General features: G+C 32.6%; 1 protein-coding gene across 6 annotated transcripts; it reads right to left on the bottom strand.

The window, feature by feature from the left end:
* Positions 1–18,717: 18,717 nt before the first annotated feature.
* LOC143045341 (uncharacterized) lies at positions 18,718–60,565 on the bottom strand. 6 transcript variants are annotated; one of them, XM_076217781.1, is made up of 4 exons: positions 60,474–60,557; positions 51,946–52,142; positions 28,078–28,176; positions 18,718–24,659 (listed from the first exon to the last, which is right to left on the bottom strand). In XM_076217781.1, exon 4 carries the CDS (start codon positions 24,654–24,656, stop codon positions 24,066–24,068), a length of 591 nt encoding a protein of 196 aa, XP_076073896.1. In that variant the 5' UTR covers positions 24,657–24,659; positions 28,078–28,176; positions 51,946–52,142; positions 60,474–60,557; the 3' UTR covers positions 18,718–24,065. The 6 variants fall into 6 exon arrangements, with proteins under 6 accessions (XP_076073896.1, XP_076073899.1, XP_076073897.1 ...); XM_076217784.1 differs by lacking the exon at positions 28,078–28,176 and having other exon boundaries at positions 60,474–60,565; XM_076217782.1 differs by lacking the exons at positions 51,946–52,142; positions 60,474–60,557 and adding an exon at positions 32,294–32,417.
* Positions 60,566–72,089: the final 11,524 nt, after the last annotated feature.

Raw genomic sequence — 72,089 nt, 5'->3', positions numbered from 1 at the left:
AGAAAGTTGATGAACCAGGGGTATGCCAAAGAACGTCTCGTCCTTTTTCTAAAAAAATGTTCATCGGAAGGTACCAAGACCTTGTTGATAAATATTCCGTATCAACTTCACAAATAATACACGATGGTCTTGATTTATAGATTCTGCGTCCTGATGTTGTTTATCATCTTAACAAGTTGTTTTATAGTTCTTTCATTTGTCTTTTTACAGATACTAATATTACTTTTACTGTTGAATGGTTTTATGTAATATCCGTTTGACGTGGCTCGGTACTCATACATCTCGTCAATGTGTTTGTATTGTCTTTCATTTTTTGGTGGCGTGTTTTGTATATGCGACTTTTTGTATTTCTTTGGTTCTTATAACGTGACTCTGTACTTTCAAAGATCCCTTCAGTATGATATTGTTCTATTTTATGTCTTTATGATATATTTCTATTATGAATCATAAAATACGTTGAACCATAAACGTCAAAATCATTCAATCGCGTAGTGGAATTAACTATTTGTTGATTCTTATACATTCTATATATAACTTTTGGACTATTTTTAATCTCGGTCTATTTCTGAAATTTATTCTTACATACTTTTGATTTTGAACCCTATATGCTAACCTTGCCTATGTAAATTTTAAATATGTTTGTATGCACATTGAACGACAAACCTATGTGACGTATAAAATTTTCTGACGTCAGACACACAAATCAATGAATGTGTTTGTAGATAGATGTTTTGTGTTCTGTTAAATTTTTCCTTTTAAAATTGTTATACGATGATGACTGATGTACCCATATTTTGACTATTTCATTTATTGTGTCTGTTTAGTTAACGCATCAATGTAAGTATAACGGAATTTGATGAGACTGTCATCAAAGTGAGAGGATTAGCGCTATAAAACCAGGTTTAATCCACCATTTCTACATTTGAAAATGCCTGTATCAAGTCAGGAATTTGACAGTTCTTGTCCATTCGTTTTTGATGCGTTTTGTTATTTGATTTTGCCATGTGATTATCGACTTTCCGAATTGATTTTCCTCTAAGTTCAGTATTTTTGTGATTTTACTTTTTAATAAGATTATAAACAACGTCAGTACATGGTGTATTATTTGTGAAGTTAATACAGAATATTTATCAACAAGGTTTTTGGACGAACTTTTTGAAAGGACAACCAGACTAACATTATGTGCTGTCTTCTGAAGATATCTGGTCTCGAACACCTTGGGAAAATTGACAATTAACAAACGACTTAAAAACAAAATTTGGATCAATGCGATTTCGTACAAACACTAAATACTCTTGAGTATTTTATTTCTTTGCTTATTCATAGTTCTTCTCATATCTAGGACAGATATTACTTAGGAATGCTTCCCTTGTAATTGCTGTTTTGTCATACAAGTGTAATGTTAGCTAGCTATAAAATCAGGTTTCATCCACTATTTTCTTCATAAGAAAATGTCTGTACCAAGTCAGGAATATGAAAGTAGTATTTCCTTAGTCGTTTGGTTTTGCCATTTAATAACGGTTTTTCCTTTTGAATTTTCCTTGGAGTTCGGTATTCTTGTTATGTTACTTTTGCATCCAATTTATTTTTCATGACAATACAATTACTATAATTCCTAGTTAAAAGTTTGCATATATCAAGTCACGAGGAATTATTCACTCTCGTTTTGAATATTAAAGACGGATTTAATATTCATTATCTTTATTTTTAAAGTTTTATCACTAAATAATTGATTCTGTGAAGATTCTGTATGTACATAGAAATGTTTGCACTTTTTTCTGTTTTGTTTGATACTTTTCGTCAATTGTTTTCCTTTTCTTTTTTACTTTTATTGGAAACAAAACTCAATTTTAGACGTTTGTCAGATTAAGATATATAAAGTTTATATTGATGTATGTGTTACATATCAAACAGAACAAGTCCTTTGATTGAAGAAAATCTCCCTCGTATGTGGGTCAAAGGTTTCAATAACACCATGACTCTTGTATTCAATCGTTTTTTGTTTGTTTGCTTTCTATATAAAAAAAATGGGATGATTATATAACATTTTAAATCAGTTTTATTAAACTTCTATATTATTTTCCTATATTTCAAATAGTACTCTTTAAAGTTTCTTTCCTTTTTGTATTTTTACCCAAAAGTAAAATAACAAAAATACCGAACTACGAGAAAAATTCAAAACGGAAAGTCCGTGATCAAGAGCCAAAAAAAATCAAAGGTACCAGGATTATAATTCAGTACGCCAGACGCGCGTTTCGTCTACATAAGACTCATCAGTGATGCTCATATCAAAAATATTTATCAAGCCAAACAAGTACAAAGTTGAAGAGCATTGAGGATCTAAACTTTCAAAAAGTTTTGCCAAGTACGGCTAAGGTAATCTATGCCTAGGATAAGAAAATCATTTGAAAAATTCAAAGTTTTGTTAACAGATAAAAGCTCAAACACTTCAAACGAATGGATAACAACTGACGTTACGCACGATACTGGTGTCACTTCTTACTTTGACGTGTATTAACATTTGGATGGCGAATATGTACTTCAGTTAGTAAAACACAATATTTAAAGAAATCATACAATAAGGTCAATTATACTAAATTTTACGCCGTGAAAAGACCCCCCTTTCCAACCCTTTCAAAATTCTGGATCCCCACACCGAACACATCTGAAAAGATTCCAAACGTGTCGCTTCTGTAATCTTCTTAACATTTGCAGTTAGTGTATTTCCAATACTTGTGTATGCCATAGTATTTACAATATCTGATCTAAATATTTATATTTTTCACTGTAGGCCCTCAAGATGCTGCCGGTGGATATGTTAAAAGACAAGCTGACTTAGCGATTTTAAGGAGGAAAGCAACAATTCAAACAGCTCATGATTTTTATAAATTTGCAAATGAAAACCTACAGGAAACTATAGATTCGTCAGTTTGTTTAAGGCGTGTTTTCAGATTCATAGACAACATAGATCGGAATCGCGACAGGTACTTTAAGTCCATAGCTCAGAACAGAAATATTCATCAAATGATTTCAGAACGAGAAGGCTTACTTTCGGTAAGAAATTTGTCATGCTACAGCTGTGATAGCTGCTTGCTCAACATGGCTCATTCCTGTCAACATACAGAACTTGTCGGCTTAGTAAAAAATATACAAACAGAAAAGGAACGCGGGTGTGCAATTGTTGAAGATATCTCCCCAGATGACGATTTCGAGGTAGTTGATATGATCCGAAAAGGAAGTTTAGTTGCCTTATATACAGACGATGAAGGAGAAGACTTTTATCTAATGAAGGCAGGATCATGTCAAGAAAAACTGAAAAGTTCGGAAACTGACGATTGGCAGGGTCAGTACCCAGAAGGAACTACCGTTATTCGTGGATTATATTACAGAAAAACAGGACCTTTATCGTACAGTTTAATTAAACGTAAAAATGTAATTGTGAGTGTCAAATCTGTCTTATATGTAACAAATGATATTTTGACGGACTCCGTAATTGATTTGTCCTTGGCCATTCACGAAGAAATAATTGGACTGGCAGAGCAAAGCAGTTTATAACAGACTATTCGGAATAAAATTGAACGAGTTATTTTGCCTTTGAATTGCTCTTATATTTTGTATATTTCTTAAAAAGTAAACAAACAAACATTAAAAAAAGACAAACTATAGAAACAATTAACGTAAACTGAAAGGGAAATAAACAAAACAAACATACAATCACAAAACATCAAATTCAGTCTTTCAATGCCGTCGTTTTTCAACGTTTCATTTTTCCATGTAGAAAACGTCGTAATTCGACGTTACGTTTGGTGACACCAGTATCGTGCGTAACGTCAACTGTCATATTCCTGACTTGGTACAGGCATTTTCTTATGTAGAAAATGATGGATTAATAGTTATCAAAGGTATAGGGCTTAAAATTTAATACGTCCGTCGCGCATTTTATAGCTATCTTAACCTCTCACTTGTATGACAGTCACATAACATTCCATTATATTGACAACGATGCATGAAGAAAACAAACAGACATAATAGGTAAAAATGTCACAAATAGGGGTACAACAGTACTTCTGTATCAAGCAATTTGTGTACAACGTGATTTACAAACAAACTCATTTTGCTTCCACGGTGTTTATACTTAAATTATTTAGTGTTTCTAGAAGTTTGACATTTAATCATGTCTAACGTTGAATAACAAAAAATAAGTTAAAAAAAAATGTACCCCAATTTTTGACTGGAGTATAGAGTATAGAAATGTAGTCACCTGGATAGGGATATCTTCTCTGAACCTAAAACGACCCTTGCAACATTTTGTAGTGGTCCAAACAGGTAGATCAGCAAAATTTCTGCTCTAAGGCTAATCGGTCCTGTCTCTTTTGACAGTGGTATTACAAACTAACCAGCCTTCATCGTACCGGCCGAACCTATTTGCAGAGCATACCTATTGTATGTATAGTTTTTGTCCTAATTATTTACATAGCTTGGAATGCAACTTATAAGTGAAACATTTGTTACTGCAAAACTCAACAAAACGTGAAGGAAAGACATACATATTATGTGTGTACATGCAGGTAATCTAAACCTTAGAATCAGACCTTGTCTACATGTACATGTGTTACATTTTAAGTTTAGCTAAATTATTTTTATTGGACACTAAGAATAATACCATTTAAAAGAGGGACGAAAGATACCAAAGGGACAGTGAAACTCATAAATCTAAATGACGCTATACTAATATGTATGACGAGGTGCACACAAATTTTATCAACGTCGTTCATATGTTGATGTTGATTCTGTAATGCAGTATGCCGATACCCATAGACTGTAAAAAAGACATAAAAACGATTTAATGTGAAACTATAGATAACAATTGTCACGGTTTCATTTTGAAATCAGTGATCTGTACAGTTCATTTACTGAATATTGGCCTTGTTTTCAGTTGATAAGAAACATAGTATTGATTTTCGTGTGCTTCAAATTCATATACATGTGTTACATCTGACTGATTTTTTTTATCCCCAACAGTGCATTAACTTGTTTTTGTGACATTTAAAAAGGATATATTTTTAATCCGTTTGTATAGATGTTAGAAAGAAATAATCGGGCTTAATTTGCTATTATCTTATTATTAGGTGTAGTTGTAGTTCTTTCGTCAATGTGAAGAAATCTTCTATACTGCAGCTTTATGTTAAAGTGTTTTTGTACCTTTAGTTTTGATGGGTATCATCTTCGGTTGCCAAGAATTATGATCCAGTCCCTCCTCTCCACGTCTCCACAAAAGCAGTCCTTTTGCGCCAATTACTGGTTTTCGGGGTATCATTTCCGCCAAATTTTGTTTTTCAAATGTATCAATTGCGCCAATATTCGGAACTCATTTGCGCCAATTTACCTGTGCACATATATATCATATATATTAATGATTAATAAATATTTATCCTTATTTGGCTTATAAGGTACCATCCATGTATTGAAATAATTGTTACACTAATGTCTATACTGTAGGCATGTTATCAAAGCAACAGATGAACACTTATTATTAAATGTGTTCAGTAAGGAATATAAAAAAAAATCAGTTTGAGATTACCAATAATGGAGCAGAGCCATTCCAAAAAAAAAAAAAATACAATGAACTGTTTTATGCATCCCATCCTTCAACGCATGTGTTTTTGACAAAATAGCTACCAGTTGCTACATAATAAAATACAGTACCCATGCAGCAGCAGTAAAAAGAGGACGTAAAAGAAATATTTGCCGTTCAAAAGTGTCAAAATATGCAGAGGAACTCAGCCGCAGAGACTTTGTGTGTGCAAAGAGTTACAAATTCCAGCCCTTAATTGTTTTCCGACTATATCATTTTTTTTTTAAAGTATTCTGTTAAATGAATTAAAATGTAGGAAGAGGGAAGTCATTTTCCTATTAGTTTGCGCAATCGTATATTTTATTTTTGGTGCAAATGATACTATGTAATTTTAAAACAAGTGGCGCAAACATAGCATTAGAGAAAAAAGTTGTGGCGCAAAAAGACGCATTTTTGGCGCAAACGGATCTCTCCCGAGGAGAGGAGGGACTGAATCGTAAAATAAGGAATTATGGTAGTGAAAGGCTTTACAACCCAACTGCACATGGTTGCGTAATTATACATCCGCACAGCCAAAAAAGTCCAACTTTGCATATATTTTACTACCAGGTATCAGAAGTCTAAGTGACCAGTCCTTCATCCCAGTAACTACCAGGTGTCAGAAGTCTAAATGACCAGTCCTTCATCCAAGTGAACAGTCCGTGTTGATCTATAATCGTCTCGAACATATGGATGTAACATTTGCCACTGGACATTAACCAGATAACAATCAATCAGATTCTTAAGCTTGTAGTTTTTAGTGTTTCTTTGTTTTCGATTTGTTGAATGTATTTGATTTTATAACACTCAAATATTTAAAAGCAAATCGTGACTATAAATAGACAGAATAATACATAAAATGCTCTTTTATCGATACCTATTTGAAAAGTATGAATATATAGAAATTTTGACAAAAAATGTAATTATTGTGTGAATAATAGTAATTCTTAAGACATAATTAATGATTTGATATTCCGATTTTATATTTGAAATCCATAAAAGTGGAATGGGTCTAGTCCGATACTGTTTATTGTTAAAAGCGATGATTTTAATTTATATAGTCGTTATATTCAATTTGTATTGTTTTATTGTTTTTACATGGTGTGTGACAATGAACTGCTTTTTGTGTGCCCGTTTACGAGACGTACTATACCGTTGTCCGTCTGTCCGTCCGTCGTCAACATGTCGGACTTTAACTCAAAAACGCTTCAACCAATTTGCAAGAAATGTTGGTGAATTGTTTATATCTATTGACGTAAGTTCAATTTTATTTTCTATAAATTTTCGATTTTAAGTTATTGATTTTTATTTGATTTCTTCATTACAAAAATAATGATTTTCCAGTTTTCGGACAATAACTCAAAAATACTTTCACCACTTTGCAAGAAACTTTGGTGAATTGTTTATATATATTGACAAGAGCTCCCTTGTGATTTTTATGAATTTCAGATTTTACGTCAGTTTTCGGACAATAACTCAAAAATGCTTCAGCAGTTACCTGAAACTTTGGTAAATCTATTGTTGTTAGCTCCAATTCGATTTTTATCAATTTTAGATTTTACTTTTTTGAGATATGGGATCTTATTCATAAAAAAGTAGTGATTTTCAATTTGTAGCATGGAAAAAAGGAAGTATACGGGGATGATGCTCTAAAAAGATTGTTACGAATTTACAGTTTAAGAAGGTTATAATATTTCTACAGTTGTATATTTTTCGAAACCTCTTTGAATTTCCCATTTGATGTCTTTATCATTGAAAACGGCATTAAAAATCATCCCTTTATCCGTGGTTGCTATCAGACGCTTTGCCTGTATAATTGTTGCTAGGGTGCTCTCTTTGAGGTCCGCATTCTAAGTATAAATAGTGGGTAGCTATTCGGTGTAAGTTGTCATTCTTATCAGAGACGTTGATGGAAGAAGACTAGAAGGTAGGACCGTTAATATTTAAAGACGAGTAGCAGGATTTGTCAAACAAAGTGGAGTGTTTGAAACCTGTTGAGAAAATATAAATAGTTTCGGTTCCGTAGAAGTTGTACAGCCCTTGTATGGTGTAAACTTCCCAAAACAACGTGTATGGTGTAATGGTGTATGGCATATGGTGCAATGGTGTAAGGTTACAAGGTGTATGATGTAATGGTGTATGGTGTTAGTGGGAAGTTTACACCATCAAAGGATTGTATAAACAGGGTTAGTGCTAAGGTTTTGCGTTCCACATCTCTCACTATTGCAGTGAGTGTTTGCTGTTAAACTCACGGGGGGTCAACTTCCTATTATTGGGTATACGGGGATGTGCCAAAAATATGGGTCATCATTTTGCGAGATTTTATATAAAAATGACCCTCCTTTTTAATGACATCCTATATTAAAATGCATTTACGTTTGATAACTATATATTGATTCGGGGTATGATCTACATATCATATATAAATATGCTATTGAGAATCATACATTATTAATGGTCAATTATTAGTTATAGATATTTCATATCTTTTGGACTGTTTTGTGGTGTATCGTAAATTATACCATAGCTTTTGTTGAAACCCCCGGCAATAACCTCACGAGACGAAGTCGAGTGAGGTTGCCGAGGGGTTTCAACAAAAACTATGGTATAATTTACGGAACAACACAAAACTTTCCAAAAAATATGAAATATCTGTTTTAACCTATTGCGTCTTTCGCTGTTTAAAATTGTGTATTTCATATATTTTTGTTTGTTTACTTCGAAATTATTTAATAAGAATCTGTAAAATAACCCTTTTCGGACCTTACACTTAAGGCTCCGCCTACTTTTTAAAACTAGCACGGGCTTCAGAAACAGCGGGTAATCAGTTTGAAAAGATTTTTCGACAGCGATGGATGCATCTTTACATTGGTGATGAAAAAACTGTTTTAGATGTTCTGGATAAGGACACAAGAAACTTCTAGTACAGATATCTGATATTTTGGGAGATTGCTGCAATCCCAAACTTATGTACAATTGAACTGTAAAGGGTAGGTTTTTTTAAATTTTATTATTTGTTTTCAAAATGTTCGAAATGTTTTAATTTTTTTATATTGATTAATGATTTTGAGGAAATTAATTTCACAAGAATCTGTCTGAGAGTTTGTATGAATTATTCCACGTTTAACTTGAAACCAGAAGCCCATGAGGGAGGGTAGGAGGGGTCCTGATCCCGCAATCCCGGGCTTAAAAACACGAAATCCCGAGGTCCCGAAATTCGAAAAAAGAATTCCCGGATCCCGAAAGGGTCGATCCCGAAATCCCGAGCTTAAAAACACCCGATCCCGGAGTCCCGATAAAGGTCCTATCCCCCCTCGCCCATGGCGTACATTAATTAAACGGGATTTCAAAATGTTCACCATTAAATTCATTGACATGCGACGATATAATTAAAAAAGAAGAAGAAATAGCTCATTTAGAGCTGGGAACAGTATATCTAACGTATATATATTCCTGTTTAGAGTAAAACGCTATCTAATTTTAACGGTCAAACATAGAGTAGCCTCATTAAAAGTCTAGATGTCAGCAGTGTTTAATAAACCGGGTGTGGATCAAACACTTTTAAAGCGGGGGTGGGGGTAAAGCAAGCCAACATTTGAAAATACTATTAAATAGGTTATTTGTTTACCATATTTAAAGTTCTTTAAAAGGGGCGTGCTTCCTGTCCCCTCCATCCCCTAAAAACTAACCCGCCTTGCCAAACAAACGGTTAGATGTGATTCATGTAAATGTAGCTGTACAGTGGAGCCTATAGAAAGTTTACCATTTAATAACCGAAAATCAACATATTTTTAAACTTTATTTGTTTGTTCTGGGAGCGAATCTTGATTCATTTAAAATATAGGACAACAGAGTTGGTGTATGTGGGTTCGATTCCCACCCTAAGCAATCATTTATTTCAGCTGGTGCAAAGCGGGCAAATTAGCTTAGTGGCCCCACACTGACTTTGTTGTTTCTATCAAAAAATTCAGACGGCCGCGGCTAGGTCTTGACAATGTTTTTCTTTTGAATACCTTATACAACAAAACCATGGTATAATTGTGAAAATTATACCATGGATAGCTATGGTATAATTTTCGGTTATTGAGATTTATACTCGGGTTGCACTCCCATAGGTTACATTGAACAGCTATAGGTTAATATTAAATTAAATCAATTCATTTGAAAGTTCACCTTTCAAACAAAGTGCTTTCAAATAAGTTCCAAATGAACCCCGGTGAGTTAATGCTTATATAAGCAGTGCTTATATAAGCATGGCTCATATTTTAAATATTGTATATAAGTATAGGTCATTCTTTCTTAAATATTTATATAACTATAGGTACTGAATTTCATTCATGAGTTATATTAAAATGGGTACGTTTTTGAGGCAAAAATGGCACACCCCTACCAAGAAAATATCGAAGTTACCCCCCCCCCCCCCCCCCCCGTGGTTAAACTATACCTTAGTGCTACCCTGTTCCAACAGTTTTATAAACATATTTTAATAAAGTTTCATACGTCGAAAGTTTACAACAGTTTGAATAGTTTCCATACATTTGTTTTATATATTCAGGTTTCAGCCCGTTTGATACATTTCGGTTCAGCCCCATTTTTATACATTTAGGTTTCAGCCGGTTTGATACATTAAGGTTTAGTCCCGTTTTAAACATTTAGGTTTCAAACTAGTTCCAAACATTTCGGTTTCAAACTAGTTCCAAACATTTCGGTTTCCAAACTAGTTCCAAACATTTCGGTTTCAAACTAGTTCCAAACATTTCGGTTTCAGACCAGTTCCAAACATTTAGGTCTCAGACTAGTTCCAAACATTTAGGTTTCAGACTAGTTCCAAACATTTAGGTTTCAGACCAGTTCCAAACATTTAGGTTTCAGACCAGTTCCAAACATTTAGGTTTCAGACAATAGTTCCAAACCGGCAGACCAGTTTCATACATTTAGGTTTCAGACCCGTTCCATACATTTATGTTTCAGACCAGTTTCATACATTTATGTTTCAAACAAGTTCCATACATTTAGGTTTCAGACTATAGTTTCAAACAGTTGGTTTTAAACAGTATTGGACTGAAAGGGTTTTAAACAGTTTTAATTCAACAAGTTCGGGTTAGGTTGGTAGGTGTTGAAATTCGTTTTATGTAGTATAGTATTTGTTTCATATTTAATAGTGATAGTGTAAACTTTTTATTGACTTTAGAACTTTTGAGTTGCTTTTCAAATCCCAAGAAACTGGTACGAACCCGAGGATAAAAATATCTAAACGTCCCCGCCCGGTTACACGTTACAAATAGTGGCTTAGCGTGGGATTTGTCTAGCATTTCTTTAGAGTATTTTGTATATATAAATTGTAGTTTATCATGAATTCACATAGGAAAGATAGTGTTTTATATGATCCTGACATAAGTTTAACTGAGGAACAGTTAAGTCAGGAAATAGATATTTTAACTACTGAATTAGAAAAATATCGGCATGTTAAAGACGACCGATCAATTTCCCATGTTGATACACCCCGAAAATTGTTAAGACATAGTTATTCGGGTATAGGTTCAGTCAGGCGTTCCGAACAATTGTCAAAACAAACAAACTCCCCGATTTATGAAAAAAATGATAGTAGTGGTGTAAACGGTTTAGGTGCCAGACCGAGATCTTCAGTCAGGTTTGAAACATCAACACCTGCTGCGGAAAAACATACTTCGAAACATTTTTCTGACCAATTACAATTACCAATCAGTTACAAATTTGTCACAAAAAGAGCAAGTAAAACTGCTTTAACTCGTGATACCGGGTCTTACGAAGACAAACAATCATATCCTTTGGATGGATACAAAAATAAAAACATAGTTAAGACTGCTACCTATGATGGGAAAGGCCCTTGGCTTGACTTTAGGTCACATTTTGATGCATGTTCCCAAATTAATAATTGGACTGACAAAGAGAAAGGTTTGTATTTGGCCGTTTCTCTCAGGGGTCAGGCTCAAGGTGTTTTGGGAAACTTAACCCAGGAGTCGAGACAAGATTTCAAAGAATTGGTTAAGGCATTAGAAGAGCGTTTTTCTCCGTCTAACCAAACTGAACTGTACAGAACACAGCTCAGAGAGAGACACCAGAGAGCTGTAGAGACCTTGCCTGAGTTAGGCCAAGACATAAGAAGGTTAACTAACCTTGCGTATGCAACTGCACCAAACGAAGTGCGGGAGACTTTGGCAAAAGAACAGTTCATAGACTCGTTAATAAATTCGGATATGAGGCTCCGAATGAAGCAGGCAAGACCTTCTGATTTAAATGACGCTATCAGACATGCAGTTGAGCTTGAAGCTTTTAACAAAGCTGAAAGCAAGAGGATTGAAGGTCAGGGGTTTTTACGAACTGCGTGTGAAAATAGACACAGTGCTGACAACATGACAAGTCAGCTTTTGAAAACCATGTCAGAGACATTAATAGAGTTGCAAAAAGAAATGAGAGACTTGAAACAAAACAATAAAGGGAGGAAGCAGGGTGGTGCCCCGCAGCTCAGTTCATTTAGGTGTTATGTCTGTGACGAGGTAGGCCACAGAGCATTTAACTGTCCTGCTTATCCAAACTTTCAATATAATTATCAGAACCCTAGATATCAGAACAAACCTAAAACAAAATATACTAACCAAAACTATGAAAATTCAGATACGACACCGGGAAAAGTGGGGGTTCATAAACTATTTCCTGATGCAGGTATGTTCCTGAAAGCAAAAGTAAACGGAATTATCACAGATTTGTTGATAGATACTGGAGCTACAGTTACAGTTATCTCCACTAAAATGTTTAAGAAAATGTCAAATATGCCTTATTTAACTCCAACTGAAAGGGATATACTTACAGCTAGTGGACATTCGTTGCATGTGTCAGGCAAAACTGAACTTGAAATTGAAACTGACACGTTCAAATGTATAAGCGCTGCCATAGTTGCTGACATTAATGTGGATTGTATACTAGGGTTAGATTTCTTGAGAACACATGAAGCTAACATAAATATATACAAGGGGACTTTAACTATTAAGGGACATGAGGTTAGATTCTATGTCCAAGGTCACATAGGCTGTGATAGGGTTGCAGTATCAGAAACTATCAACACACACCCTAGACGTGAGATTGTTGTAAATGGAGTTATATTCAATGAAGTTCCTGACTCATTTAAAACAGAACTTGTTCAACCTAGAGATGACTATAAGAGAACTGATCAAGCAATAGTAGGTAGGGCTCTTGATGCAAAAGGTAAAAATCATTTACTTCTCTGTGTAGAAGGAAAGTCTGAGATCAGATGTGAAGACTGTGAAACAGTTTTTAAGAAGCAGGAGTATCTAAAAAGACACACAAAAAACATTCACAGAGTGGAGACTATTAAAAGGAGTAACAGAGTTGTTGAAAAGAAGGTTGGTGTTACAGAAAGAGGACAAGATGATTTTGATCAGTCTGATCCTGAAAACCTGATAGAAGATATTTCGGATGACATTAGCAGCGTAGATAATCCGGATGATGCATATAGCGATGGGCAGGATTCTAAACTGAAAGCATGCTATAGTGAACAAAGTACAGACGGATCAGTCAATGGTAAGGATGAAGAGAAGGAAGCGGTTTATCATTGTACGGTATATTCTAAAGAAGACACGTCACAAAAGAAAGAAACTAAGAAGGTATATCAAACGCCGAAAGACGAAAGCAGTGGCCCTACAGTAAGGAAAAGGTGTGCCCCATTACTAGTGCACCAACAAAGAGAAAGTGCCTGTCCTTCATACGAGGGGACAATATTGAGAAAGAAGTAAGTGAAGAAGTGGAATATCCTAAACGACAGAAGTTTGTTACAAAACAACAGGCCACACAAACCAACGTAGCAAAAGAAAGGAAAATGGTTAGGATCATAACAAAGTATGTTGAGAACGGTCACCATATAGAAAAGGTTGAGGAGCACGAAACAGTTTGGATGGTATAAAAATTTGTTTTGTCTGTTTATTGATGCAGAAAGCGTCATATATCTGTTATAAATCTTGTTTTTGATTTCTGTTGTTTATAAATGTATATGTCCGTCCGTCGGATGGGGACGTTAAATCCGAGGTCCCGTGTTCAGGGAGTACCACGTCCTGTGCACGTTAAAGAACCCTTTACAACAACTCTTTTAGGGGTCCGTAAGTGGCCTGTTGTGAGGCAAAATTGTTTGAAACCGGTTTTTGGCAACACAATTTTCAAGTGGTATTCAAAATAGAATATTTGAAATGGTTATCTGGTCAAAATTTGATTTAAGTTCAGTATTCAGTTGCTTGTACAAATGTGAATAAAAGTATGATATTTGGAAAATAGAAATTTAGCTAACAAAACGGAAAGAACATGCTAGTCGAAAGAGGCTGACAGGAACCCCGGAACTGTGAGTAGGCTAAGGTACCCCTAGGTCTGACGCTTGTCGATAGATTGTTGTAGGAAAGCCATTAGTTGGTTATCATGGTATAACCCTCGGTGTACAAACAGTTGCTGGGAGAGGTATTCTGCGGAATGAGTAGAAAAATGGAGTTTAAAAGTAGGACCTTGGTATGGTGTCAGCTAGTGTAAACGAGAACGGTTTTGATTGTGTTTTGATTAATTAAGTACAAAGGAGTAGGTCCGGTAAGGGCCGATTTTGGCCTCAAATTTGAGGTTCATCTAACGAAAGTTTTTGGACACTTTTTAAAAACTTAAGTGTCTATTTCAATTGATTTGATTAGTTTATGTGAAAAATTTTAACTGATTAAGTCATTAAAAACGCTCTGATTCAAGCTTAAATATGAAAAATCTATCAAATATGCCAAAAAACGTCACTTTTCAGATGGTTTTTGTCAAAAATGAAAGTGGCCGCATCCGTGTTCATCCTAAACCTTTATATATGTTTTGTATTATCATCAAATACAACTTACATTTCAATATTATGAATGAACACGAATGCGGCCACTTTCATTTTAGACGGAAACCGTCTAAAAATTAACCAAAATGCTAAAATTTTGAAGATTTCAGTAATTTAGCATGACTTAATGATGCTAGAACGCGATATTTGTTCATTTTATTGTCAAAAACAGCTCATGTTTATGTAGCAGAAGCATTTTACTTTCCAAAATATAGCTTAAAGATTACATTTTCACAATTTCCTAAAACTGCTATATTTTGGGGCCAAAAAGGGGTCTTACTGAACCTACTCCTTTGTAAACTCATGCGAGGACGCATAAAATCGGAGGCGTGGGTAGTGTTACGATTTTCATGAATTTCAGATTTTACGCCAGTTTTCGGACAATAACTCAAAAATGCTTCAGCAGTTACCTGAAACTTTGGTAAATCTATTGTTGTTAGCTCCAATTCGATATTTATCAATTTTAGATTTTACTTTTTTGAGATATGGGATTTTACTCATAAAAAAAGTAGTGATTTTCAATTTGTAGCATGGAAAAAAGGAAGTATACGGGGATGATGCTCTAAAAAGATTGCTACGAATTTACAGTTTAAGAAGGTTATAATATTTCTACAGTTGTATATTTTTCGAAACCTCTTTGAATTTCCCATTTGATGTCTTTATCATTGAAAACGGCATTAAAAATCATCCCTTTATCCGTGGTTGCTATCAGACGCTTTACCTGTATAATTGTTGCTAGGGTGCTCTCTTCGAGGTCCGCATTCTAAGTATAAATAGTGGGTAGCTATTCGGTGTAAGTTGTCATTCTTATCAGAGACGTTGATGGAAGAAGACTAGAAGGTAGGACCGTTAATATTTAAAGACGAGTAGCAGGATTTGTCAAACAAAGTGGAGTGTTTGAAACCTGTTGAGAAAATATAAGTAGTTTCGGTTCCGTAGAAGTTGTACAGCCCTTGTATGGTGTAAACTTCCCAAAACAACGTGTATGGTGTAATGGTGTATGGCATATGGTGTAAGGTGTATGGTGTAATGGTACAAGGTGTATGGTGTATGGTGTAATGGTGTATGGTGTTAACTAGTGGGAAGTTTACACCATCAAAGGACTGTATAAACAGGGTTAGTGCTAAGGTTTTGCGTTCCACATCTCTCTCTATTGCAGTGAGTGTTTGCTGTTAAACTATACCTTAGTGCTACCCTGTTCCAACAGTTTTATAAACATATTTTAATAAAGTTTCATACGTCGAAAGTTTACTACAGTTTGAATAGTTTCCATATATTTGTTTTATATATTCAGGTTTCAGCCCGTTTGATACATTTCGGTTCATCCCCATTTTTATACATTTAGGTTTCAGCCGGTTTGATACATTAAGGTTTAGTCCCGTTTTAAACATTTAGGTTTCAAACTAGTTCCAAACATTTCGGTTTCAAACTAGTTCCAAACATTGAGGTCTCAGACTAGTTCCAAACATTTAGGTTTCAGACTAGTTCCAAACATTTAGGTTTCAGACCAGTTCCAAACATTTAGGTTTCAGACCAGTTCCAAACATTTAGGTTTCAGACAATAGTTCCAAACCGTCAGACCAGTTTCATACATTTAGGTTTCAGACCGTTCCATACATTTATGTTTCAGACCAGTTTCATACATTTATGTTTCAAACAAGTTCCATACATTTAGGTTTCAGACTATAGTTTCAAACAGTTGGTTTTAAACAGTATTGGACTGAAAGGGTTTTAAACAGTTTTAATTCAACAAGTTCGGGTTAGGTTGATAGGTGTTGAAATTCGTTTTATGTAGTATAGTATTTGTTTCATATTTAATAGTGATAGTGTAAACTTTTTATTGACTTTAGAACTTTTAAGTTGCTTTTCAAATCCCAGGAAACTGGTACGAACCCGAGGATAAAAATATCTAAACGTCCCCGCCCGGTTACACGTTACAAGATATACAACTTATTTATTAAACGAAATTTAATGAACTGATGAATAGTTAAAATCTTTCTGATCTTAACAACTTGTGCAAATTTATAAGACTAGTCAATATACATATAGGTTCTCTTGTGTAACTCATGTCCTTGATATCATTTAGTTTAATATAATGTTTATGTATATTGATATAAGCGATGATTTTAACAGAAAAATACAAATGTATACAGTCGTTACATTTTATTGTTTTATTGTTTTTTCAAAGCCTATGATAATGTACTGCTTTTTAATCATTCTGTCGTGCAAAGTAAGGAAATACACGGTGCTGATGCTCTAAAAAGATATACAATATAATTCATTAAATCAAATTTAATGATCTGATGAATAGTAAAATTCTCTCTGGTCTTAGAGTTACTTAGTCTTTAGTTTTTTATGTTTTGTCTTGTGTACTATTATTTGTATGTTTCTTTTTTATCCATGACGTTGTCAGTTCATTTTCAATCTTTGAGTTTGGCTGTCCCTCTGGTATCTTTTGTCCCTCTTTTTTTTAACAACTTGTGCAATTTATAAGACTTATCAATATGCATGTGGAATCTCCGGGATAACTCATATACTTGATATCATTTAGTTTAATATGTATACTGTAACTTATGATATTTTGCTTCTTCTTGCTTTCGTATAACTTTTGTATATCTGTACATATACAGTATGTAATATTCATTGTGTGTATCCCTATGCCAATGTGATTTGGATTGTTGGGAAATAAAGAAGCTAGAAAATATTAGAATCACATACTTAGTGATAATTCTATAACTTATTTCAGGCCATACGATTAAAGCAGAGAAACGCTGAATAACAGCCTCTAAGTCAATTCTGGTTCTCGTAGAAAAAAAGGATCTCAAATAAAAAATGTATTTGATTGCTGGATAATTCTTTCTCTTTCCTACTAATACACAGTCCTACACTTTATTATTTGTAAATTGATTAAGAGAAGACGCAATGAAAGTTCTGGGTCTATGTAATGTCAGGAACTTAACCCTCACGCATTCGGACGCATGCAATTTATAACGTGTTTTTTTATGCATTTTACAGCACTGTGTCGATACCTCTGCTGATGGACTACTAGTCCTCGATGGTATCATCAGTTCAGTAATCGGTACCTAGGTAATTTATAACAAATCTCTATAAAATTTTACGTTTATAATTTTTTGAATTGACCTTTTATTGCTGACTATGCGGTGTGACTGTGACCTATATATGTTTAAAATTTCTGTACCATTTGGGCTCTTGTGGAGAGTCTCATTGGCAATTATACCACATCTTCTTTTTATATTGGCTTTTTTCTATAAGGTCCTGTTTGACAGTATAATAAGAATTGATGACAAATAAGTTACCGTCTTTTTTTATAATGCAAAACTTTCCAAGTCTAGAAAAATAAACAGGAACAATATCATACATATCATGTACACAACTTCATATATACAAGTTATCTTTCTGTGAAATAAAAATGGATCTGAGTTGAGACGTGTAGGAGGAGTTTCTTACATGTAATAGGCACATACTTCTCCCCATCCGCCCGACATCTCCGATCTGTAGTCATGGTTTGCACTTTAGAGTAGTGAAAAACAGCCAAAACTAAGTTTTAGTTGGTGTAATCGAAATTATTAATGGAAGTGTTGAGTTAACATGTGTACCTGAATGACATGAGACTTTCTTCTTTTCAGAACAATATTGCCTTTAACAATGTCAAAACATGCATAAAAGTAACATCAATCTGAAGATCGTCTCGTCATCTCGTCTAGTGTGAGCATGACGTATAAAGACTTTCGTAATGAAGAAGACAAAAAATCCATGATAAATATCGATACGAACGGCATAAAAGTATGAGTTTCCACATAACTCCTGTTAATTGTTGAACTTGTATTTTGTTTGTAGATTTGAGTACATTGTTTTCATAGGTGTATGTTATATAAATAGTTACTTAATGCACTTTTCTCTTCGGAATTGGCAATCTAATACGCGAAGAACAGGAATAAAACCGCTGTTCCTTTGCATTTTTGCATTTGTGTTTTTTTTTTGTGCACCTACTAATTTTGTGTCATGGATGGATAGATATCCCATATCCTTTCTTTTCTATGAATTGTTCTCTCTAAACGCGTGAGATGGAGAAACGACCACATCAATAACTTAACGTTAAATTACCTGACTTAGACACCTAATACTGTCTTGCATGTGTCTACCCTGGCCCACATTTATTAGAAATAGGCAATAAATACACAAATCATTGTATTACTTTGATTATTTTATTACATTATATATGTTTATTCTTAAACTATGGAATGATTTCAACAAGTATAACATATACAAAATAAAAATTCTTAATTACAGAAAACAATTATAGTTTTTTTACTTTAGTTTAAATATCTGCTACGAAAACCAATTACTGTCATATAAACAATGAAGTATATCGGAAACTGTTAAATCATTAAAAAATACTTTATAACTAAGACAAAACCTGCAGATCAATTTATAAATTATACAATATATCATAAAACAAATTAAACATACAAGCTTTTCAATGTATATTACAATATATGCATTAATGGAAATAAAACAAACAAAGCAGAGAAAAATAATTAAAAGAAATGTATTTTTATAATTTTTTGGAAGCAATGGTTGGCATTCCACCACATCATTACAAGGAAGCTAAATTCGTTTTTCAAAGAACATACATTTTTCATCGAAACATCAATAACTTGTAATAAATACATTTCCATGTTTCAACAATTTCAAGCTGTTACATGTATATTAAATTGAAATGTATTAGGAAATTGAAATAGAAGAAATTAAAAATAAATAATTATAAAAAAATATTTTCCTTGTAGCCTGTTTGATTTGAGCTTTTATTACATTAAATAGTTGTCAATTTCTTAGCATAGCAAAAGCATGTTACTGTTGATGATGATCTCACTGTATGCTTTCGTGGATTGTCAAGTATACTCATTCTTCATTTTTTTTTCAACTCTGTTCATCAATTCGATTTACGAAAAGTCCCGAGTTTATTTTTTTTTATCTTCCCAACTTTAATATAAAATATACATCAAACAGAAAAAAGGACGGAAATATTGCTTATCATGGTTTTAAAAACGCGTTTTGAAAAAAATATAAATGAATCCACACAAGATTTTTTTACAACGTAGCCATAAAAATAGGTATAGGTAATTGTTTACACACTCTTTTAACGACTATCAGTACGCCAGATACAACAGAATCCATGAATAGATTTTACAGCAAAATGCATTGAGTGTGTGGGTAAAGATAATATATTGTGTTTGCTCGCTTGCTAGCTGAGCAGAGAAGTCATTATTAGGTTAGGTAAACTACTCTCCTTTGGAATAATCCGAAAGATAACCAATCTATATGTCTGTGGGGCTAGACTACTCAGAATTGAGGGCGGCATGCATACCCATCCTAATAATGACTTCGCGGTTCAACTAACAAGCAAGCTAGCCAAAGATTTTAAAGTTACCTACAAACTCAATGTATTCTGCTGTAAAGCCGTCTACAGCAGATTTTGATACTAGATACTTATGCAGTACCGATATCCGGGATTAAAAAGTAGTTTACAGCAGTGTTGATACCTGTTATTTCTGCAGTACCGATAGCCGATAATAGGGTGTGGTATTAATCTTCCTAATGCTCTTTTATAAATATTTCTCAATTTCGAATGGTGTTGCAAAGCCTTTTATCCCTATGATCAAAATGTAACGACGAAAAACAGTAACTCTGGAATTTCTTAGATCATAAACTTATATGTCCCGATATACAAAAAAAAAAGGTTTAAAAAGAATCAAAAAATGTTGTTAATTGCAAAACTAATCAATTCTGATAAATGACAATTAAATATATCTTATTTACAAAAATAAATGTACAGTCAATTCATATGAGGAAAATCAATAACGATTTTGTACAAACATTATGTGAACACAGAATAGCACCTTTTAATAAACATGTCTGACTTGGTTTAATGAAATATTAATTTATGTGATTGAGCACTTAAATAGTTATTGTCTGGTCTTATGAAACATGAAATCAAACTCCACCGAGGGGACCAAGAAAAGTTTTGTGTTACAGGAACAACACTTTATAAACCAAGGACAAAGATTAACACAGTTATTTAATTGTTTACTTTTCAGGCATTCAGATACCACAGTTTTATTACTAATAAATTCATAACACGTCCTATTAAGGTAATATCCAATTGATGTTTATAAGCAGACCTTGGTACTCATCTATCTGACCTTGGTACTGCAATTCAAATGTTTTACAAGGAGACTGTGGTTTACAACAAGATGCAATTGATCTTAAAAATTTCAGATTTAATATATCAAGAAAACTCACGAAAGAATCTGTTAAAAAATGTAATCCGATTTTTTGTTTTGCCATTACACAATTTCTACAGTGCTATTGAATTACTCCCCCTCCCCTTTTCTCCAAACAGACTCCGGACGATTTGATGCTTGACTTAATGTGAAGACCACAGTATACTATTGGATACTATGTCTTATTATTTAACATTCCTTTGGTTATTTGTGTCTCTGGGTTGCTGTTTCTTCGCTTATGTCATATATCTCATTGTATCCATACGTTCAAAAAACATCATATAATATTACGAGAATTTTCTGAGAAAATATTTATTTTATAACTTATGGTACATCACGTAACCAGCTGTATAAGTAAAAAAAGAATGGATTGTAATGCGCCAGAACAACATGAAAACACAGCTTGCTTGGAACTTGTTTAGTCTGATTATCAATTACTGTTAATCCAGATCTTATATAGAAAAATAAATCAGTCAAGGAGCATTTCTGAGCACTATAGTACAATAATTTAACACAGAAATCTAATTTCACACACCAGTGGGTAAACAACTAAGACTTACATATAAGTTCTATGTTATATTTTCTTAACAAGATTAGCTTTACGTCATCTCGAAAGGCTGACATTTTCAAAGATTATTAGAAATATATGCTCTGGTCCCTGGATCGTTATTGAATATTTGAACTTTAATTACCTTAATATCAAATAAGGGTTAAAAATATTAAGAAAACTGACATCAAATTGTTATGTTCTACTATACATCAAGATTCTTATCTAGAAACATTTGATATGAATTGGAAAATTATTGAACAATTTTATCAATAGTTCAAAATTCGTTTTGTGAGAAAAGTTTGCTTAGTTTGAATTTTAGTGTTATTGCTGTTGAAAATGTTGTTCTCATCAGAAAACAGTTCTCTTTTAAAATCAAATTTCGTACACTGAAAATCCTAATGCTTCATTCATACTGTCAATAGCGATTCATCTTGATTATGAATATTACACTTTTGGCTTTGATGCATGATGATATAGTAAAAAAATCTTAACTGTCTACATAATACATTTGCAATATCTTATTGATTTTCTGTGATTTTTTCAAATTACACAAAATGTGATACAAATATATGTTAAACCTGTTTTCTGCAACAATATCACTAGAAACATTTGAAGAATACTCCGAAATATTAAAATTTACTCATTGATTACAAAATCATTTCCATATTTCATTACAACCAACTTCAAGAGTTCTTTAAAAAAAAATACATAGTGTAAACTTAATACAATATCCTTCATTATACATTTGGAATGAAACACTTTTTAAAAATCTTTCTTTGAAGTTCAAAAAATGGTGAATTAGTGTGGGCGTATATTCTATTGTTCTGGCCCGATGATTCAAATTTCCTTTTGTAGACGATGTTTGCAAATGGCTCATTTATTACGTTGCAATCTATTGAAAAGCGATAGAGAATTAACAATTAGTTACTTTCTTCCTCAAAGAAAATATTGGCTCCAACTTTATTAAAAGGTACTTGCTGTTTTATATCGGATGAGTTTATACAAAAAGTTCTCAAATCTATCTTATGTTTTAAAACTTTATGTACTGATTTCTCAAATCAATAAGCTCTTTAACAAAAACTACATTACTTTTATCATTTGTATAACTTGTATAATATTATATCTTTTCAAGGACAGCAAAGTACCAGAGAGAATTTTAGGGTTTCTTCATACGAAATCTAACATTTGAAAATTGAATTATGGTTTATATTATGTATGAACACACATTGAACTTTTCTTTCGAATGGATTGCATTTTAATGATGTTGTTCAAGATGTTACATATACATAAAACAAGTGTTAATACAACGTCAAACGTTTCATTTTCCGATGATGTTGAAAGTATTTGATAAAGTTCACAAATTTTAGATATGTCCCCTTCTCGTGGTTGTAATAATGAATAATGATAAATACTATGTTTCCATTTTGAAATGTATAGAACTGCAGTTGGTGACAGAATTTTGTACCATAGCATAAATAAGGCTTAATTTCTTCGCATTTAAAAAAAAATATGGTGGAAAACCTATAAGAAAAGATATATATGATTGGTTTTTAAAATGTTATTTCTTTTAAAATCTATGTTTCTCTATGTTGATATGAATCTTTGGTTTCTGATTACAAGGTGTTAATTGTGGTGGCTTTGATGTAAGATTATGATTTTAAAATATGAATAAATGATGAAAGAGTCGGCCTCAAAAGCAGTTTCATTGATTCTGAGACAGAGATAAGCCTTATGTTAAATAAATAATGATAAATAAATAAATGTAAGTTAAATAATAGTGTCTGGGTAGTCACTTATAAATATATATATATATAATTAACCCAAGCACCCATAACAGTAGTCCGAACATTTCATTTCATATTCATGTTTGGCGGAATCAAAACAAACGTTTCGTGTATTTTCAGCGCAATTTGAAGGGCAGTGTTTTTACAGTTTATACTGATCCTTTTAGTTTTCAATGTAAACATTGTCAAACATTTGAAAGATCTACTTTATAACACCATTATTGTTTGGATATCGGAACTATAATCCTTCTTTTTAAAATATTCCATATAAATAAATTGCTATCAATAACTATATTTAGATTGGTTAGATGCTCTGGTCACATGTACTTTTTGATGTTATATGTGACCTCAAATGCCTAATTATAGGATTTGTTGACGCTTATACACAACACGTCAGAAGTTTGACAACTCCAATGGCCATACTGGTAACCACGATACCTGTCACATTTCTACAACCACAACAAAGTTGTACATTTCTATCATACTGAATTAGAATTTCCAGAATAGACCAATCGGACAGTCAATACTAATGGCTCTGATTCCGCCAGATTATGAATAATAGAAAATAATGTTCAATGGACGAACTACCTTAAAAGCAAATGTATACATGCAAAATATATACAATAATCTTATTAGTACGAGTATTTCACAAGTTTCTCCTTCACTATTTGACATTTCGTTTGTTTGACTGATTTACTTCCTGGTCTCAGCGAAGCCAATGATCCTTGATGTATAACGATGATGATAAATCTCTATGTATTTTTTGGCGATGGAATGTTCTATAAGGTTCACAGACAAAAAAGTTGCAAAAAATAAATATATATGTACTCTTTGTTAAAGAATTCTCATAAAATAATATCACAATTGCTTTATTTATCCTCCAGCAGCAAATTTCAATTCAGAATTTGTTTGTATTTTAGATGCTGTCACTTTGAATTTCACTGGACTCCTCTTGCATAACAGGAGAATCATCTATATGAACGTCTTCATTTGAATCATCATCATCATCATCGTCGCTTTCATCAATTTCATCTATTTTCTCGAAGGTATATGGGGTCTTTTCTCCTCGGAAGTCACAAATCACATTTGTTAATGCTTTGATGTAATTCTTGGCTAATGTCAATGTTTCTATCTTTGATAATTTCCTCTCTAGATTTATGTGTGGAATCACTCCCCTTAATTCTTGGAATGCATCGTTTAAAGAATGCATCCTCATTCTTTCTCTCTCATTACTCTCAATCCGCCGTAGATTTCTTTCCCTAGCACTATGTCCCTTCCGACGTTTCGTCGACTTCCGAATGGTTTTCATTTTTCTCTCTGTGTACTCATCGGTTGTCGAACTTGCACATGAATCGGAAGGAGAACCTGGACCTTCTCGTTTAGTCGGCCGCTTTCGAATTTCATAATCTGTCGCTCGCATTGAAAAATCTTCCATGTCACAATTTTGGTAATCCTCTGTAATTTCAAAGTCGTAACTTGAAGTCATGTTAACGTTTACGGATTTCATTACCTAAAACGAGATACAAACAAAACTGTCAATAAATTTAAAAACAAACAAAGAATCTAGTGTATACACATATTATATGAAAACACTATAGAAACATATATAACCTTAAGATAATCAGTTTAGCCCAGATCTTGATAAATTAATTAATCCATAGGTTTAACGTAGATACACCTTCTATTCAAACTCTTACAAGAAGTCTGTTTTTGCTTACCATGATCTACCACGCTATAAAGGTCAAAAACATCAGTCAGCGTATGTTTACACAAATCCAGACAACTTAACATTGCATTTCTGGTTAGTTTAATATAATTAAGTTTACGTGTATTTTTTTTTTAAATTAAAATTTGTTGCTTTCATTGTGTCTATATATCTAATATGACGGTTAAAATTTGGCTAAGGTTCTTCAACTGATCTGAGCAGCTGACAGAAAGGAATAAAATACCAATAATGGTGAAATGAACATATGAATCCTTGTCTTTTAATTAGTGTTTGCGTCTGTCTGCAAATCAGAACCCTTTTTCAGTGTGACACTGATCCCGATTCGCTTGTTTACGTGGTAAAAGTACAAATTATATATATATATAACAAATTATATATATATATATATATATATATAATTACATGCATTTTACCTGTGCAATGCATAATGAAAAAAAAAATCCCCAAGAAATCATTAAATTTACATTAAATTCAATAAAAAGTTTTCAACTATTTGTATTTGTTTCACATTAGAAAAAATTTAGAACCATTAAGGTCTGCATGCTGTAACTCCTTTCTCCCACACTGTCTGCACCTTTTTATTTCTTCATATAGAAGATGACCTTAATATGTTAATACACACGAGCCCACGTTGTCGCTGTACAAATCTAGATGACATTTAGATTCCGATTAATCTATCGGTTCGGATCAACGTGATTCCATCCATTCAGTTCAATCAATACCTACACACGTAAACTGTAAGAAAATGACTTTGGTCGTATACTGCTGTCTCTTCATAATAAAGTCTCTTGGTGTTAATTAAACAAAGAGCAAAAGAGTTACACTAATTCTTTCTATATAGTTATATATTATCTCTTTTTTTATACATGACCCAATTTGACAGTATGAGCTTGTTTAGTATTTTCAATTCGATGTCTACTAGACTGAGTATTCAGTGTCAATCTTTTCTTTCGAAAAGAGTTTTTAGGATTTAAACCAAACTTAACCTTGAAACTCATTTCTATGATTATTTCATTTACCAACCAAAACAACAGCAATTGCCATAACGAATTATTAGGTTTAAACTTGGTCAAATTTACTAGTAGGCTATATCAAAACCATCAATAGAAAATCAGGTTTAAAGTTCATTTACAAACACTATAAAGATACCACTGCTTAAACTCCATACCCACATGCAGTAGTCACTAATTTACACTGTATCGATACCAAAATATCATTAAACAATAGCATATAAATCATTGTTACATGTAATGGTTGAAGGCAACATTTCTATTGTGATGAGTAGCAAATTCAGATGGCTTTTTGTTACGTCTACTGTTATTGTTGGATTTGACAAATTCGTCAATTTTTCTCAATCAAGACACAACTCACACACTATATTATACTTCACTATCCTTTACTACTCACAGTATTAAAGAATAGGTTGTACACACCAAGGAATTTCCAAAATTTTACAATAGAATTTTCTAACGAGTAATGGTGTTATCTGAAACTTGAATTGTGTATCCATTTCACTTACAATGCAGTATTCTTATCTCGTTTTATCAACATGATAATTGTTATACTAAACTACAAGTGTTTTTCAACTTCAAAGACATTCTTTAGTATTGCTACTGGACGTTGAACAAATTACTATCGATGTGAATATAAAACATTCTTAGCTACTTTTTGGAGATTTGATTCTGATACAATACCTGAATCCGTTATTCAAAATTTACAAATGTTCATGCCAGAAAAATCCAATAGAGGCTTGTAATATTTATATCCCTTCATTGAATGAATGATTGTAAAGAGACTTCGAACAAAACAAACCGTTGCAATGCAATCAAGATTTAATATACATATTAACCAATTGGTATTTGCTATAAATATGCAAAGTGCAACTTATAATGTTATAAGAAGGTGTCTCAGTGAGTACATGTTTATTATGAAATTCTGCAAGGTATTATTTTTGTATTATGATTTTTATATAAGGCAAAAGACTTCGATCGAGTACTACTGACTTTGACAACTGTAAACTTTTATATACGTGTAAGCTACTTACTATTAACTATTTAATCTCTGACCTTGCTGCACTTATCAACTTAATGTACTGTCATTAAATTCTACTCTGTGTTTCGATATTGAAACATAAATTAGGTTCTTTACCAAAAAAACAGGGAAGAAAATGACCCTCATCAAAACCGCTAATTAGACATAATGGCCATAGACAGTCTACAACTATCTGATTGTCCAAAGGGCATGGTATTGCATGATATATCACGAATTGTCATAATAACACTTACTCTAAATGAATTATGATATAATTTCTATCTATAAACGACATTTTATCCCTATGAAAAATGCCGGCGGTTATTGAGAAATTTATGTCCCGAAACACACAAAATTATAGACGGAAGTGTCATCATTGATTGAAGTTAGAATAATTTACCATCACACCTGAGATAATCTAATGATTTACGTCAGATGATAATGGTTTTCATTTAAGTTTTGATGATTGGGCGATTTCCGCATTAACAGTTAAATTTATCTTAAGTAGTTTGACGTGAAACTAGAGTTTTTCACCTGTCACGAATGAAGGCACTTATCGTACTATGGCCAATGTGAATCCAACAGGTGCGATAGTCATTTTCATGTACTGTTCAACTGTAAATATTGTAAACATAAGCACCAAAACATTGAAAAGTGTGCAATTTAAAACCTAAAATTAAACCAAGTGCCGTGAGAACAAAACCAATGTTAAATCTCATTAAATGACTTGAACAATGCCTTAACATGCGAAGTCCAATTAATCTACAATTCATCTCGATGCTCCTGAGTCTGTGACAATAAATTCAATTTATGTGCTGTTTCTCTCCAATAATTGATGATAGTAGTTTGTGTCATGTGTCAGATCGGTACTATTATTTTACAGCTTATTACAATAGGAATATCGATTTATACATGTATAATATTCATCTATTTGAGAAAAAAAATTATACCAATCATGTAATTAAGTTATACAGAATTCTGACTCCACAATGTGCAACATGTAATCTTATTGAACAAAATAGTTTATTAAAACATACATATATTTACTTAGACATGTACGATTAGAAGACGTGTTGAACTGTTGAAATATTCTATGTCAATAAATCTTTAAAAAATCATAAAAAAGATTGTTATAAGAAAAAAAATATAATAACCAAATGCATATACATACTTTTGAAGGTGGGTACTTGGCGAGCGTAAAGAAGCACCCGACTTTTCCCTCCTCTCTAGGATTATCTCCAGATACTATTGACCACAACAATCCAACTGCCTGATAATAAACACAGAGTAAGAATGAATACGACAATAGCCAATCAGAGATACGGATGTGCTACGTTGGTGTTCCGAATAGCACTTGCCAATACTACTCCCCCATTTACAATCAATTAAGTATTCTATTTTTTGCGTTGATTGGAATTGTAAGGCGGTTTGCAGGATAACTATGACGTAGAAAACTATGCCACGCGGCAATCGGTGTGATTTAAATTGACATATAAAATTGTAATATTGTAAATGCTGTATTGAATTATACAGTCGAGTTTTATCAAGCGATAGATTTTTATAGTAGAATCTGACATTTAAAAGAAATTGTAACTGTATCATTCATTCAGACTTTTATAGGATATTGTTTTTTCCTTCCTCAAAAATATATACAATAAACTATTCGTGGTATAATTTGCTAACAATAGTACGACGGACACGCACTGTTACCTGACATATTAGTCGTATGTAGATTTAGTCTCATTTGCATGCAATCCTAGCAATGAGGTATTAATGAAGTTATGACGTCAAAATACATGTCAACCCTCCTTGTCATGTTTTATCAATAAAGTAATTGTTTAGAAAACTAACTTATAAACAACTTGTGTTTTGACTGTGCGAAAAAATGTAACTTGTTTATGATTTAAAGACATAGATGTAAAAATAGTTTTGCTTTATAATGTAATATATAATTGAAGTAATTTTAAAAACGTGGGATAATAGGGGTATTATCAACATTAATTTATAATAAACAAGATTCAGAACATTAAAAATAGCATTTACTATTTGGGAAAAATATGAGTGGTTGAAATGAGCGGTTAAAATTATTCACACCTTTTTTCGACTCTTTGAAATATTGTATAAATACCAGTCCTGCTTAATATTGAAAAATGTAAAACCTCTAGCAGTTTGTTGTATCTTTTACGAATAACCAAAATCCCTCCCATTCGAAAAACATCTTTGTTTATAGTAACAAAAATGTATAATCGCGACTTTTGATAGAGGAAAACGGTATATTGATTTATGATATAAACTTGCAAAACCAGCTGAATGAAAAACGGAATGGAATGAAATTACATGGATTGTAATGGTCATAGTAAACACATAAAACTTCATTAAATAAAACCATTTCGACTTTAGGTCCGAGGTGGGTTAGGTAAAAGTTGTCAAGAACCATTTGCGAGTATAGTCGTCAGAACCGATGATAGTCCGTCGTAAAGGGACGATAAATGACTGACCCGTTTCAAAAGAGAGCAATATCTCTTGCTTGTAAAATACACCCTTGTAGATTTCGAAAAAGAGCAGGTTAATGACGCTACAAGGCAGCACTCGCACCAGCAAAGTGGGAAGGGATTAATATAAGTTGTAATATTTTGTTTCCCAATCCAATATACTGAATAGATATGGTAAAATTACCATTTTCTCGCGTGTAAATAGATGGACAGACATTGACAAGGACGACCATCTCATTTACATATATCGTTATATTTTTCGACTCTCACCAAACAAAATGTATAGTTTAACTGCGTGACTGATTTACCTTTTTCTTTCAAGTAAATATAATGTACTATTATTTATAAAAGCAATTTTAGTTTGCACAATAGTGTTTAAATGTGTGATCAACTGATTTCGCAAGAAGATTTATTCATATTAACTTCATTATTTCAAATAGTATCACTTTTTGACGCAGAGTTCATGAAAAAAGTCTACCCATAAGATAACGTGTTTATAGAAGTGTAAATATAAAAAAGAAAGATGTGGTATGATTGCCAATGAGACAACTCTCCATTAGAGACCAAATGACACAGACATTAACAACTATAGGTAATCGTACGGCCTTCAACAATGAGCAAAGCCCATACCGCATAGTCAGCTATAAAAGGCCCCGAAATGACAATGTAAAGCAATTCAAACGAGAAAACCATAACGGCCTAATTTACATTTTTGAAGCATGTAAAGTGAGCTTTACAGAAGGCAGTTCTTCTGTTTTGGGATACGTAGTACTGACATGACAATACGGATATTGTATCATTTAAATTTGTTGTTATAAAAAGAAGAATCATTTAATGTCGAAATACGCATCTGGTGTAGAAAAATTGATACCGTTTATGTTATTAATACCTTGTTAGTCAATGTCAACTGGACCACGAGGTGTGTTTAACGTTGATTATTGATGACATTATCAATTCTGAATGAAAAAATTCAGTTCCTATATGGCAACTAATCTGCAGTCTTGTTTCCATATAATGCAGATATAATAGACTTAAGATAGTTCTGTAAATCTTCACAAAATCTCAACAACAATACTGAATTATCGATAGACTTGTAAATGGAAAGCATTTAATTACAAAATGATTTGATTGAAGGCGTCTTAATTACATACGACAAACAACAGGTGACAAATCGATATCTCGATATAACCGATCATTTTTAACGGAACTCGTTCATTACGTTGAAATAGAACCAGAAGTTCAAAGGTATTTCATTGTTACAGAAACATTTTTCTGCAAAACGATGAATGGAGATTATTTTGTACTCGATCGAGTTTAAAGTAACTTTTTATTGGTATGTGGGTAAAATTTCTTGGAAGTCTAAACTTAAGTGCCAAGAGTAAAGCTGCGACTTTCTGTATATGAATAAATTTTACCCCTTTCAAGTGGCGGCAGATCGAGCTAGTGCGCCTTGTTTTTAGAATTCCCCGACCCTTATAGGTGACATGACATAACGAATGTTCTGCAAAACCTTTCGGTCACCAATGCTCCTTACTTTTTTAACAATACGCATCTATTCAGATTGGTTTAAGAAAAGAACAGCATTAGTATTCAATTGATGAATGTTAAATGTCCAGTACACACTGGCAACATGTTGCTGCGACATGAATACCCTTCTGATTACCGAAGTCATTGACCTCGTTGTACTACAAGTTTGTTAAACATAATTGAAATTTAAATGATAGTGCAGTTTCTCAGTATTGTCAATATTATTTTCAAAAACCATTTACAATTATAGGTCGTCAAAGTATGGCCTTCAACAATGTGCCTTAGTTCACAACGAACAGGAAGCTATAATTAAAGGGCCCCAACATGACTAGCGTCAAACAGTTCAAACAAAGAACCCAATTGTCTAATCTTTATAAAACACGAGAACCGAGAAACACTTAGTATGAACCATACCGGCAAAAGACTGTGAAAACAAGTTTCTTTTGACCAATGAGTATGTTACGAGGTTCCATTTTAAGAACAACAGGCCCGTAGCTAGGAATTTGCAAAGCATTATACTCAACTTTTACAGTTACAATTTAAACAAAACGTCCACTTTAACAGCGTTTTATTTTTTTTAAAGGGGGATCGCACGATCCCCTAGACCACCAACACCACCCCTTTTGGCTACGGGTATGAACAATTAGATCACCCTTTTTTATCAAATCAATTAAAACACGTATACCAATTTATAGGTAGTCAAATGATCTACATACCAATACAATAGTAGTTACTTTTTATCATTGCTTGGCGATAACGCTCAATCTTAAGCTGTGAAAGTTTCCTAAATTTTTCTTATCAATGTCGATTTCTGATAGATAAATAAAATAATACATGGACTTGTAAATGTTAAGCCGATAACGATAAAAATAGTATTTTACAATGTTAATATACTTTCGTGTGTGCTAACATTATAAAAGTGGAACATTTAAGTAAATTTAACGTGCAATTTGCATTCTCTGCTATTATAAAATGAATTTAAAAAAAAAGTATAATTTCAGATGTGGTCTCAATTTATCTTAAAATTCTCTTTTAAATAACACTATCCACGTCCACAGCCGAAGAAAGCAATTTTTCAGGGCAAATTATTATCCGGAAGTTTTTTTCCAAGAAGTGTGAATCCGGTTGTCAAAAAATAAGAACAGAGATAAAGTGTAAATAAAAAAAAACGTACTGCAGTTCCGTAAACAAATAAATAAACGATGCAGGTAACAACATTATTAGTTATGTTTATATTTCATACAATTAATCAACACAGTTTCTTATATCCGCCTGCTATGCATAAAAATATAACCATAAAAATATGAACGAGACTCCTAATTAATCATCGACTGATAAAATAAGGATATCCGATAAAAATCTACTGACCTTCAGATGGTTATTAACTTTTAAGTGAAATCCTCGTTAGTTGCATAAAAATCGACCATTTACTATGAGGATTTTATGCTGAAGTGATGAAATTAAACGTATTGATCTGAACTCGGAGGCATATATACAACCTGTTACAAAAGCTGTTCGTTTTTGTGGGATATTTGTCAACAGGTGTCAAACAAGATATTACGAACTGACCAGGACTGACCAGAACGAATCTACCTCTGGGCTCAAAGTTATAGCTTTATTGCAACATAATAAAAAAAAAACTAAGCGTCCGTGAGTGTAAAAAAAGTAGTACAAGTTAACTAAAATATCAGGGTTCAGAGTTCAAATGATTTAATTCAAACATTCTTTGGTTTACTAGGAGAATAAACGTTAGTTTTGACGGATAACTAAGTTAAAAATAATTACATTTAGGTCGTGAATAATCTGTCATCGTTATAGACTGTGCTATAATATATGGAATACTTCATACTTCTAAATTTTACATACCGGTGCTCATAGAAAAACACTTTTTTTTTCTTTCAAGGTAAACTTTGTAAACTGAAAATAAAGCCGGGACTAATGTACACATTATATAAAATATCTTTAAAACTACCGAAATAAATAATTTCCATATAGATAAATGATGTTGATAAGATAAAATTATCTAACAACATTTCTTCCTAACTATGTGTAGTACTTTCTTTCACTTCTTCAACTTTGTATTTGATTTCACCTTTCAACTGTTTTCATTTGAGCGCCCTGATAAGTAGCAATTGGAAACGCGCGTCTGGCATACCAAACTATTTAAGTCTGGTACATTGTTACTTTGGTCATTTTTTTTAAATTGCAAACTACACAAACTTTTGTAGAATCGTTATAATAATTTGGTGTGAACTGTTACATTTAATATATTCTCATTTTTTTTCATTATGTTATAGTTATTGACCAAGCAAGTCGGTATATGGGATTTAATCTGCATGGCTCTTGTGACCCTAATTAAACTTTTCCAGGTTATTCAGAGAAAGGCAAAATGTACAGTTCGTTAGATTTTGTAAACTGTATTTGACCAAACCTTTTTCCGATTTTTTGGGTCTTCAACTTCGTACTTTATCCGGCCTTTCATCTTTTTCTCTATTCGAGTGTCATGGATAAGTTTTTAATTATTGTACACAAAAAGCGCATCTGGCGTCAAACAAAAATGCAAGCCTGGTATCTGGAGTCATTTTGCAGAAAAAATCACTAAACACAAAGACCAGTAGCGGAACTTACATGGAAACAGGTTGCATGGTTATACAAATGTCAGTTAATTAATATTATATGTGTATGAAACCCTATAGATTTTGGCTCCAAACTTGAATATTACATATAAATTTCACAAAATTACAATGATGATGATGATAATACATGTAATAATAATAAAAATATTGAAGGTCGTTCTTCGACCCTGTGGCACAGTTAATATTCGACAGCTGTGTATGGAATATAACTATATATCTGTTAGATATATCTCTACTTTTCATTAATTCGCAACTGTTATTTTGATGTAACATTCTAGCCTATGGTCATTTTAAGGATTGTGTCGCAGGCAGCTGCGACAAGTAGACAAATTCGGAATAATTATGGAGCTTAAATAGTTTAGAAATTGATTTTTATCTAATAAGCTATGCAAGTTGTGACCGACTAATATATAGCTCGATCGGTTACTCGGCTACTACAGGGATACGTTTGACATGTATATATAATTAAAATACGTAGTACGATTTAGAAAATTGTGATGATGTTTCGCGGTATATCAAGTCGAAAATTGATTATATTTCGGACGGTCTATAGACTAAACAGGAAACTAAGAAAATATACTTGTTACACATCACAGGAATGTGTTTATATCTTGAGTTAGATGTACTATCCTAAGTTAGGCTGTGTCAAGAAAGATTCGAACCTGAACCTTACATGAGAATGGATAGGGAAACAAGACACATAATATTTTGAATGCCACATGGAAACACAACCAATTAAGTTGATTAAAAATTTGAATATTGTTTACTTCACGTCCAGTGACAAATATCTCATGTATGTTCAGGACGAGAACAACTTATCAGTATATACAATTGGTAGGTCCTATAAAAGGATTCGACCGGGATGAAGTGCTTCTATGCCTTTGAAAAACAAAGAAACAAGCCATCAAGTAATGACATGACAAAATAAAATAAACAAGAGACATCTCTTCTATCGATGACCAATCACCCAGCGTCATATACTATAAACCGAGATATATAATACTTATAATGCTAAAAATAGGCACAAATAATTTTCCTTCACTTAAAAATATGTCATGAACTTAAAGATATTCATTTTTTTAATCAGAAATAAATTCATATCCTTATATTACCATTCCTTTTCCTAAATATAGACAATATCTTTTAGAATCAGAACTAAATGCGACAGTTTATTGATTTAAGAAGATGATATACAAGTTATAAGTAATTATAGTTTGCCTGAAGCCTATTGTATGTCGATATAAAGGATTTCACACCTAAATATAAGACATCTTTTATGTATATCAATATCTTATGTTGCACAAAAATAATGCATGCCAGACAAATCTGCAAAAGACAGCAGCAGAAAAAGTGCAAATGTTGCTATAGATTGACTTTTCGGTTTGACGGGTTTCGTGTGGATGCAGTGCCGTGCGAATGTGTTCTCTTGTCTGTAGTGTATGACCTTATATTTTACAGTTAGGTTATTTTGCTTGTGAAAAAGCTGTCTACATGCATGTTCAATTTTATCAATTTTCTATTTCTTTTACTGTATTGATTTCTGTGTCATTTGATCTCTTGTGGAGAGTTGTCTTATTGGCATTCATACCATATTTTCTTATTTTTTAATTTATGAATTAGTTACAATGTTTTAAGATAGACAAATGGATAGTTGTACATCGCCAGGGTCGTACGTAATATAAAGGTTAAACCAAAGACATGTTCTAAACAAGTAAAAGAACCTTTCGTTTGACGGGTATACTGATGATCTACTAATATTTGTTTTATATAGGTAAAATGGTAAAAATGAAGCTTATTGAACATGTCACAAGTAACCATGTTACCATTAGTTATCAAAGTTCATGCAACAGTACTAATTTTTAGAAGGACGCAAACATTTGTTTTGGATGTTTAGGAACCTGCCTGTAGGAACCTTATCAAAAACTGGGTATCAAATCAAATGTTTTTTTTTAGCTTATTAATTCCGTTAAATAATATATGATACAAGCCAACTCATTGCCATGATCTTTTATTCTTAAAGTTTACCAATTTAACAACGTAGTAAGATCTTTGAATATTGTCTATATCGATACTAATATTGATTTACTTTTTAACCAATGAAAACATAACTAAAAATGTATTTCTATACAGTTCTGAATATACTTTAGTCTACATCTTGTCGATCTGTTGCTTTGTACTACTAGTATGTCGTGATTTCTCAGACGGTTTTATCGCCTTTATGCTTAATCCTTTAGATGTGAAATTATTGATAATTTAATCTTGGAAGACATGTTTATTTGTAAGTTACAATGGGTTTAAACTAGCTTTCATTCACTGCAAGTATTCTTAGATCAGTGTTTTATGTCTTTTGTCTTTTTTGTTGCTGTTTTTGTGCTTCGTGTCAATCTATCAACTGAAATCAGACTGTTGGTTTTATTTCGTTTGAGTTGTCTTACATTTTGTCTTGTCACATCCTTTTATAGCTTTCCATATGGTATGGGTTTTGCTTATTATTGAAGGCTGTAATGTGACATATGGGTGCCTACATCCACGTCCTTGGTCTGTTGTGCTAGTTGTCTCATGGTGAACATACCACATCTTTTTATTGGTTTCATATCAAAGTGATATGGCTTTTCAATTTAGTTTCCTTTCCGTTATTCGAGCGATTCGGGTTTATTCATGTACAATCCCCCCTTTTCATGATGCCCAAAATATGAAAATAAGGCATGTGCACCGAATGAAGCACAAACTATACAAGTTAATTGTTTTATTTTCGACAAACAGGTATTATTTCATACACAAACATGGAAAAAGCACCAATGCCACAAACTCTACAAGTTAATTGTTTTATTTTGACAAACATGGGGAAAAAAAGCAGTTTGGAAGTAAGTACAAATAAAATGTGTTTTGAGCTACTAATCATCAGGTAGATCTTGATCTATAAAATACGAGTTATTTCTGTAGGACATTTATTACCTTCATTCTTGACCTTACGACTATTATCGACGACAGTCACGAAGCAAAGCTAAATTGATTCCCGTGACCTTTATAAAATTATCATATTATTAAACCATATAATTCTCTATAATTTGCAAATTATGTACTTTTTATGTCTTTATGCATTGTCAAAACATTCTTTTAATGTTTAACGTACAAGCTAACGCAGGTATATTTGTAATTATTTGTTCATTCAAAATGTCTTGCTATGTATTTTAAGAATATTTTCATATGATATACAGAGTCATGTATGGTAGCAAAAATGAATGATATCAAATTTAACAACGTACTTAGTACATGACTTAACTGCAAATAAACTATTCGTGTATTTAGTAAATATTTAGTGATTTTAGTAGGGCACAGACTTTGCACTGAAATATGACAACTTTAATTTATCGATTTTGAAGAAAAATGTACTTTGTATTCGAATTTATTTCGGAGTTTGATTGGAAAGTCGTTTAGTTGAATTCACGTCATAAAATTCAACACATAGGCTCATCATAGACACCAGGATTCACATTTTGTACGTCAGATCACGTTTTGTCCAAAAGATGCATCATTGACGCCCGAATCAAAAACGTCAATAAGAACAGATAAAGTACAAAGTTGAAGAGCATCGGGGATTCAAAAGTCCGAAAGGCGCATCCAACGGCTCGACGTGGTTACGTATTTATACATCCCACGTAACCAAAACGTATGTTTCCTTAACGGCTTGGAAAAAATCAAGCTACTTACACTGGGACTCATTCCAAGAGTAAGACGGTCAGCATAACGTATTGAAAATTTGATTAAACTTCTTAAAAATTCTTATTGTAAGGCTTTATTAGGTTTTCCACGGATTACAAATCATGTTGTCCATTCTGCTGTTTTATTTATCGACATGTAGCTAAAGAGGGATGCAAAAGTACGAACTGATTATCCTTTTAAAAGCATAACATGTTTATTGGCTTTTGAACAGAATGTGAAGTGCGTTAGAGTATTTTGAATAAGAGCTTATTTGTATTCATTTCATATATTGATTCACGCCAAATGTTTACATTTTCTGGCAGAATTATACGCGTTAATTGTATTTTCTTAGTTTCCCTTTTAGCGTTAAGTCAAATCAATGCAATCTTGCAGTTAAATCCGGAATTTTAAAAAAAAGCAACAGCTTCCCGGAAGTATGAAGCGGAAATATTGTAGTTTGTTACATTAAAAAACCTTGAAACCTAGATAATTAACGTTTCTGTCACATTTATCTACTGTTATCATTTATATAGGAGTTTGTGCATGTTTACTTAACTAACAAATGTAACTTAGTTTCCAGGATTTATTCAGGCTTCAAATAAAACACGTTGTATGACGGGGATTTTTGTGGCCATTTTAGGTGTTTTATGATAACAAGATGTATTACTCTTACGGATCAAATGTGAGATAAGTGTCATTATTTGAGAAATGTATTCATTTAATCGTTTTCATCTGAACAACTCTTTCTGTACAGATACCTACGTTTTGATTTATATAAACAATACAGTAAAAGGCAGGACGGTAAATTGTAACTTTATTTCCATGAGTCTACAAAATACGTTATTTCACTTTGGAACTTCATACTCTAGAAGCATTTTTTCAATTCTTTATTGATATGACGTATATATTTGCAGAAAATCGATGTTAATGAAACAAACGACAAGAATTACTGCGCAAACATGCGGATGAACAGACATTTACAATTATTTAATGATACCCTAGTACATGTAGTATATCTATTTTTATATTTTAAGAGCCCTTATAAAGTTATATAATACGATGCATCCTTTTGGTTGTGCGGGATGTATGAATACGCTAACACGTCCGATCAATAAGTGACGATAAATCCGATGCAAAAAAGATTTACATGCATACTCTCTACAAAACATTTGCATTAACCTTTTAAGGGTCAGCAGGTGACCTGTTTAAAACCAATATTTTTAGTTCCATCTAAAATATCAACATTTTCAAGGGGCAGTCAATATTCTCGCCAAACATTCCGGTTGAACTTGTAGTGAATAGTGACCAATTCCTCCCTGTGTAAGTCCCTATTGTGACTTGGAGATGATATAAGAGCGGTTCATTTGCCTTTATTTTTGTCGTGTGCATGTAGTGTTTGGTGAAATGAACTCATGCACCTTATCTTTTCTTTCCACAAGATGCAGAATAATCATGCAAAAATCAATTAAGACTATTCTTTGAAAAATAGAAAAACCAGCAGCTAATTTTAAACAGGAAAAGTTCGTCCTTTATCTTAATTCTCTTATTTCCAATTTAGATTTGTACACATCTTGCTTTAAGTCACGAAAAGTTTGGACCACGCATTAAACCGTTCTTAAAATCAGATTCAGTTCCATATTACAATGCAATAAGATAAGAAAACACGATATCTTTGTTAAAAAATTGGAAATGTTATATATTTTATTACTATCTATATATGTTTATCGCTCGTCCAAATAAGCCTGTGAATAATTCACTCTTGTTTTAAACTTGTCATTTTTTTTGTCGATTGTCTAATAAATATTGAAGACACCAGTAAGTTAAAATTTTTAGATGTTGTATTTGATGGTATCAAAGAGGAAAACTGATCGGTCGTAATTCCCAGCTAAATCTACCTAAATTACAGTTAACTTGACATCCTTATTTTTGTTTTAGTAAGCTTGAATTTATTGTGTCTCGTAGGAGAAATAAACTTTCTAATATAGTAAGATTACATAATTTAAAAAGAAGAAAATAATAATCTGTTTTTCCCATTAACCTAAAAGACGAATACTTAGTCTACCATTTTATATTATGTTATTAAACGTATCTGGTACAGGTTCAGAATTACGTTGAATGATTAATAAAAGTGTATGGGGATTTTTCTATAATAAAAATATATGTGTTTTTTTTTTTGATAGTATATGTAAGTTTCTCAACACGAATTTTACGAAAGACAGCTAGAAATATATAAAAGTTTATATCCTTTCTAAATTTGGATAAAGAGAGATAAGCCATTTTATTTACAATTAACCTAGTCTGATACTAGACTGACGCAAGAGGACATTTTTAGTTCTCTCATAAATATATTTCATCTAAACGGGTTAAAATCATAAAGCTTATATAAGCTAGTAGAATTTAGATAGTAAAAGAAGCCTGAGTGATACAATTATTATTTTTGCAATAATTTGTCATATATTTTAGCAGCCGAGGATAATTTTGTCTTTGTGAAATTTTGGATCAAATTCGTTTTCATCTGTTGGACAATTTAAGGTGGTACCCAACACTTTCACTAAAATCAATTTGGCTCATTTAATTTTCATAAAAATTGAAAAAGTATTTACTCTGACCCTTTGACAAAAATATAAAAATTTCAAAATATTTGAACCAACCAATTTATCAGAAAAATTACACTGGTTATATAGCAGTTTGACAAACATTAATTTTGATCATTGAGAAGCTTAACATTCCCTTCACAACACAACGTAATTTAAACGTTTAACTGATTTTACAGACTTATCTCCCTGTAGTGTTAGGTACCACCTTAAAGCTTTAACTTCCCAAAATTTTGGTTTTGGTTTGGAATCATTCTAAACCAAAACCAATTATCCTTTTCGGTGTTTTTTTTTTTATAAATACTCGAAATCAGCCAGAATCTTTCAAAATTTCAGTTTTGAGATGACCTACAAGTTAAGCAAAATAACAAAATGTCAAAACCCAATATGAAGCTGTCACGTGGAATAATACAAATGTTAATGATGTTGGAAGAACATTTTATAAAATGTACCTATTGTAAAATAAAATGAGTCGAAAATTGCCTAGACTACAGGCTCAATAGAACAGGTAACGCTTTAAGGATCTAAAATCGTTGAAAATTTTTATCAAATATGTTGTGAGCTGGTGCACAAGTATTTTTTTTTCAAAACTACAATATTAAAATGATTTTAATATTGTAGTTTATGTGACTAATTTCAGAAAACTTATATGAGTCAACCTTTAGGCCAACTAAAATTAATTAGTAGATTTTCATCCAAATTTTTGAAAAAAATGGGGCGGGTGGGAGGATTTTATTTTTTAAATTTTATTTCATATGAAACCCTCGTCACAAGTTCTTCATACCGCGGGGTATAAACTTAGTGGAAAACAAGCTTGTATAATGTATATACATGCTGTATGAGGAATCCTACACTATTTTTTAAACTCTTAAATAAAAATCCCTGATTGGCAACCATTGTTATACATGTAATTGCCGCTTCAGAAACCTATTTATACTTTAAGTTGGACTATACCTACACCAAATTTATTTTGCTTTCCAAGCAATGGTTTGTAGTCCCCATAAAATCAATAAAATGTATTGGTACAATTGTATGCAACACAAGTATTATGAGTACAGAATAAAATGTAAACTCAGTATTGTAAAACATGAACTTAACCAAAAAGTAGTTGTTGTTTAATGACTAAATTGAGGGTATTGGGACAGTTGACAGTTACAGAGGGTGTTTGCTGTTTGTCAACAAAAACAGCAACCATGGGTATTATAATTAAAATGCGTGTTTGTTGACTTTTTTTTCTCAATATATGGTCATAAATCAAACAAGTTCGTGCTTGTGTCAATGTCTTTAATCCAGTCATGTTTTTTTGTACCAATTTGTTCTACGATTCTTGCGCTTTGGATATCATTCACAGTCCAAATTTCCTGACACATTTTAAGTCATTGTATAAATACAGAAGAAACAGGGTTTTCGAATCACTTGTGACTACCGCAATTTGCGTTCAAGGACAAGGCGTTTTACTCGTAACTCGAATATTTCATGCCCTTCTCGTTATCAATCTCTATTCTCGGTAAATGATGTTGTCATCATAGAGCAGCAGAATATGTTGACTTAATCATTTTCGTTAGATTACTCGAAGAAATACAAAAACGAAATTTGAAACAAGAAGTTTTGAATGAAAAGAAGTTATCGATGGTTCCCGGTAACGGACATGAAGAAAATCCGGAAATCGTATTTTTGTTAAATAAAAAAAATCGGGGCGGGACGATTTCAGAGGGGCGGGCGGGGATGAAAATCTAGCAATTAATTTTAATTGGCCTTATAGAGGACTACTTTGATATGTAAAATCAAAACAAATGATTTAACATATGTACTTGTGGTTTTTCATGGTCTTTTTTTTGCATTTTGTTACAAACATAGCCTATTACATTCAATGTTTTTGACTGGAAACATTCTTTACATAATTAACCAATATGATATATTGTCGATTGATTAATTTAGTTTTTGTACTAAACAGAAGTCAAAGCTAAATATGTTATTTCCGGAAGTCTAAAAATACATGTTTAATCTATAAATTATTATAAATTGGTTTTTTTTTTATGCAGAAAGTTTAAGAATAAAAGTACAATATAAGTATGAAGATGATCAATGAAATCATATACTGTAAACCTTGCCTTACTCTCTTGCTATGAGTCTCTTACATCATAGAAACACACAGGATATGGGGTATCTATCCATGACACAAAATGAGTACATGCACAACAAAAAACACACAAAAAGGCAAAGGAATAGCGCTTTTATTGCTGTTCTTCATCTCAAAGTCATAGTGAGGCCTTAACACAGAGCGTTCATGCTTGCTATTGCTATGTTGTATACGTTTGTCACTAATGAGGGAAGAACCTTTCTTTCAGGGGGATTCGTATTGCTTAATCGTCAGTTGTGTGTGTAGTGAAATGTCTGTTTGTCTGTTTGTCTTTTGGTTAAATTTTGTCTGTCTTCGATTTAGGGTTTGAAATTTTTCATCACTTGTTAAAGTCTGCGAGCACTTCTGTTTTATTGACCACCTAAGCAGTATTGATAAAAATAAATCCAAAACTATAATGCGCACGCGAATCAATTCACTATAAATATTTTTTATGTGTCTTTAATTCTTTCAACAGAATATGAAACTTCGATACATGATTGTTCGTACTTGTATGAGTTAAAGGACATGTGGGGTACGCGATAATAAGATAAATCCCACGACACATCAATAAATAAGATTTTCTAAAATATTTTTTATGTTTGTCTTCGACCTCATGCCAGTAAAACAAAGCTAACAGACGCAAAGCAAATAAAAACACTTTTATCTTTGAATCAATGATTACATTTTCACATTTAGATTTTTTTCAGTGTAAATTTGTCTGGTCTATTCTAGTCAAAAGACGCTTTTGTTTTTGGAATGACTCAGACGAAGTCGTACAACTGCTTTTATGTAACTATACCTATATATATATATTTATTGTGGTTTTAATGTTTTATTGGTATTTTACTGGGAGATGTAAAATTTAACGAAAAACAATCGCCAGAAATAAATAACTAATGAAATGATTGGTTTCTGTATTGAAAGTTTCATACAGATTTCGTTACCGTCAAGAAACAGTTCCGTGGAGGAAAAGTGTTCAGAGTTCAATAATCAATTTGAAGCAAGCTTCTTTTCTTCCATATACCTGATGTGTTCATCTTTTTTTTTTGGCAAACGATTTTAACAAATAAGCTGAATACAAGTCGCAGAAGTGAACCAGCAAGTGTGTATATATAAAAATGAAGATGGGGTATGATTGCCAATGAGACAACTATCATCAAAAGACCAAAATGACACAGACATTAACAACTATAGGTCACCGTACGGCCTTCAACAATGAGCAAAACCAATACCGCATAGTGAGCTATAAAAGGCCCCGATAAGACAATGTAAAACAATTCAAACGAGAAAACTAACGGCCCTATTTATGTAAAAAAATGAACGAAAAACAAATATGTAACACATAAACAAACGACAACTACTGAATTACAGGCTCCTGACTTGGTACAGGCACATACACAAACAATGTGTATACATAGTTTTAAAACTGTAGCATAAGGGCAAACTTAAATGATTTTATGTATATATTATTTAAAGATTGGGGTGGGAAAGGTCGGCAAAAATATCTAATTGTAACCCATTTTGTTTTTGGTAAAGAATATTTCATTTCCTGGTATATGTTTGGCCTCAACATATCTGTTAAAACACAGACATATTGACCATTACACTTTCAGAGGTATGTGTGGTGGTGAAGGGGATACTTTCCGTCCCAACATAACAATTATTTACAAAAAAAAAAAAAAAAAATATCAAAGACATCAACTGTTTGTATTTTAGGGATATGGAATTTTCCCATTTCTTAACAGTGCTCAAGTATCAATCAGCCATCATAAAAAGAGGGCATAGATCCTTCTAGATTCTATGTCTGAAACAAGGCCAAAATTTTTAAATGCTAAATCATCATAGAGCCCGAGGACAGTTATGCTAAATACATTCTAAATTGATAGTCTGAAACAAGTCGGCAGATTTTAAATGCTGAATAATTATAGTGGAAATGATGTTAAAATAAGGAAAACATGTACAACCCTATTTAAGATTTTTGCTATTCTTTATCATACGAATGTAAGTCTGAAACAAGTCTCAAGATTTTAAATGCTGAATAATTATAGTGGAAATGATGTAAAATAATTAAAAAATATGCAGAGCTTTTAAGACTTTTGCTATACTTTATCATACCAAGTCAATGATGTAAGTCTGAAACAAGTCTCGAGATTTTAAATGCAGAATAATTATAGTGGAAGTGATGTAAAAAAAAAAAGAGAAATATATATTATAACTGTTAAAAAGATTTTTGCTATACTTTATCATACAAAGCCAATGATCATCGTACCAGGCTCAATTCTGAGTAATTAAAAAAAAAAAAGAACAGCTAATCTATCATATTGTGAATTATCTTCAAACGAAAGGTCATTTCCTTTAGATTTTCAAAGTTTATAAGTTTAGTTTTGATAAAGTGCACAACATGGGTTATTGATAGTTATAAGCTGTTCTATAACCTGAAGCAATATGTTCTTTGATGGATGAATTTGAATAACATTTGACAGATAGTAAAGAACAATAACTGAATAGTAAGCAGACAATTACTTGTCAAGTCGTTGTCCGAAATGGATCATTCTTCTAAAGGTGTCATTTTTCACCGACGTGAGGGTGTTAGGGTGATATTTCACTTATTATTTTTATGTATAGATTCTAATCAAGAGAAAACATCAATCACATATGACAGCGGTTCTACGAGAAATATATCTAAGGTTATGACATAATTAGTGTAAAATATGTGAAACGTCCTTTGAAAAAAAAATTATGGTAGCAATATATATATAAGGGTTATGTCCAAACAGATAAAGTTATAAATTGTAACCCATCGTTTATCGTGTGAGATACCTTTCAATGAAATGCTAGAGGCATATAATATAAAAATTGCATATGTACCTTAAAATTTTTACATGCACGTTTAACGGGATTTTAAAGTAAAAAAATCAATTATACAATACACATTTGGTAAAGTAGATATTGTTTTAAGGTAAACTGCTCGTGAACTTTTTGTTTTGAATTTTTCATCAGTTCCCAATCTTTAATTTTTTAAGATTTTTTGGCATGGCATAATTAATCTACCAAAGATTGCAGAAATTGAAAAATATTCAAAGGGTCAATACTGCACGGTTTTATAATCCTATTAACATAATTATGCAATTCAAAGTTTACAAATCGTGATCGCAGTTTCAAGTGATGGTTCACATCTCAATGTTTCCAAAGACATTGTAAAACAGAATTACAATTTATTTTGTGACTAATATGTTTGGATTTCATCAAACCGCATTGTTTTTGGTTAAGTCTTTTTTTATCTAAACAAATACATTTGTCGACTAGACGAATTTATTACATAGCTATTAAAATGATGTCTTATGTCGATTTATTAGATAATATTTTTGCTTTGCCATGTAATGATCGATATGTCAGCTTCTTGCTAGTCACAAAAAACTCGGACCTAATGTAATCTTTAATTGGTTTTCCTTGTAACCCTGATCATTCTAATATCCGACGCTCAACATTGATAGACGGACACGGCAATGTACTCCGAGCACCGGAAACCTCTACATATGTCGAATGATCATAATCGGTCTACTAACAAGTGCATTATAATGTTACATGCATGGAAAACATTAAAACTGCAATATAATTGTAAAACTATTTTTGATGAAAGAAATTATGGACATGAGTTAACATTGTGTACGACAAGGAATTCGTGGTTTGTGACATTGCTTACACATAATGAAGCACAACACTTTTATGACAAATTTAGTAGATCTATTAGTTATGCTGTCCGTTTTGGCCGAATGATCTTGTGCTTATATATAAAGATATATGTGTTTGACTATATTCGTCCGAATTAAAGAAAACATTTTCGTCAGTATTTATAATGATTGCGCACGGTTTGGTTATTGCTAACACATTTTTTTTTGTCTTTTCATTTTATAGAATCAAGGCGGTTATAGCAAAACAATATTCTTTATTTTTTCTTCAACATGGATTTGATTCATGTTAATTCTATAGTCTCCACATATATTAAAGGGTAATCATTCAAGCTACATATTTTAACTTATTCTCAAATTCATTAGACTCTGGACGATATAGGTTGTGACATATATCTCCTATTTGTGTTTGTTGTTGAAGACTACATATGTTTACATCTCGATGTTGGTTGTTTGTTTAGTTGTTGCCACATCGAATACATATTCATGTTACAATAGCAACGTTATGAAAGTCTAAATAGAACCCCAATGTAGAGCACTGTCCATAACGAATAAGGGAAGACAACAATCCAATTAACAGGAAGTTATTTAAAAGTGGTCTTATTAGAAAATAATTAATTACTGAACTAAAGCATAATCTATATAGTTAGCATAGCTTGACATAGAGGAGGCACTTCATCGACCTTTTGATATGCCAAAAGTAACGCACAAAGTTGCAGTCCCACAACAGCCGTGATTGACTTTGATAGAGAAATATGGTCACTTAGACTTCTAAACAGTATCCGACAATAAACTCTTTAAAAAGGGGTCGATGAAAAACCCAAATAAAAAAAGAAGTAAAAAATAATAAAAAAGTTACTGATCTACCAATACACGCAATTTATATGTGCGAACAAGCAAACGAAAGTTAGACGGACTTATCAATTATAATGATCATAATAAAACACCTGCAATATACAAATATAATCCTTTTAAGAGCTACAAATAAGCGAATCGATTTCCATAGATAATGAGCATCGAGATGATTTTACAACAGTCAAATGCCTTCACTCTTTCGTTAAAATCACGTTAAACCTGACAAGCGTCTGAGTCAAAGGCACGTAGGTTTATGAAATAAGAATATTTGGTATGCTAACCAATGTGACTACTCTCCACAAGAGACCAAATGATGTAGAAGTTATGTGTGTGCGTGTTAAATCCTTTTTTATAACCCTTTCTAATTTGTTTCCTCTTTTTTATGGGTTCTTTATCTTGTCCGTTTAACTTTAAAACAACTGTAGTTTATACGTGCTGGACTTTGACAAGGGTAACACATTTGAAAGATTAAAGAACGATTAATAATTAAATCGTAATTACAAACCATAAAACAGGACCCGTGTCTCGAGCGTCTGTGATATATCCCTATATTCGTGATAGGAGGTATGACAAGAGCCACAAGTTGACACGTGATAAGTAGTACATTTACTCAAGCTTTTCAAAATTATGTTAATTTTATTGATAAATGAGCAGGTTAATACAATCTGGAATCTTTAAGGCAGAAGAAGCACTTGTGATGGCACTGTGATGTCATAAACATGTTCAAACTAACGGTAAGAAAAAAACGCATCTATGCTACAAGACTTTATAATTTTGTATGCCAGATGCACATTTCGTCCTCAAAAGAATCATAAGTGACGTTCAGTTCCAAAAAGTTTAAAGGCACATATAGAGTACGAAGTTAAATAACAATGACGACAAAATATTTCAAAAGGTTTTGCCAAATACAGCTTAGGTAATCTATTCCTGGTTGAAAAAATTCTTAGTATTTCCAATTATTGAGATTATTGATATTGGAGACGTCTCTGAAAAAAGAGCAAATCGAATAAAAGAATCAACAACAAACTAAGACCAATATGCAAACGATCCATAATGATTAATCTTATGAAGGCTATCGTGGTTGATGTAAGATTATTATTTGGAGGATGGAATTATAGTTTGATTTTTGTATGTTTTTAGAAACATTTTTCAGATTTACCTTTTTTTCCGCATGACACTTCACATTAATAGAACAACTACCACTCATATTCATTTACAATACATATTTTACAGTAAATACAGAAAGCCTTGTACACTTTCACACTTTCTGCAATGTTTTAAAAGCAAACTTTCTTAAATAATTTCCTCTTGTCTATGGGAAAACGATCAAGAACATGTGCATTGTCGTATTTTGATTCTCTGCGAATAGCAATCATCTTTACTTATTATTTTGTAAATGGTGAACGAGGCTGAAAAATTGATGTTATGTTATTTATTGATCTTATGTATGCTACGTTCATAGAATAAGATTCATATGTTTCAAATTAAATAAAGGCAACAGTAGTATACCGCTGTTCAATAGTCATAAATAAAGACAAAAGTGATATACCGCTGTTCGAAATTCATAAATCCGGGTTACAAACATAAACTCAGGGAAACACATCAAATATAAGAGAACTACGACACAACAGAAACACAACACTAAAATGTAACACACACAGAGACGAACTATAATAATGATCTACTAATCGAAGACTAGTCTGGGTCACAAACCACAACCAGGGGAAACATATCAACTATAAGAGGAATACAACAGAACAACAGAAACACTGAGCTGTAAGAGGAATACAACAGAACAACAGAAACACTGAGCTGTAAGAGGAATACAACAGAACAACAGAAACACTGAGTTGCTACAATAACAAACTCTAAAATTAACATAGTGGACATTCGTAGGGATAATGACTGGATTTGTACACTTAAAGTCATAGGACCAGTTTATATGTAAGTGTCAACTGAAAGATCGAGAGAGCGACTATGAAAATATACCACACATCAAAGATTTGAATGTATTGTAGGTGAATATATAGTTTAATTAACAAGATGTCAATCATACATGTGACTACCTGCTTAGTATGTACAAATATGCCTCTCTATGGCCCGTTAATTAATTTGCTTATATGTTTTCTTTTAACGGATTTACCAATGGTAAGTGAATATATAATATTGAATATGCATGTACATGTATGAGGATATGATATGTTAAGTACATTCAATTTGTTAACTTGCACTTATTATGAGAGAACTGTTAGGAAGATTAATTGCATCTTATGCGAGGCTATCTTCTTCAAACAAAGATTATTATTATAATCATTATTATTAAAACAAATTGTTATTATTATTATTAATGATAATTTAACATGAAATGCACACTGTTATCTTATTCAAATCTAAATCGTGTTCTTCGATCAGAATTATGGCTCCCTTTCATTAAACAAAAAGACACGAAAACCAACACAAAACACACCATAATCAAAACTATCTCACTTGGATTAGGAAACCCATAATCAGAGGATCCAGGGTTCCAAGGAAATGGGGTATTATTGTGTCAAAAACAAATTTTCAGCGTACCAAACCGAAACAAATGTTGACTGTTGCTTAGTGAACAAATTATATTTTTTCTGCTAATCGAAGGGGATTGGGTGCATGCCCCCTTAATCTGCCACTGATCACATCAAAAGAAGTGTATGAACACCACACAATTATAATTTGCATGGATGCCTTTATGTTAAAAGAGGTAACTATCTGGAACTTATACTCTATTTTTTTACCAATCTATTTACTCTCACTCTAATAAGATAATTCCAAATGGAATGATATGTTGAGTTGTTTATTTCAATCTGACACTAGTGAATCATCAATTGAATCAGTCAATTCGAAGATTATGCATCTTTAATTGAACAGTAGTTATAGAAGCTTTTGCTCTCCATGTAGCAATGTAGGTACATTTATCTTTATATGTTAAGGGGCATAGAATGATAATACATGTACTATATTCAACACTGCCATGAACAGGTTCACTATTTTATAAGTAAACACTTTAAGAAAGATGCCTTTTTTTTGGGGTCTGCTTTAAGGATAGATTTTCTTTTTTTCTCCAATGTCTTTGTTAAATTATGTTGACCATCTTTAAAAGCTAACTTTTTGTTTTTACATGAATTACTATTTTCAACAATTTGTTGTTCTAGATATTAATTTTCAATATGCATTGAGAAAGATTACAAATGTTTGTTGTTGTCCATTCGTTTGATGTGTTATGTCATTTGATTTTGCCATGTTATTAGGAACTTTCCGATCGAATTTTCCTCGGAGTTCAGTATATTTGTGATTTTACTTTTTTTGACAGTTGCAATATCAGAATATTTATGTTCAAACCCTTCTAAAACATTAAATGGTTATTCTCCAAGAAATTTTCTTCTTGCACGTCTTGTGTCAACCTTTAAATGTTATGTTCGAATTAAAGCCAATACGTTCGTATTAAAAGAAAAGGTCAAATAGGTGAAAATTTGATTGATTAGTACTGTTGAATAGATACATATAGAGCATATTTTACTCTGTTACTTCTCCGAAAATATAATATTGGATTATCAATTAGATTTTATTAAACTTTTAATCATCAGAAGAAGGGAGTTTAGAAAATGAGAATATATGCAAAGTCTTAATAATATAATTTGCCTGTGTCTAAAAATAGTTATCAAAGGTACCAGGATTATAAAAAGATATAAAATCCAGACTTTTCAGATATTTGCATAAAAATAGTCTTATTCTAAGAATATTTTAGCTCAATTATCATAGAACACAAGCGTCGTCGCCCAAAATTTATTTCACCATTGAATAGATAAACGCAAAATATATTTACTGTTGAAATACATCATTTTGAGGCGACAGTTGTGCTCTATATTATTTCTAATCATGTACATGTCAAATAGTGAAGTTTGCTTCTAGATAAGAAGTTAACTTGTAAGTTCTTCCTTTATAAACTGTTCATATCTGCGATTGCATCAACATTTCATTTGTTAATTGAATCTCAAGCTTATATGGGAAATCACCGATTATACCAGTTTATGTTACTATTATTAATGATAATTACTTTTTTATGTACCATCATATTCACCACCAGGATATGATTTCAAAAGGTCAATGACATTTTTTAGGTAACATGTAAACACATATAACAATGACGTTTAACATGTAAATATTATATTTTTATACATCATAACATTAAACCTATTGTGTCATCTGACAATAGCACTCTAATGTATATCTATCAAACAGTGCACACAGTTTGGTTTGCCAAAATTTAAAAAAAAAAAAAAAAAAAAAATGATGAGATGTAGTTCGAATTTGTTTAGGATATTTTACAGCCTATTTTGAAAAAAAAATCTTCAGATATACAAGACGATTATAGATATTTAAAAACTTTTTATGAAGAAGAAAAATCAACCGTGTACTAAACACAAGGATGATAATTCAATTATTTACTAAATGAAATTTAAAATCAACAGAGGCGGATTTAGGGGGAGGCCCAGGGACCGGCCTCCCTTTTCCCTGGAAAAATTTGGTTGATTATATAGGAAATCGCTGAAACATGACTGGATCGGGCCCCCTCTTTGGCAATCAGTGCACCTCCACTTATAAAAATTTCTGAATCCGCATCTGATCAATGCCCATTTTCCATTTTTTTTTCTGAATTGTTTGATGCTCTATAATATTTACATGACGTATATTTGACCATAAAACCTTTGAACTTGAATATTCATTCTGAAGGACGTTCCCGTAAAAACGTCTGTATATCGACCATATAAGTTTATATAAACAAGAAAACATATACATTGTATCGGCGGTATTAAGAATGATTAAACTGTATATCTTCTTTTGATTTCAAATTTTCCATTGATTCAATTCATGTTGCCAATTCTTTAGTTTTCTTTCTAAACTCAGCTGGACAAATTGTCATTTTTTCTTTTGATCATCATGTTCTCTGTCTTGTCTTTCATTGACTTACATTTGGCCCATCTTGGTATTTTAAAACTTTTTAGTTCTAGCTATTCATTTTTCTTCTCACATATTTGACCCATTTACATGACGATATGACAAGTATGTCATAAACCTGAGACAAATAACTGACCTTAGGTAATATAATTACCGGTAACCACGTAATCGAAAATATTTACATATCTAATGTATTTAAAAAAAAAAACAAAAATAGAAATATATTTTGTTTATTGCTATCAGATCGATGAGAGCACTTCATTTTGTCCCTGATTAATAATTGAGTAATTGCATTTATAAACGTTAAAAATGTCATAATATTTACATATAGTTGACAAAATATGCACCACATAGCTGTATATGAATATATATTTATATATGTACGTATTTAAAGGATAAAAGTAAGAACATTTTATAAAATGTTACTCACCGATTATTTTGGGTGATATACAGGGTTGTCGTGTTCCTCTAAAACTATTCCCTTAAAGAAGTTTACTATGCAATAATCTCACGGTCTATGGATTAAAGAAGGAAGAGGCGGAGCTACCATCACTTTGTCGGTGATCTATCAAAATCTGTCACAGGTTTTTCATTCATGAATGAGTTCTTATGAGATTGAGTACAAATCTGTAATATATCGGATAATGTTAAGATGAGGAGAAACAACATTATCTAAATGTTAAGAAATGTTCAAAGTGATCTGTGACTTGGTAGACTACAAAACATGAAATCAAAAAGTCCAACATAATGTTTTTTATCAAATTATGGTTTTGCAAGGACATGTAAATTTCATTACGTTTTTTGTTTTTAAAACACTAGTATTTTATTGTGACAGAACACAATCATTAAATACACATAATGTCAATGCAAAAATCAAAGGTCAATATATTAAATGTGTCGTTGGTCAACATTTCATATTTTACATATTTTATTTTTCATTTAACTAGTAAAAATAAGACACATTAGTAATTTATATAAGTATACAAATCGTTCAGAGAGAACAAGATGATGATGATGATGGTGATGCGAAAGGTGATGAAGATGATGACGGAAGAAGATGTCAACTACAAGATGATACAAACAATGATGCAGAGGAGGAATATGATGGATGACGAAAACGACAATGATGAGGAGGACAAGATGATACAAATGATGATGAGAGAGGAGGAGGGTGACGACGACGAAGACGACATCTTCAAGGAAGGCAAGATTATTCTAATGATAATGCGAAGGAGGAAGATGACGACAAAGAAGACGCCAAATACAGGATGATACAAATAATGATGCAGAGGAGGAAAATAATGACGAAGAAGACGCAAACTACGAAGGGGACAAGACTAATAATGTAGTTAAGGAAGAGGGAAGTGATGATGATAGAACGACAACGATGAGGAGGAGGAGATGATACAAATGATGATGAAGAAGGAGGAGATTGCTGTCTACGAAGATGTCAACAACAAGGAGAACAAGTTGATGATGATAGTGATGGTGCAGAGCAGGCTGACGACAACAACGACGATGCGGAGTACTACAAGATGGAGATAATGAAGATGAACATTTTTTGTGGATAATAAGAGCTGCTTATAATTAAAGTTTCATAAATGTCTATTAAATAATCATGACTTTTTTTATAGCAATTGTATATGAAAAAGAAAAAGAATGCTTAAAAATCTGCTGAATCATCTTATAACTTTTTTTATCAAGCATATTGTCATAACATTTTATCAAGATTCTGGTTGAAGATAAATAATGATAAAAAAACGAAACCGTCTTTGCCTGTGCATAAATCTTTAACTTGTAACGTTCAAAGCACATTATAATGACATCAACAACTGCAGTATTTAAAACAATATAAAAAATCAAAATGCAAGCCAGCTATGATCAATAAAATTTATATATGTAAACCACCTGTGCTCCCATATAATTGTAAATTCACATCAAGGTGATGATAGCATACACAATTATACGAAGGACGTAACTTGGTTAACGTCGTTCCATATATATATATGTATATGAGATAATATGGACTGTCTAAATACTAAAAATGTTTCCCCTTCAAAACTCTTCAACTTCAAAAAGTGTATAATCTTTAAACGAAGGTGATATATTTTGTTAGACCTCAGTTAAACTACAATTAAAACTTTGTTGTAATCATAATAAAAGAGTATGCATTTTGAAGTAAATTAAACTCCTACAAAAAAAACCCATTTCAAGTTATCAAATAGATTAGAATTTAGGAATTTACATTCCGACATTTACGTCCTTATTTGAACCATGCATATTTCGCCTCTCGTGTTACTCATATAATTAATTTTCTATAAGTTTGGCTTAAGGCGTACACGAAGGATCGTTTATTGCAGATCGAACAAGTGTGATTCTCGCCAAAGATAGTAACATACGTTTCTAGTATACCTAGGTATTTTGGTTGATATTTCATGCCTCAGTGTGTTTTGTGAATTTGACCTACTAGTAATTCTTATAACCTACCACTGGGTCAACGCCACTGGTAGTTGTCTGTTTCGTCAATTCATCAGTAAAGGCACAGTCTTTGACATGTTTTCAAAGATATTGTGACATAAATGGTCAATTAACAAAATTATGAAGTTATTTTTCACTGTTAGTGCTATAGTAAGGACATAATTGAATGGAAACAACCCCGCTTCAACGGCGTTGGTGTCGAACTCTGTCAATATGAAAGAAAGAAGATGTAAATGATTGCCAACAGGACAACTTTCCACCAAAGTTCAAATGAAATGTTACAAATTTTGTTGCATTGCCTCTTAATATTAGACTGTCCCACAAGCATATCAAATGTTCTTCTCCTGAGTTTAACAGCGTGTTTTCAGGGTTGTATTGGTTGCCTCCACACTATTCAGTATGTGCAATTCCTTTCTTTCAATTAAACCAAAGCCGGTGTAGCAAACAAGGAACATTGCTCTTATTTTATGTTACTTTATTGGCTAATTTATTTTCCAAGTTTTCAAGCAAAAAATTATTCTTAACTGTTTGCTATTCTGCTTTGTTGTGTTTTGTTTCATTTTTATTAATTGCTTTGTTTATTTGTTTTCATTAGTGTCATTGTTCATTTACTCCGAGTAAAAAAAATGAAGAAAGAGAAAAACAGGATACATTACGCGAAGTTTTATCGTCTGAATAAATGGCGATAGTGGATACGGTAATAAATGCGCAAAACAAATAATGGCAAAATAAACAAGAAAACGTTTAGAGTTATTTAACAATAACACAAATTTTCAAGCTAATAATTTTTTTTAAAATTACAATCACGCAAAAGTTAAAAAAAGAGGGACTAAAGATACCTAAACTCATAAATCTAAAACAAACTGACAACGCTATGGCTAAAAATGAAAAAGACAAACAAACAACAGCATCCGTCGTGTTGCTTATGTGATAACAAATCCGGTAAATAGTCTAATTCGGTAGGTCACATTCATGAAAGGGAAGGGGATTGTAGATACGACGTGGAAACATATCCGATATCATTTGGGAAACGGTTATTCCATATTGGTCAACCAACTCGTGATGGCGTCCGTAAAATTTACGAAGGGATGATTTCAACTTCACTATTTTGAACTCTTGGTTTAATAGCTTCCTTGTGAGCAGCAACCCTCTCAAGAAAATCATGATAGGAAATGCAAGCACGGGAATATCGTATCAATTGGGAGATATATATCCCGTATGCAGGTGCTGCTGGAATGTTGCTACTTAGAAATGGAAAGTTCACAATTGGAAAGCTGAAATCATCTCTTTTCTCGTAAAATTTTGTTTTCAACCGACCCTCATTGTCAATTACTAGATGTAAGTCAAGATATGAGACCGATTTAACTGTATCTGTAGTATCCTTTACCTCTAGCTCGATGGGATAGATGCGTTCCACATAGTCACCAAATTTTGAATTATTTACTGAAAGAACATCATCTATATAGCGGAAAGTAGGAGTTAAAGGATATTGCTAACTTCTTATTTTTATTCCTAAGAAGTTCCTGCATGAAGTCAGCCTCATAAAAATAAAGAAACAAGTCGGCAAGTAGAGGGGCACAGTTTGTTCCCATTGGAATGCCGGCAGTCTGTTGAAAAACACGTCCTCCGATCGTAACAAATATGTTGTCAATCAAGAAATCAAGCATCTTGATAATATCAGTTTCAGAGAATTGTTTGTTTGAATCAGAGTGGTCCTTTACAAAGTAGGATTTATCCCTCCCTAAGACAAGATACTTGTATCTACGTTGTCCATTCTTTTTTATGAAGCAAAGCAATACCAACTCTTTCAATTTGTCTCTTAGTTTGGAATGTGGAATACTTGTGTAAAGAGTAGAAAAGTCAAATGTTTTAATACTTTTACAAGATGAAATAGAGTTAGATTGTATGTACTCTCAAAGATCTTTGGAATTTTTAAGTATCCACATCTGATTCACGCCCCCTATAGAATAGGTAGTTTCATAATAACTTTGAAGCCTGTCTTTGATTGCTAATAAAACAGATGTTAATAATTTAGAAAGAGGTTTCGTGGAGCACTTGGAAGACCCAGCAATATACCGTTGTTTGTAAGGACACTCATGTAGTTTAGGTATGCAATACAGTGATGGAAGATCCAGTTCTTCATCTTTAGTTGAAATTCCAAAGGAACACAGAACAGACCTATGATTATCAAGGATTTCCTCTTTGGTAAGTGTCGTGAGGGTATATGTTGAGTTTCCAAGTGAATTGTCAATACCTAATTCGTTTATCAAGCAGTTAATGTAATGAGTTTTACACACAAAAACGATGTTGTTTGGGGCTTTATCTGCGGGGACAACAACATAATTGTCATGGAGGTAGGTTAGGTGTTTTGCAGCATTTGGGTCTTTAAAGATTGCCGTAGCATGGGCATTGATAGACCTATTCAGTTTCTTAATTCTGATTTGTATCAACGACCTCATTGCCTTAATCCATTCGGAAAGAGTGTCTACGTCTTCCTTCTCGCGCTTAGCCCATTGCCTGGCATAATCCTCAATTGAATCCATCAAAATTTTAAAATTGTATTTCCAATTGATGGATTTAGGCTCACGATATTTCGGACCTTTCGATAACACATTTCGTAGAGAAGTATGTGAATTGGGAACTAGCACAAGTGCAATCAGGAGGTTTAGACTTGAAGTCTTCAATATCGAGATCCTGCAAAACGTGTTTGTAATTGAAAATTTTAGTTGCAATAGGTTTGGCATAGGTATAAGAAATGATTGGTACAGACTGGTCTTTGAAATATGGAGGTATTTTCGATTGAACTAATTTATGATGAAGGATATTACCTAAATTGACGCCATCGATACCTTTGTCGGCAAAGGAAAGATTAAGGAAATATCTTTTCTCTTTTTCATCTTTGCCAATGCAGACTGGCTTGAAAAGTCTGTGACTTGCAATATCCGAAATTATAGCTGTAATTTTGTTTTGGTTTGAATGAGGGTTTGTAACAGTGGATTCCAAACATAAATTGAACAGAAAATGAAGTTTTGAAAGGGGTAATGAATAAAGTTTCGTGCGAATGTGATGAATACCTAACGGCTTTTGTATAAATGGCAGCAAGTCATTAATAGATACATCATGCAGAGAAGGTGATGTATAATGACGATGACCATAACTGCGTCTATGTCGAGGAGTCGAGTAGAAAATATTCATCACATTCACCGAGTTACACGAAGGCTACATTTTCAGCGGAATGTATCAGACAACAAAGCACCGACAGAGAGTGACAGAGATTCAGAGATGAGGAAAGAAGATTGGCAGTCAAATGATTATGACAGCAGAAAAGCAGAATACAACCATCTGTTAATACGAATAATTTCTTTTGGAAAGTGACCTTAGGCTGAATGGAGACTAGGAAAGACCAGTGACGATGGAGACACAGATGACAGCCAGAAACAGAATTTCATTGGCTATCCTAAGTATGGTTTCCGTGAAGGAACACCAAAGACAGCTACTACACAGAATGAAGAAATATAAAATTAAACAGCTATGGACCGAACTCGAAGACTTTAACACGCAGTACAAGAGAATAGTTATCCAAGGTACCGGGATTATAATTTATTCACCAGACGCGCACTTCGTCTACATAAGACTCATCAGTGACGTTCACATAAAAAAAGTTATGAAGCCAAACAAGTACAAAGTTGAAGAGCATTTAGGACCCAAAATTCCTAAAAGTTGTGCCAAATACGGCTAAGGTAATCTACTCCTGGAATAAAAAAAATATCCTTAAGTTTTCGAAAAATTCAAAGTTTTGTAAGAGGAAATTTATAAAAATTACCATATAATTGATATTCATGTCAACACGAAAGTGCTGACTACTGGGCTGGTGATACCCTCGGGGACGAAACGTACACCTGCAATGGCATCGACCCAGTGGTGTAAATAGTTATCAAAGGTACCAGGATTATAATTTAATACACCAGACGCCCGTTTCGACTACATGAGACTCATCAGTGACGCTAAAATAAAAAAAGTTATAGCAATGAGGTTCAGCATCTAGGAATTATCTGACTAACAGACAGTAATAGTGATGAGTTGAGAAGAACTAGAAAATAGAGAGCCGTGGTGTAGTGATTAGTGGATCGGACTACTAACACAGGGGCTCCTGGTTCGATTCCCGTTCCAGGGAAAAAATTACAAGGACGATAAATGGCTGACCTGTGTTAATAGAGAGAGCCATATATCTTGCACGTAAAAGACACCCTTGTAGGTTTCAAAAACGAGTAAGCCAATGTCGTTACAAGGCAGCACTTGCACCTGCAAAGTGAAAAGGGATTAATATAAGTTGCAATAAGTTGTTTCCTAATCCACTAGAAATAAATATGTTTAAAACAGACAAGAACTAGAAGGACAGAACAACTCAAGAATAGTTCTAAGAGGAAAGCGAATAAAATAGCGAATTTCAGCAAGAATCCATATTAATGTAACGACACAAAACACTGTTGGGTGGATGAATTACAGGACAACTTCATTGTATTAAGGAAGAAGTAGAAAACACACTTTGACAAAGTGTGAGAGGTACTTTTGGAATATTGTTTAAGAGTTGAAGAAGAACAACAACCTACAATAGACTTTGAAACGAAGGAACAGACATGGAAAGAAGTTAGTGAGGTTGTAAAAAAGGCAAGAACATACAAACTCTACAGAAGGGTGATTTGTACCAAAGGAAAAAAAAAAGATACACAGTTTATAACAATTTAACTGATGAGCGTAGAGAGGACTATCTACTTCTCTGTATTGTCAAACAGGATGACAAAGTATATGATAGAGAATGGTAACATCGATACGTCTATGAAGAAATGAGGCATCGCAGATTTTTCATGGTGTGTTGAACATACTACTGTTCTAAGGCAAATAAACGTGAGGTAAAGACTAAAGATAAGAATTTTGCAGTTGCATGATTAGCCCTGGCAAATGCATGTCGATCAGAACCACACAAATTGATAGGGATGGCAATGGATCTATACCACATTCCAGATCACACCAAGAAGTTAGTTCAACATTATTTTGGTGGAATATAGGTACGATTTGCTGTACATAATAAGATAACAGCATGACAGAAGCTAAAGATATGAATAGTAACGTATTGTACCCTCTCACCAATACTCCTCATTATGAGAATGAATATCAACATGAAGGCTGATGAAGGCAGATAAACATGGTTGTAAGCGCTGAAATCCTTCTTATCCAGTCCCCTCACATAGGAAATCAATTTGATCAGTACCTTTTGCAATCAAATGCTTTTCCCTCATAAAGACTGACCAAAATGTCCTTTTATAATTAGATATGTTCACGGGCGACTTGATTTTACCAACTCATAACAAATTTACCAAATATATTTAGTGACTGTAATGTTTAAATGTCACTTTCGGATTACTATTTGATTAATTCTATTTAAAATCTAGAAAAGGATAGCGGAAATATAATAATTTTGAACAATACATTTATTACTTCCGATGTTCATACTGAATACAACACTAAGCTATGAAAATTTATATTTTTTTATATTATTGCATACTTTAATAGTTAAAAAAAATGTTGATAATTTTAATATCGGTCTGTATTAGCGAAAGCCTGTGGTTACAAAAAGCTCTGGTTATTTGAGTTCCTTTGTTAGGGGAGTAAATATAGATATATTATTACAAAGTGATAAGTAGGAATTAAACTGTGCACCATCATTTAGTATCAATGGATCTGGATTATCAAAGTAAAAGCTTACCAATGTAGCATTGCGACTGAGTTGATAGGCAGTTTGGAGATTTCTTATCCATAAAAGTTCACAGTTTCCTTGAATTATTTTTTTTTGCTTGTCCAATCTTCTTTTGAATAATTACCAAATATCATTTTATATAAGTTCATACCACTACGTCTTTTCGTTATCCGGAGTCATTATAAAGCGTGATTTATCTAAAACAACACTATCCTTGATACATTTTATGGAAATTCACATTGGAACTCTTGTATGAAAATCAAAGTTATGAATTTTCTTGATAAAACAAGGGATTTATATAATAAATTATACGAACTACGCTTATTATCTGACAATAATGAGGTTTCGGATATCGTTTTTAGTAATGAATTTGTGGAAGACCATATTCTGATTAGTTAGAATGCTTACAAAATGTGAATGGGGTGAATTCACAACAAGGTATGACAATTGCATATAATTTATAGACATTAATTGCACACCTGCAAGTATAAATTACTTTAATTCATGCGATACAAGCGCATTCAGTTTAAAATTTTCAACGCATATGAATAAATCAAAAATTATACAAATCAATTAGTGTTCACAAAGCAATTCTTTGTGTGCATGTATCAAATAACAAATGTACGTTCTTCTTAAAAGTATTTTCAAAATGTCTGCAATAAAAAAAATGAATTGACACATTGCCTTCTATAGAACATATAAATCATTATGCTTAATGTTCTTACCTTGGGAAACGTGTAACACGTTAAACTTTCCACCCAAAAAAAAAACTAAGAAACATCTTATTTACATGTTTTACATTATTTTAATGTTGTGTTAAGTCAGCATTGTAAGACATATCCTTTGAACGGATATATTTTTCAATTGTGTATGAACAAAATTTCATTGTGGTTATGTTATAACAAAACAATTGTACGGTTGTTGTTAAATTATTGTGTCCTGTATACATTTTAAAAGGAATAACTATCAAGTTTCTTTTTATTCGTTTGAAACAATACTAGATAGATGCAGATATGTGGTTTGTATAGCTGTACCTGTAGACATCTTTGATATATATAAAACTAATTTATGTACAAAATAATGAACGAAAAACAAATACTAGTATCCAACACAGCAACGAACGATCGCGACAACCAATTAATTACAGGCTCCTGACTTGGGACAATCACTTACGAATGTGGCGGGGTTAAACATGTTAGTGGGATTCTTACCCTTCCCTAACCTTGGACAGTGGTCATGATTGTGTAACAGTTCAACATAAGAACAAGCTATTAAAATCAATTGATAAAAGCTGACTCATCAGATGGATACAAATTGAAATTTAAATTGACTGAAAGTCTAAAATCTAATATTGTAATTAGATCTGTGAATATTGTCTTTTGCTAGCATTGACTCCTGTCGATACTTAACAATATGGCATTGCAAAGACATTTCTTAGATAGTAAATGCGTTTAATACTTAAGGTGATGAGTAGAACTCTTTTCTTTTTGCATTTCACTGACAGTTTATTATTATGCTGCTATACAACTGTCCCATGTTATAGGAAAGTTTGAGGGCTCACAACTTAGTTTAACCCCGCAATATTCTTTATGACCCATGCCAAGCCAGAACCCTGTGATGCAGTGGTAATTGTCTGCCAGGAATATTGATTTGATTAATGTATTTACCTAAAAGCATGTCAATAATTTTCCATATGAAATTGTTCACATTTTGATATAGAGCGTCTTGAATAGCTTATATAAGGTATGGGTTATACAGATGTTGAAGGCCATACAGTGACCTCTAATTTTTTACATCCTTGTCCTTTGGGCTATGATGGATAGTTATCTAATTGGCAATTATACAAAATCTTTTTAGTTTAAAAAAATGGTTGTTGTTTTTATTTCTTCAATGAGGAAGCCATTGTTTGTCATTGGTTGATATCTGTCATATGTGTTTTTGTGAACTGATTTGCATAAATCAGGCCGTTCGTTACTCCTTTGAATTGTTCTACATTTTTAAATCTTACTTTACGATATGACCTTGCTCTCGGTTGAAGAAAGTGCGGTAATCTATATTTGCAATCATACGTCATTAAGAAGACTGTAAAAGTATAAAAACCACACGTAGCATTTATTAATTCTAAAGGAACAAAATGGTATAGATATGGCTTTATACATCTATGACTGAATTAAAAAATAACTTTACAGAACCGCCCCCCCCCCCACCCCAAATGGTGCAGTCTAAAAAAACTGTTGATTTCTTTTGAGTGAAAGTTTAGATATTTTCCAGAATATACTTACAATTGATGATTTATAACCTCAATCATGCCAAAATTCAATTGTAAGATCTAAAAAGTAATAAAGGTATTGTTTTCTGTGCATACATCGAATGCATATCAAATGACATTTTGTAAAATAAATAACATAACTTCCGAAAAGAAGGTAGACCAGAGCAACGTTCCGATTCAGGAATAAATTACTTGAAACGGGTAAAACAGATTCATTAAAATGGCAATCAAAACAAAAGAAGTTCACTTGTTACGATAAAGAGGGACGAAAGATACCAAAGGAACAGTCAAACTCATAAATCTAAAATAAACTGACAACGCCATGGCTAAAAATTAAAAAGACAAACAGACAAACAATAGTACACATGACACAACATAGAAAACTAAAGAACAAACAACAAGAACCCCACCAAAAACTAGGGGTGATCTCAGGTGCTCCGGAAGGGTAAGCAGATCCTGATCCACATGTGGCACCCGTCGTGTTGCTTATGTGATAACAAATCCGGTAAATAGTCTAATTCGGTAGGTCGCGTTCATGAAAGGGAAGGGGATTGTAGTTACGACGTGAGGAACATATCCGATATCATTTGTGAAACGGCTATTCCATAACGGTCAACCAACTCGTGATGGCGTCCGTAAAATTTACCAAGGAATGATTTCAACTTCACCATCTGGTACCAGGATTATACTTTAGTACACCAGACGCGCGTTTCGTCTACATAAGACTCATCAGTGACGCTCATATCAAAATATCTATTTGAAAATGGCCTTTGTGCAATATAAAAAGAATAGTTTTGTAGATTTAGTATAACGTAATCATGGTAATCGTTTTTGAAAACGTGTCGTCGTGGTATATACAAAATTAATTCAACACGGAGAATTTGACAAACATTACCAGAAAAAAGTTGTATACCAATTGTGTAACGTATCTCTATATTTAGTTGATGGTATTTATTTCATCTCTTAGTATCGACCTACAGAAAATAAATCTTTCTACGATTGTAGATATTGTATTCTGCATTGAATTTAATTTTGAAAGTGATGGATTTAGTGTAAAGCACCCATAGATCATCTTTTGATATTCATATTTTTGCCTTTCAAAAAAAACATAATAGATGACGTGACAAATTAGTCTCGTTAAACTTAACCTGTAGAAAAAAAATGGTATGTGTGACAGTGACTGAACATTTCGAGAGAAAAAAAACTATAAAATCCTTGATCATTCTTATATTTGTCGCATAAAATTTAACTATGCTGCATATTCCGATTTATTTAAACGACTTTTTTCTAAAAGTACAGCACTATCATTCATAAATTAATACAACTAAGATCAACATTTCTCATTGATATTTTGTTTTAACTTTTTTGCCTTGTCTGTGTTGCATAAGCAGACGTGAATCCCAACCTTTTGAGAGTAGTTTTTTTCAGTACGTGTTCGGTGTACTGATTTTCCTTGCAATAACGTTAAACTGAACTCAATACAAGAGAGAAATACTTCGAAATGAAAAAATAAGTTTTCTAGAGACATTTATAGTATATATGTCTCTAGATTTGCATATAAATCAGACATTCTCACCATTACTTCCAGAGATAGACGTTACACAAATAAAAGAATATGTTTACTTCCCCGAATATGTGAAAAACAAATACAATTGATAGATGCCATTGCTAGGACGATACCTGCGTAGTTCATTACCCCTTATTAACAGTGATGGTTAACTTCAGAAAAAAGGCTTACAATCGAAATTTACCATTATAAAAATAAAAATAGAAATATAAATGACCAACTATAAAAAAAGAAGATGTGGTATGATTGCCAATGAGACAACTGTCCACAAGAGACCAAAATGACACAGACATTAACAACTATAGGTCACCGTACGGCCTTCAACAATGAGCAAAGCCAATACCGCATAGTCAGCTATAAAAGGCCCCGATATGACAATGTAAAACTATTCAAACGAGAAAACTAACGGCCTTATTTATATAAAAAAATGAACGAAATAAAAATATGTAACACATAAACAAACGACAACCACTGAATTGCAGGCTCCTGACTTGGGACAGGCACATACATAAATAATGTGGAGGGGTTAAACATGTTAGCGGGATCCCAACCCTCTCCCTAACCTGGGACAGTGGTATAACAGTACAACATAAGAACGAACTATAAAAATCAGTTGAAAAAGACTTAACTCATCAGATGGACAAACATACAATTGGACGTGACCGGGTACTTGTACATCCCGATAACACAAAGACACTAGGAACAGATCTGAGAGTACTCGCAGAGTAACTAGTCTTTTTACTTGCATTTTTATTTTGTACAGTGAGTCGCATTGTTACTTTATTCTTGGACATATTATTTTGTATGCTATCGTCAGCTTTGTTATAACACTGTTTTGATACCAACATATAAATGACCTTAGCTATTAATATTGTTAAGAACTATATGGTTTTCAATCCTCTCATTAATATATAGAGAATAATACATGTCAAAATCCGTATCATATGCCGTATCATCCCGAGTTACCAATATCAGCCAGAGAGCCTTTAGGCATGTTTTATACGCTTTATCATATATTTCAACAGGAGAGTATATATGAACTGATTTCTGCTCCCTAGAACCTGGTTTACCTTAATTTATTCTTTTGTCTTGTTTTAAAAGCTTTAAAAGAACTGATTAAGTACTCACCCGAAGCACGTTGGCTACCTTACAATTTGCGTGCTGTTGTTTTAAAAAAAAAATTGTGTTTGTTTTGTGTGGTATTTCATTGAGTTCTTTTTTATAGGTGCATTTCTTGTGTCAGAAATATGAAAACTCGATGTTTGTGACGTCACATTCCAAACAATGACATCATTCAATAAATTGCGTCACGCCTGAATGACCGTATATTTAGGACCCATTTTGAGGGAAAAAAATTCTGAAGAAACTTGCCTAAATTAAATTGGAGTTTATGTAAAAATGGAAAAAAATGAGTAGGGTGTGATACAGAGTGCGATAAAGGGTATGATAAAGGGTGCGCATCAAAGTTGCGCGATATGGATTAAACAGCAGGCTATTTATTAAATATTCAAAACTACTGTATTTACTACTAAATATATGATAAATATCTATATATTCAAGTGGATTATATAATATTTAGGTTCACTATTATGACATGTATGTAACAAGAGAAAGAAAACTTACTGAAACAGCTGTAGTTAACAACAATTTTAAGAGTGATTTATTTTACATCAGCATCAGGAAACACGTATTTTATATATGTCATTAAAAATGGGGAAGTAGTCAGGAAACATATTTTCAAGGTTAAGTATAATTGATCATATTACTGCTCTACTTGCCGACTTGTTTCTTTATTATTATGAGGCTGACTCTACTTTCCACTATATAGATGATGTTCTTTCACTAAATAATTCAAAATTTGGTGACTATGTGGAACGCATCTATCCCATCGAGCTAGATGTAAAGGATACTACAGATACAGTTAACTCGACCTCATATCTAGACTTACCTCTAGAAATTGACAATGAGGGTCGGTTGAAAACAAAATTTTACGAGAAAAGAGATGATTTCAGCTTTCCAATTGTGAACTTTCCATTTCTAAGTAGCAACATTCCAGCAGCACCTGCATACGGGGTATATATCTCCCAATTGATACGATATTCCCGTGCTTGCATTTCCTATCATGATTTTCTTGATAGAGGGTTGTTGCTCACAAGGAAGTTATTAAACCAAGAGTTCCAAATGGTGAAGTTGAAATCATCCCTTCGTAAATTTTACGGACGCCATCACGAGTTGGTTGACCGTTATGGAATAACCGTTTCCCAAATGATATCGGATATGTACCTCACGTCGTAACTACAATCCCCTTCCCTTTCATGAAGATGACCTACCAAATTAGACTATTTACCGGATTTGTTATCACATAAGCAACACGACGGGTGCCACATGTGGATCAGGATCTGCTTACCCTTCCGGAGCACCTGAGATCACCCCTAGTTGTTTGGTGGGGTTCGTGTTGTTTATTCTTTAGTTTTCTATGTTGTGTCATGTGTACTATTATTTGTCTGTTTGTCTTTTTAATTTTTAGCCATGGCGTTGTCAATTTGTTTTAGATTTATGAGTTTGACTATCCCTTTGGTATCTTTCCTCCCTCATTAACTGAAGATATGTCAAATACGGTTTGAAATCAGCATATTTATATTTCATATAACTAAATGAGTATATATTTCAGACTATACCCCCTTAGAATACTCTGTTGTGACTATTCGTGTAATTTCCGATGTCGTGAGTAGGTAACGGTATGAGAATAGAAACCTGGTTCAAACTTGTGTCCTCTATTAAAATAACACACTTACACATCAAATAAACTGTTGACACAGAGAAATATCTCTCCTGTTTGTATTTTCGATAATTATGCAAATTTTGAAATGAAAAATAAAGTAATTTAACATGTAAACAATACAAAAACATCGAAAGGTAATACTCCATGATTTTATGCTGATTTACCAACAATATGTTCGAAATGCGAATTATCTAGTTGAATACAACTGCATTTTATTATTATAAGTGGTTCATCGTAAACAGATAATTCATAATGAACAACAATTGAGAGCCGTGGTGTAGACTGTAGTGGTTAGTGCATCGGACTACTAACACAAAAGTTCCTGGTTCGATTCCCGTTTGGGATGAAAATTTCAGGAATTCAATTTTCGGCTCTCCCTTGACACCATCTGCGAGTATGGTCTTAAGGAAACGATAATAGTCCGTCGGAAGGGGACGATAGATGACTGACCCGTGTTAAGAGAGAGCCATATCTCTTGCACGTTAAAGACACCCTTGTAGATTTCGTAAATGAGTAAGCTAATACCGCTACAAGGCAGCACTCGCACCCGCAAAGTGGAAAAGGATTGATATAAGTTGCAAAACTTGTTTCCCAATCCACTATAAATAAATATGTTTTAACTAATGAACAACATGCAAAAGTCGGTAGACAATGATTAAGGGAACGGGACTCTCAATAATCTCCATGGAAATGATATGTGCCAATACAACTACATTTTAAATAGCATTGACTTTAAAAAATGACATGACAAAAATCAACATAAAATTGAGAATGGAAATGGGGAATGTGTCAAAGAGACAACAACCCGACCAAATAAAAAACAACAGCAGAAGGTCACCAACAGGTCTTCAATGTAGCGAGAAATTCCCGCACCCGGAGGCGTCAAAACAAAAGTTTCAAATTGAATAATACTATTGCCAGACAATGACTAAAGGGGCAATGCCAAATAATCCCATGGGAATAATATATGACAACGCTCATTCAACTATATACAATATATCAATTGTTAACCATTAATGGTTCTCATTTAAGTGACCTGCTCAAAATTTTTACCAAATTGATGAAGCGAATGCCACCTTCAGAAACAACACCCTTAAATCTTGCCTTTATGAATTTATCGAGGCGAGATAACAATTAATCTGCCATAAAAGTGTCGACAAGTACCAGCAGAATCTATCCCAGTCTGTTTTATATAGTCATGTTTACATAAAAATTTCAAGCTGAAATGCTTTACCATTAATTAAAACAGAATTATGACAGCGAAAGGAAGATCGAGTTGTTTTTTTTCAAATATATTTTAACTAATGTTGAATACTAGTGTGTCAACAACACGGGTTAAAATATCTTCGTATAAATGCATTATCCGTCGGGCAATCCAATTCCGTTATTTGTTTGCTGTCTCTTTGACCGAGACCATGCGTCAGATGTATAATAACAAATCCAGATTGGTTCATTTATGATGTGGAATAGTGCCTTCAACTGCCGTAAAGTTTACATAATGACATGTGGTAAAACCTTTCAAACGTTTAATTTATCAAAAACTTTTTTATTTGCTAGTTTCTGAAAGAAATGAACATGATATAAAATGAATAATGAATGGTACACTGTTCATAGATATGCCTAAGAGTCATAAACATCAATTACTATCTCGATAGATTGTCTTCAGTTTATTAAATAAAGTTGGGTGAAAAGGACTTCCTCCATGCTGCTCTATCAAATCTTAGGGTCTTAACAAAGACAAGAATAAGTGTAAGGGTTGCAGAGTCATTTGGACACAGCAAATGACAGTTTAAATCATATTAGATGAAGAAAATATCACTTTCTATGTATGTTAAACTGCTGAAAAAATGCAGTCATACTGTTTAGCACATGTTGTACTCAAGTAGTCTATAAAAAACAATTATATCGTTAAACAAACAGTGTATTGAAAAAAAATTACAAGCAATAAGTAGCAGTCTGACAGATACCAAAGGTACATTTGCAACTTATCACGCCAAGGTACCGACTAAATAAGTCCATCTGCCAAAAAAAGGTTACCAAAATGTTTTTGGACGAATGACTAGATGGATGGACCAGGTGATTAAAGAATTGACGAATGGATAAGGTGATTGCAGAGTTGGCGAATGTACAAAGTGGTTGCAGATTTGACATAGATATAGTTTCAATTAATTAAGGAATTTCAATGACGATGTAAATAATATTATTTAAAATTGCTTGTTGTTGGACTTTGCATTAAAATCAGCACCAAACTTTCTATTGAAAAAAAAAAATCAAAAATAGATGAAATGAAAAGTAAAATTGAACAACTGTTCAAAATATAATGGTTGTACAATTGTTTCCTTTATCAAATTAACCTTTCTTGAATTTGGATTCAAGTCTCTTTCGTACAAATGAAATGTAATCAAAGGATACATTTTCCCCAAACATTCCTCATCACTAGGTTTCAGTTATTATGCATCCTTTGTTTTCATTTATTCGGCTTTGAGCGTGCCTGATAAAGGTAAATAAAGGCAACAGTAGTATACCGCTGTTCGAAGTTCATAAATCGATTGAAAAAATACAAATCCAGGTTGCAAAATAAAACTGAGGGAAACACGTCAAATATAAGAGAACTACGACACAACAGAAACACAACACTAAAAAGTAACACACACAGAAACGAACTATATATATATAACAATGGCCATTTCCTGACTTGGTACAGGACATTTTAAGAAAAAAATGGTTGGTTGAACCTGGTTTTGTGGCAAGCCAAACCTCACACTTTTATGGCAATGTTTAATATAATTAACTCCAGGAAAGCGTTTCGGACTCATGACATTCATACCATGTTGCTTTCCTTTTTAATCATTTTAGTATGTACTTCTGCGAATAATATCTTATATATTTGATGATATAAAGTGCATTGTAAGGAAGAATATTTCTTAAATTAATCATTTAAAAAGCTAAAGAAAAAAGATAGTAAAAATATATATGAAATATTTGCTATCAATGCTGTTGAAATCTAAAATATATACAAACTTGTTCATCTTTATACAAAAAAAAAAAATGCTACAGTAATTGATTATACCAAAAACATCAATTTCCTTCCTGACAAGCATATGTGAAAGATATACATGTACTTTTAGTTAATTATCAAAAGTACAGTAACTCAAATTACTTAAGTTTACTACATCAAGTGTGATCTTAATGAAGAAGTATACACTCTAATGATTCATTTCCATTGTTAAAAAAAATCAACAAATCTATTTGGTAAATTATCTTTTCAAAATAAGTGTTTAAATGATTTGTTGGATTATTGTATTTTCTAATTGTCTCATTAACATATTTCCAATGTCTTCAGTAATGCTTATATATATGAACACCATTCCTTCTTATTAAAAGTTCAGGGATATGTTTTCAATTCTTTAAGGGTGGTCAGAAAATACAGTGACCCCATGAAACACAAAACATGGTAAAAAGTAAAATAGAAAAATTACGAACTCCGAGGAAAATTCTAAACGGAAAATCTATAAGCAAACGGTAAAATCAAAAGCTCAAACACTTCAAACGAATAGATACAGGTATTTTCTTATGTAGAAATGGTGGATTAACTCGAGTGTTATAGCTAAATCAAAAATGAGCAATCAGGATTTCAAGTTTAAAAGGGATTATGATACATATTTTTAAAACTTGAATCATGAAATGACTATAACTCAAAAATTTTAACATGCACTTTTATCTGTTATATTTGGCTTGTAGAAGGTAAGTCTTGTCGAATATGACAATTGAAAACGAAATAAACAAAATACAAAATCTGTCTATTCAACTAATAAACAAGTTTGAGAAATTATTTATGCATTTCTTGGTTTCTGCAATGTTGATAATTTTTTTTAATAAAATTCCAAATTTAAGTTTAATGTTATGATGAGATGAGGTACGATAGCCACTGATACAACTATTAGAATTAACACGAAGTGATAGTAAGCAAGCAAATATATGTTATCGTATGGCCTTCAGTGATGAGAAAAAAAGGCTCCAACATGAATAAATTGCTTCGCTGAGCGCAGCATGATACGATGCAGAGGTTGAACCATGAACAGCTGGGGCAAATTTGGACACAATATTCAAGCTTGATACTGTCTCAATTTAAATTGTGATCAAATTTTTGACATAATATAGGTTTCTGACACAAAATAAATGTAAATCTTACAAAGCTATTGCGCAATACTGTGCAATTAAAGATTCTTCTTGAAAATTTTAAAAAATTTAATGAATAAAATATGAACTCCCCAAACTTTTTGAATCCCCCCTTTGAGCAATTACCCCACACTCAATTCCAGCCTTTTCTTTGTAGTATGGAACCTTGTAGTCCAATTTCAGAGATCTCTATACTCAAGTTGTCTGGAAACTAGAAAATGCTTGTTTTTGGCTCTTTTTTTTTTTTTTGCCCCTTATTCCTGAATGAATTGGGCAATAACCCCCAAACTCAGCCTTCATTTTGTCATATGGAGCTTTGTGGAAAATGACAGAGAGGTCCATACACTTTCACACAAGTGATTGACCCGAAACTACAAAACTGCTTCTTTTTGGCCCCTTTTTGGCCCTTAATTCCCAAAATGTTGGCACCATAATCCCCAAAATGAATCCAACCCTTTTAATTATGGTATTATACTTTAGGTTATAATTTCAGAGCAATACTTATACACAAGTAATTATCCTGAAGTAGAAAATGCTTGTTTTGGGCCCTTTTGAGTCCCTTATTCCTAAACGGTTGGAACCATCACCCCCAAAATCACTTTGTGGTATTGAACCACCTTATTAAATTTCAAAGAGATCTATTTACTTAGACTTCAGTTATTGTCCGGAAACCAAATGTGTCTTCGAACGACGACGACATCATACCATTATACGATCCCAATCAAAATTTTGCGGTCGTATAAAAACGGGAAGCAATTAAAACTAGAAATTGACGACCAACTAAGGAAAAAAATCTTAATTCAAAAATGAAGACACAAACCAACAACCACTGTATTACAGGCTCAAAAACAAGGACAGATACATAAATATTGGGGCAGTGTTAAATATTTTTGTTTTCACTCAAACCCTTAGCCTGGGACAATGGTGTAACAGCACAACATAAGAACCGTAAAAAATCAGTAACAATTGGTTTGATTATAAAGATCATTACACGGCACAAAACAAATAACATATAAAAACTCGAAACATGGCACCGGAATAAGAGTACCAGCAGTTACTGAAACCTAGTTCAACGCAAATCACGACTTATAAATGTTTTATGTTCTCAGAACCTAAAGACAGGCAGTAAGAGGTGAACTGCAAATAATACAATTAAATTCACCAACTTTAAATATCCAATAACAAGATTGCTACCAATATATTTTGTACTTGCATAAATATAAATATAAATGCAGCGATATTCATTAAACAAACAGTATTCCCATGGGAATCAACTGTGTTCTTCTTATTAAATTGTTCCTTTATTCATTTGAGAATGACTTCATACCGGCTTCTCATGAAGAATGAAATAATCTAGCATTATCTTTTCCGTTCAACTTTCCACTATATAGATGATGTCCTCTTAGAAAATAGTTCGAAGATTGGTAACAATTGTGAACGCATATATGAGCCATAAAACGTGTGGTTAAGTGAAGACTGCAAATATCTTGAATAATACCTAGAATTGCATGGACACTGAGGGTCAGTTGAGAACAGAACATTAT

This window comes from Mytilus galloprovincialis, chromosome 9 (assembly GCF_965363235.1).
Source record: "Mytilus galloprovincialis chromosome 9, xbMytGall1.hap1.1, whole genome shotgun sequence".
Classification (NCBI taxonomy): domain Eukaryota; kingdom Metazoa; phylum Mollusca; class Bivalvia; order Mytilida; family Mytilidae; genus Mytilus; species Mytilus galloprovincialis.
Note: the sequence above shows the minus strand (reverse complement) of the source record. Positions and strands in the feature narration are given on the sequence as shown.

Excerpts from the sequence above, each read along its gene's own strand:
- LOC143045341 (XM_076217784.1), bottom strand. The coding sequence starts at position 24,656 with ATGAAATCCGTAAACGTTAACATGACTTCAAGTTACGACTTTGAAATT.